Source organism: Cupressus sempervirens, chromosome 7 (genome assembly GCF_028749045.1).
Source record: "Cupressus sempervirens isolate cs-2001-9-10 chromosome 7, ASM2874904v1, whole genome shotgun sequence".
Classification (NCBI taxonomy): Eukaryota; Viridiplantae; Streptophyta; class Pinopsida; order Cupressales; family Cupressaceae; genus Cupressus; species Cupressus sempervirens.
Window position 1 is genome coordinate 176,013,621 of NC_143124.1, and position 72,089 is coordinate 176,085,709.

The following is a 72,089-nucleotide window of genomic DNA, read 5'->3' on the forward strand; positions in this document are numbered from 1 at the left end:
GGTCATTTCTTTAGGATCCCTTGGTGGGGCATTGCAATAGTTCTTTGTTCAAATTACAGACCATGACCTTCTTTCTAGGTTCAAAAAATCCTTTTGGTTGTTCAATGTAGATTTCCTCTTCAAGTATTCCATTCAAAAATATAGATTTTACATCCATTTGATATACCTTGAATTTCTTGTAGGTACCATAAGCCAATAGTGTTATTATGGTTTCCAATATTAAAAGTCGCACCATAGTCAATTCCTTCTTCTAGTTCATAACCTTTGCAAACCAATCTAGCCTTGTTTCTTACCACTTCTTTATTCTCATTCGGTTTATTTTGTAAGAATTCACTTTGTTCCAATCACATTCTTATTAACTGGTCTTGGTAAAAGTTGTTAGAAATGTTTAGAATAACTGAGGAGGGGGGGAGGGGGTGAATCAGTTACTCAAGGTCCATAAGTATCATTTGAACAATTAAACATTAAAATATTCATTGTTCTACTTATCATGTTATTTTTTGGTCTCTACTATACTGATAAAATTATTGTCCTAAACATAACATACTTTGATGAATGTAAAATTTATCAAATTTGTGAAACATATAAAGTATTCAACACAAGTTTGACACTAGGATTTTTATTGTTTCTTATACCATAAAAACTGCATATAAATCATGCATCTAACTATCATCATGAAATAATTAAAATCACTATATGCATCATCATTGAAGAATAATCATGAACACATGGAATAACCAAGTATCAAATAGCTCATCAAATATATAAACTGAATATGAAATAACATCCAACCAAATCTAGTAACCATGTACCACTAATCATCAAACATAACCACAAAATTGGCTTAAAAGAAGGTGCCGATAACGAATAATTAGTAAACTAGGGGTAGGCATTACATTTCCCTCACCTCTATAATTGAAGTTTGTACTCCAAATTCTCCCTTCCAAAATTGAATACTTTCTTTTTCAACATCTCAAACTTTATTCTTAAGAATTTTATATGCCCTATCCCTTGGCATAAGCTTCTTTACATAATCTTTAAGGGCCATGTACATGTGTATCTTTTCCAAATTTGTCATGGGATGTGGAAATGTTGTTTCTCTTATTTTCTTTCTAGTGGTCAATGCCCACTTCCATTTTGCATCCATTTTGATATACAATCCCACAGGAATTCCAATTTCCACTTCCATAGGAGTGTGTATAAACTTGATCAACATAAAAATCAAAACTTCTTCAAGTTTATCTTGATCTTCATTGCTCAAAGAATCATACTATAAGTCCTTAAGAGCCAACATATTTTTTGAATTTATCAAATCCTTACATACATGATCCACAGTCATTGGAGAGAGTAGTTTTATAATTTATAGTTTTCTAGTCTCATCAGACATTCTTTCCTCTTCTTCCTCCTCTTGTGAAAATTTATTAGTTTCTTTGGCTTAACTTGCACATCTACTTGCTTTCTCTTCTTTGATGGACTCCCTATTAATAGCTCAATAGTGGGTGGTGTTGACTTACATTTAGTGATGAACACCTTGCCCTTTGTCCTTGATGGTGTTATCATACCTTGCATGTCCTTCTGAAGGTCTTCTTTTACCTTAGGTGCACTAATCACTGTCTTTCTTTGTTTTGGTACCTTTTGTTTCACAACTACAAGTTCTTTACCTTTTCCTTACTTGGCTTTTGAGGATTGTCCTGATCCTTCTCCTTGTCCAATTTGACTAGCCTCGAAATTTTTTCTCTTTCTCTAATTTCGTCCATTAGATGTGCCTTCTTTAGCATTAAGTTCAGCAACAACTATTTCATATGTACCAAACTACTTGACACTAGCATCTATATCTTCTACAAATAGTACAATGATATCTACTAATAAGTCATCAACATTAACCTCATATGGCATGGGTCTCAACCACGCTACCCTAGGTATTACTGCTTGTGTGTACACAAAATCTATATCCATAATAAGACAAATTTTTTCATAATATTTATCTACAACTAATTTTGAAATTCTCATTTTTTTCTTCATTTTGGCTTTGAAATCATCAAAATAGTTGTCCATAACTACTTCAAAGTTATCTCCCAAACTCTGTATAAGGTCATTTAGTTGATCTATTGCAGTCATGTTCCTATCCCATTGAATCCTTCTAATAATAGGGAAATAGTTCTATATATAGAAAAAATATACAAACTAATAGGGATCCAAGCTTATAAGATGTGTTCTTAGCTTTTCTTACTGCTTCTAGGTTCTTTGTAAGTTGTAGTAGCTGCAACTCAATAAGATTGTATTCAAGGTCTTTCTTCACAATTTTATATCCTAGATTAACTACAATGTACAACAAATTACTTGTGTACAATTATAGGAACAAAAAATTCAATTAATGGATCCTCAATGTTGTCTATTGATATTCCACATCCATTCCAGTTTTCTTTCGTTAGGCTTTCAATTTATTTTTGTGAGCCACTCCTTATGCTCTTGGGTCGATCGAATGTAGGATATCCAATTACTCTTCAAATAATTTATATGTTGATCTTAATTGGTCCACATTCCAACCATACTTTCATGTCATGAACTTAGCTTAGAACAATTCTTATCCATTCATTCTTGGAAACTTTGAAAAAATCTAGGGCACGAGTCAACCCTTTGTTTGAAATGATTTTGAACTCATCTTTTAGAATCTTGTTTTCACATAACTTGTCATAAAATGTTCTGATTTCAAAACCTCCAATTTCTTTGATTTTACATTGATAACATGATCTAATGTGTTTCACAATCAAGACTCTAGGTGAAATAGATGACAATGTTCCAACATTGTCTACAAGGGTTTCAATATTAGTTGAGTTTCTAAAATTGGGTGGAGGCCTATTATCATTTCTTATTATTTGTGCATTGTTATCCTTTTCCACTTCACTTCCAAATGCCATTGTGAACTAGGGTTTTCAATAAAGTATTTTCACAAAATACCTTACTCGGTAATGAGAGTAATACTTAATTCTTTTCACAAACTTGATAATTCCTTGCTGTGATTCCTTGCATTGGTTGTTGAAATCACCTTTAGATCTTCTTTTGAAGTCTTTGATCACTAGGTATTAGAAATAATTGTTCAAATTTGATATATACCTTCAATTTTTCAATTTAGGTTTGCAATAAATGTATGCATACTCAAATAGTGTATGATAATTGGGCCTGGCCTTAACGTTAGTTTCATCAACAATATGTACTTGATCATAACCAACTCACTTAGTCAATATGTGATCCATCCTGATCACTTGGTCTATATTGTAGGACTCGATCAATATAGATTGTACCACAGATGCTCAATACTTACTAAAGTTTTCATTTTAAAAAATATTCATGCATCTTTAATTATGAAAATACATCTTTTCAACACTTTTAATGTTAGGAACTGATGTAAAATATAACTTTCAAGTATTCAATTCCTACATACCTTTTTGTTTCAATGAGATGTAGCGTGATCACCTAATCCATTAGAATACTTGATCACATTGTCTTCTTCTCTGTTGCTTCTAGCTCATACTACATCTATCCATGTCTTCTTCTTTTCTAATTTATCATTTATATTTCTTGATGTTGGTGCAAGTGTCCTAGTTTTGTAATTCTTACTAATGTGTCCCACTCTGAGAAAACTAAAACATATTATCTCACCATTTAGCCATTTCTTGTAATTTCCTCTAAAATGTATTCTGAAGCAATTCTTAGGGATATGTCCATATTGTCTACAATAATGAAAATTATACCATGTGTTATAATCTCAATCATAGAAATTACCTTTCTTTGTTGTCTAAGTTTGTTTTTGAGGTGACCATTGTGATTTCTACTTGAGTTTGCACTCATAAGCCTTATGTCCATGCTTTTGACAATTATAGTAGTGAACTTGGAATCTAGATACCTTTCTAGTTGAATCGGTGTTCATTGTTTTGCATTCATGAGTGTGATGTCCTACTTTCTTGCATTTGGAATAATTACTACTTGGCTGAGGTATAGGAGTAAATCTTACCATTTTTTCTTCTAAAAATGTTAGTTGTATGTCCAAACTTTCCACAGTAATAGCATGTAGGTTTGCCTTTAGTTTTTGCATTCCTTAGTTCTCCACTTTTGGATGATTCTCCTTCTTTAGTAGTTGAAGATTGCCTGTATCCAAGTCTAGATGTGTCTTTTTCTCTTGGTGACTTCATCATGTCTTCAAAATGTTTGATTGCTTTTTTTGGTTTTTTCAACCTTTCCATGAGTTCCTTTTTATGCTTTAACTCATTCTTCAATTTCTCATTTTGTAACTTTAGATTTGTAATCTCGAAGTCTTTTCTAATTCCTTCCTAATTTACAATTACTAATTGGTTTATCATAACAAGCTAAGTATTTATAAGTTTCTGATCCTCAAATGATGTTTCTTCAAGTCTGTTATCTATATGTCTTTTGTCTTCTTCATCTATGATCTTATCTTTTATTACTTTCTTCTTTTGTTCAACAGCTTCATGCAGTGTGACAGATTGGATTTCTTGCTCTATCTTCAAATCTTTTGCTTCCTTTACTAGGATATTGTTCTTCTCTAGTAATCTTGTCATTACTTCATCTTTGTTACCAATATTTTCATTATTCAATAGACCTTGAGTGTCAACTTCTTTGTATTGAGGATCATTTAGTTGTGTAGCAATCTCTTTTCTTCTTTTGAGAGATTTCCTCAATTCTTCCCTTGTTGTCTCTAATTGTTGCAACTTGATTTGCATTTCAATCATCTAATTTTCAATTATCTTTCCCATCTTGTATACTGCCATCTCCATGATCTTGGACTCTCAATATGTTATGCTTCCTGACAAGAGATCTAAGCTATGATACCAATTGTTGGAATACATATATGGGAAACAAGATACTAAGCCATGGGAGGGGGGTGAATCATGATCTTAAACTTTTGACCTTAAAATCATTTTCATTAATTTATACTTAATTCATCATTAAAATTGTAATGCAACCATAAAATAAATCCATCACATCCATAACAGTTTAACACATAACACAATGATTTGGTTACTGAAAAACACTTCAAGATGAAGGTAAATTGGGGTGGTGATGAAACCCACAATTCTTCATTGTTCTAACAATAAAGTTAACCTGTTAAGGTTACAATGTTTGATCATAAGATATGATCTACCTGGTTAGAGGCTAGTCTTGTTAAAGACTAAAATTCTATTAGGTCTTTTCTTGTTAGAGGGCTTAACACTTACAATAAAGTAAGGACTCTATTAGGAGATTTACATATGCCTTTTAGGACAACTTTGTTAAGATATTTTGCCCTATCTCAATTATAAAATAAATGATATACTACCTAGCCCTCGGTATGCTTTGTAAGCTAATCTTGGGCCTCCTGCATCCTCTATCTCTAATCTGATTCTCTTAATCTGTTAAATTTTTTATGTCCTTCATTGCTCTTGATTGCTCTCTTTCTGTTGGATTTGTCTGTAACTCCCTCACATGCGTGAATTCTTTTTGTATTTCATCCGACCATGATTCTAGGGTTCAAGTCCTCCTTAGATAAACTTCATGTGAAGCTTCCAGATGTTGATCAATGACTTAAACTTCATCTTTTATTGACGTTTATGTCCCTTTTTCTGATTGATTAAATTATTTTCCTAGGGATCATAACCTTCTGCTAATGACGCATAAATAGAATTTGATCTAGCTCTAAAAATATTAAATCTCATAGAAATGTTGGCCAAAATGATTCTTATAAGTTTTTCATTACAAACTCACATAATAAAATTGTATCGCTTGGTACCTAAATGTTGTTCCTTGATTTCTATAGGTCTGTGTGCTCAACACTTGATGACTTCTCAATATGCTCAGTCATCATTATATTACTCAACTCATACTATATTCCTCGACTCGCATATCTTCTTGATCTCTATTAAATGCTCATAAATCATTTTTTTGCTCAGTTTAAGTGTAACTTTCTCGACCTTTACTAGATAACTTGGTCGCAGTGATGCCCTTGTAATCATGAATAGTAAATGACTTGCAAATGACTAAGTGTTTGGTCATCAATCAACAACATAGGCTTAGAGATCAACAATTTTTTTTTGTAAAATGAACAAATAAAAAAAATCCTCTAAATTATTTTTTGGAAAATAAAATAATTGCAACCTCAAATTCCAAGTGGGGCAAAAATCCCTAGGTGCAAAAAAATTGCCTCAAATTTCAACAACAACCAAACTAGACGTATTTTATATGAAAATGGGGGTTTTCGAGTGCTTTGAGCTCAACGGTGATGTTTGTTTGGGCTCAAAGTGATCTAAAAAATAGCTTCCCCCAAATGCAATACAAAATCCTCTAAAAGCCATAGATTTGAAAACTAATACTAAATCTCTCATGAAAAAAATAGGGGTGCATGAAGATCTAGAGCTCTGATACCATGCTAAAGTTGACAAAAGATCAACCCCATAGCTCCCAAGAATCACCTACATGCAAGCACCTATCACAGAAAGAGAGAAGCAAAAGAAATGGAGGTTGGAATTCCTAGATCCATAGATGAGACATTCTTGATGAGCAAAAAGAGAAATTGTCATTATCAAAAGTTATGAATGTTTACAATGTGTAGTGCTTGCCCCTAAGTTACATTTTTGCTATCATTGTCGCACTCTTTTAGGCCAGTTTTATGTTTGATGATTAGTAGTATTGTTTTAAGATTATTAGATATTGTTTTACATTCAGTTTATTATATGATGAGATTACTTGGTACTCTATATTTCATGTATGCATGATTATTATTTAGTGTTTTCAGTTATTGACAATGATTAGTTAGATGGAATATTATGTGTTTTCTCATGGATGCTTACCCCATACTGCATGTGTATGGTGTGCATGTTTGCTTTCTTTATGTATGGCATTTCTGATGTGGTTAAAGAAGGGAGACGTAGTCATCTACTAGGTGGGATCTACATGATGCACCACTTCCTACCATTTCCTATTTAGCTTAGAATATTGTGTCTATACATGTGTGGATTTTATGCAGGTTGCAAGTACTGGGTATCGACTTCCCTGAATTGCCAGGATGAGCGTACCCTATCACATTATCTCAACGGTAAGAGAGTGGAGATAAATTCTTGAGTCCAAATACCAAACCTTTAAGCCATTTGTCCTAATTGAAAATTAGGATGAGTATCTGAGTTGAGTACCCTCTGAATGCATCAGATGATGTTAATTCATGATTATAACCCTCTAGTTTGATTTTGTATGTATCTGTCTATGTTGGGCTTTTGTATGTTGTTTTATGAGTCTTGGTATTTTCTATTTAATTAAGTCTAATTAAAAGATTAAATTAATGATTAAATTTAATGGAAAATTATTATGATATTTTAATATCTAATTATATTTAATTAACTCAAAAATTAATTAAATGAAAAGAATTAAATTTGAAGATAAAAGTTATAAGTTTAAATTTAGAACGTGATAATATTTAATTAATTTAATAATAATATATTTAGAGTTCATTTTTAGATAAATGCTAAATATTATTGTTATTTAAGTTAATAAATATTTTATCAATTAAGTTTCTAATATAAATTAAAAGTGAAAAAGATATTAAATTATTAAAAAGATTCTAGATCGCATGATGCGTGCATGAGTTGAAAATAGAAGAAAATTAATTAAAAGATAAATTAAGTGAATATAATAATGTTATTTTAATTTCATAAAGTGCACATGGGATTGAAAGTTAATTAATTAATTAAAATAGAAGTCAAGTGGAAAATTAAATAAAATTATTTAATAATTCATTTCACATGCATGAAAAGATAAAAGAAAGATTAATAAAAGTTAATTTAGAGTTTGAGTCTTGTAAGCATGGAGTTCTACTAGGTGAACACACAATTAGTTCCCCGATTTTAGGAGAGTGAACCCTTTATCACAATTAGAAGGTTCATTTTCGAGGGAGACAAATTTGGACGCAGATTTTGGAAGCAAATTTTAGAAGGAGAATTCTAGGAAAAATTTCAGAGAAAGGTTCTTGAAGAGGAACAAATTCTCTCATAGTTTTTGGGGGTTGTGTATTAGCATCAGGCTAAGGCAGGGTCTTGTGTTTTGATCACTGATTAATTACACAATTATCCTTTCTTGTCTTCTTTGTGCTTGTGGATTATAAATCCAAATTCTCTGTGACGGACGCTTAAATATTTCAATATTGTAAATTATTAAATGCTTGTCAATATATTCTGCATATGTAGAGATTAGAAAAGAAATTAGAAAACCCTCATTTTCTAGATTAAAGAAAGTAGGATTTAATTTGGGAAGGGTTCAAACTTAAAAATGAAATTCTAAATTAAAACTTGGATGGTTGATAATATTTTCTCTATCAGAGTAAAGATGAAAACAATATATATATATATATATATATATATATATAAATTTATTTTATTAAAAATTTTTATTACAAATTGTAATAAAATAAATTAGCATCTATTTAAAAAAAAAAGGGAGTGATCATGTAATTACATTTTGATTATTAAAAAAAAATTAATATAAATTTTTTTAATATATTATGGGGGGAGGGAATTACCTTGTGCCCCATGGCAATGGTTACCTAAGTAGTAGGATCGACTGCTTGGATGCCCACATCCCGCCCTGCCCATCTATCTTGGTCTGTGTGTGTTCTCCTTGCCTTTGTCCTCCTCTGACATGTAAGGTGCAATGTTTTTTCCTCATAAAATATTAAAGCACGACAATCTTACTGCACAGGGGGGAAATTTTAATGTTTTAAGATTTAGTTAGATGCATAATACTGTTATGCATATCATTTTAGCTTTATTTTTAATAAAAAGTATTAAAATGTTTAATGATTTTCTAATAAAAAATTATTAATATAGATATAACTTTAAAACTAAATTAATTTAATGTTTGTTTTCAATATTTAATAATTACTAAATAAATAAATCAAATAGTCAAATACTATTTTTAATAATTGAATGATAAATTTAATAATAATTTAAAATATCATTTTAAATATTCTAAGTAAAATTATAAATTAGTTATTTTTTGAATATTTAGATTTATAAGTTAAAATAAATAAAAATTTAAGTTTAAATAATTCTTTAATATTAAGTGTTTAGTTTACTTAAATTTATTAGATTTTTAATATTATGTATTAAATAAAACTTAAATCATACAAAATAGTGAAAATGTTAGCTAAATTATAATTAAAAATAATAGTATAGATATAATCTTAAAATTAAATTTATTTATTTTTCTATTTTTTAGAGTTAAAATATGTTTTTTTATTTACTTTTAAATATTTATTTAATAGTAAGTTTTTTGCTTACTTAAATTTATAAGAGTATAATATTATAGGAAATTAATATTTTTTAAGATATTTAAGGCATATTTATTAAATTAGACTGTGAGTATTATTATGCTTACCAAAATAAAAATAAAAATAAAATATTTTATTCATATTTTTACATATCAAAATAATAATTATTGATTAAATAAAAATATTTTGAATATTTAGATTTATAAGCAAAACTAATTATTATGCTTATCAAAATAAAAAATAATATTCAAAAATAATTATTACGCTTATCAAAATAAAATAAAAATATTTTTTTAATCAATAATAATTATTTAAAATATATGCTCTATCAAGTTTTGGAGGTGTATGTGATGGTAGTTCGTACATCAATACACATGACGACTTCTATTTTGAGAAGAAAGATGTAGAGATAAGGTCTGTTGCGGGTTCACTTTCTTCTTGTTTTCATGAGGCTGAGATACATTCAAATTGCTCATGTGATGAGGAAAGTAATACTAATGAAGTGCTTTATTCTAGTGAGTCATTTGAAGAAAACATTGATACGGATCAACATATTCTAAACATTCAATTTCATGATGATTCTTGTGATTTGGTATCTAATCAGTTGTTTGAGTGTGAAGAGGTTGCAACGAATGTTCAATATGGTTTATAGAGTACTGATATCACAGATAAGGAGAAGTCAGATTTTTCATTCCCTTAACATCCGAAGGCACAAGATGAGTTACAATTCGATTCATGTAACTTGTTGAATGGAGTAGAGTATCAATCTTTTGTGTTTTTGGTTGAAGGTATCCATGATTTAGTTTGTAATGATCAGTTGTTTGAGTGTGAAGAGGTTACAATGAATGTTCAATATGGTTTATAGAGTACTGATATCATAGATAAGGAGAAGTCAAATTTTTCATTCCCTTAACATCCGAAGGCACAAGGTGAGTTACAATTCGATTCATGTAACTTGTTGAATGGAGTAGAGTATCAATCTTTTGTGTTTTTGGTTGAAGGTATCCATGATTTAGTTCGTGATGATCAGTTTTAGTCTGATATCAATAGTTATGAACAAGCTAATTCATATTTTCATAGTGACCATGATGTAGAGTTTAGCGTTGATTTGTGCATGCACTATGAGAATGAAGGTGTGAATTCAATTTTGCCAAGTGTTATGTTTCAAGATGCTAATATAATTGGTGGAATTGATGAGAAAGATAATTTTAGTTTACCTCAAGAAAATGTCAATGAGAATTAGGTGTATGATAGAGGTAAGGAGTTTTGAAAACTTTTCGGTGGCCCTGGGCCATCATTTGTATATAATAGGAGTAGTTGTTTCTTGCTTTCAATAAAGCTGTGCAAGTGAAGTTTTTGGGAATGGTTTGCTTCTTCCAAAGATTTGAATCCTTTCCATTCTTGCAAGGGGCATGGATCCCCAGAAAGAGCCTATGTTAGTGCTCAAAATTGCATTCCCATTTTGGGTGTCCATTCCAAGTTTTGAGCCCTATAAATGCATTTTCTTGCTTGAGTAACTGGATGCCATTTTAAGGTCTGTGTGGTGTTTTATATTTCTAATAACTTGCATTCAACTTGTCCATGTGTTCTATGGAGTTAAATTTCCATTCTAAGCCATTTCGTGAAGTCCTGTTTTAAGCAAATTCCAAAATTTCATTTTTACTTAGTGTCAAACAACAACTAGAGCCTATGTTTGCAATTGAATATCTCACACCCAGTAATATTTCATGACTCACTACTTTGGGATTATTTAGTTTCCATACTAGAGATCCTATGTTTTAGATTTTGAGTCATTTTGAATCCATTTGACTAGGTTTTGAATCCCTCAAAGTTGGTCAATTATTGATGTCATGCTGATGCAATTAGTTCTAAATTCTAGGAAGCCCTATTTGACTTGTCATAAATTTTCACTAGTTGACCCAAATAAGAAAATTCATTTTGCATCATACTCTAAGGGTCGGAGACTTTCTATGTTCTTGATTTGAGTTTATGAAGAATCCATTTGAACAATTTTCAAATGCGATTTCGTTTGCAATTTATAAAGTTTCACTGGTGTCAAAAGGAGCAGATTGATCAGTACCCTTGTTTGGGACATCATAACTTGAGATCTGTGATAAGTGAGACCAAATGGATTATACCCCTATGTTGTACTCTAAAAATCCTTTAAGAGTGCCAATTTTCAAATCTTGACGAATCCGTCTGCACACTTTTCTAGGTCAATTCCATTTGCAAAAATTGTATTTTACCAGTGCTTTTAGTCTACAAATTCTAAGTAGCCCACTTTGATTGCTTCCTATGTGTGTCCTATTATTCATCATGATCCCAAATCATAGATTTATATTATCCTCATGACAGTGAACAAGTCCCCAGTTTTCATCTCCCCAAGTGTCAGTTTGTCTAGTTTCTGAAGCCAAATCTGAATGTAATTTATAGTTTTGTGACATATTTTCTTGTAGGCAGTTCTAAAAGGGTAACTTCAACAGTCAATATCTTTCGACTGAGAATTCTTCATGAGATGAGATTCGACAAGGTAGGATTATATGGAACAGCAAATCAGTATGTTTGATTTCAGAGCTCAGTCAAAGGTTCAGATCAGTTTTTAAGGCCAGTCAAAGGACCTCCTAGAAGAAAGTCAACAAGTTGCAATAAAGTGATATAATGAGTTTTAATGATAGATCAGTAGTCAAACTTATTTCTAATCAGTATGAAGGGTTCAATGGATCAATTTGCAACATTAGTTGTTTGAAAGCGAATTTTTTTTATAGCCAGACCTACTTTGGGGCCCTATTGATTCCATTAGATTAACAACATACTATGATCCTTTTCATTAATTAAGATTCAATGAATATGCAAAAAATAATGTACAAGGATGCAATGATCAGTAGTATTGATACTCTAGGCCAAGTGGACTTTGGGGAAATGGAGATTGCTGGACTAAATGCCATAACTTTTGAAGTGAGGTAGCCAACACCAAAAGGAGAGAACAACTCACGTTTTGGAGCATTCCACGTGCAGGATAGGATGAGGAGCATCCTTGGCCATGTAAATCACATGTAAAAGAAGGAGAGAACTTCTTCTTGGAGAAGTTAATGGTAGCGGCATTCTAAAGGTTCAACTACTCTTGGGACTACCTGATGCAAGAGCATCCAGTGGTGTAAGGGCAATCTTGTATCACCCAAAAAAATATGCTTAGAGATAGTTTCTATTTAATGTGTTTTTATTTTTGGATACCCATTTGGGTCAAATAAAGGTTCCAACTCTCACAGTTCCACTATTATTTTTTTGGGTTAGAGTTTTTCAGCACCTTGGGATACGTGTAAATGCAAAAAATGGGTTATTTTATAATAGAGAAAAAATTATGATGAATTATAGGGTGTAATTTGGAGGGATGATTATACTTGTAATTTAAAGCACTCCAAAAAATGAATTAGGTCAAAAGACTTTGCGGTTAGAAAGTTATCAGTTTTAAGTTTCTTGGAGACCTCTTAAGAGTGCTTCAAAGTCAAATTTGGGCCACTAAAAGGCCTTGTGTGAGGCCAAAAAATGGGGGATGAGTGAAGATGGTCCATAGGGATATAGAGCACATTGAGAGCTTTTTGAAAATGTAAACTTTTCGTCAATCAGAGTCCTGGTTCAAAAGATATGCCTCCCGGAAGTTGGACTACCATTTCTAGATTCTTCTAATTTTACACCAACTTCTAAGGTGAATTTTGAAACCTTCTATTTTGGTGGTGGATGCCAACTGATGTATTCTAGAATGTATTCCTAACCCTAACTGAACTGGGGTCTATTTAAGAACATTTCTGGCATTGTAAAGACAGTTCTTAGTGGAGTTAGAGAGAAGGTACTATGTGGAGGATTTCTTTCTCTAGAATCATACTATTGTAAGCCCATACGACATTTTTCATTGATAATAATATTTTCCTTTTCTTGTTGTACTTATTTTGGTCTTTGGTTGTGTCTCCATCAAGTGGTATTAGAGCAGATTTTCCTAAGTGTGTAGACAAAGCACTGACTGTGAGGCAGTTTGCACTAGGACTGTGTGGTTGTGGGTTTGAGACAAGAAGATGCCTCCACGAAGGGAACATGGTGGAAGGGCTAGAGTTTTTACTCCTAAGGTTAGAGCCTTCCACATAAAAGTTCAAGCATTGTAGGAGGAGACTCACAGAGGACTGAATGTTGTCGTAGGCAACAAAAGTGAGGAAGAAAATGAAGAAGAAAATATTGGATAGAAAGGGGAAGGTGAAGAGGAATCCCTAAATTAGGCAAAGGAGAGGCCTTTTAGGGCCATTTCTAAGCTTAGAAAAAGACCTAAAATTGATGTGGGTATGTTTTTGGGAACTCTAAACCCAGATGAGTTGATCGATTGGATCAATGAATTAGAGGAGTATTTTGAGTATGAGGATATTAGGGACCTAGAGAGGGTTAAGTTTGTGAAGGCCAAAATGAAAGGCCATGCAAAAATTTGGTGGCAAGAGATTCAGTTGGAAAGGAATAGAAGAGGAAATGAGAAAATCACAAGGTGGGATCACATGGTCGACAAACTAAAGAAGTAGTTCATTCCTGTTGATTATGAGCTTGATTTGTTCAAGAAAATGCAAGGGTTAAAGCAAGCAGGAAAATCTATCCAGGAATATAGAGAGGAATTTTATCGACTTCTTATTAGGGTAGGGCATGCAAAAGCTAATAAGGAGAAGGTTACCCATTACCTCAATGGGATACGACCTAGCATTTAGGAGGAGTTAAGTCTGGTTAGAATGACTAACATTGAAGAGGCATACCAATCTACCCTGTGAGTTAAAGGGAATCTAAACAAAAGGTTTGATGGAAGGTAAAGAGGGCACCGTCAATGAGGAAGCGGTAGTGGTAGGTCATTTGGAGGCTGAAATGAGACCTAGAAGAAAAATGAAGATATGGGTACTAGCAAGAACTAGAGGAACGAGGGTTTCAACCACTTCCATGATCAAAACTTTGGAGATTAAAGAGGAAGAGGCAGAGGACGTGGAGAAGATTTAGGAAGAGGGAGCTTTTTTGGTACCTATTTTCATTGCAATGAAGAAGGTCATCATGCATTTGAATGCCCTCAACAACAAGGAAGGATAGATAGGAGAGTTGATGGTCAAGCAAGGGTTTTTCATGTGGATGAGGATGCATAGTCATCACATTTTGGGGATGCAGAAAGAGGAGAGGTTCTTGTAAATGAAAGGGTCTTACTAAGCGGTGAGATTGAACCTGGACAAAGGAGGAGTTTGTTTCATACCAAGTGCAAGTGTGAGGATAAGTGTTGTGATGTGATTGTTTATGGTGGAAGCACTGCCAACTTGGTGTCTAAGGAGATGGTCTCTAAGCTAAATCTAAAGAGGGAGAAACACCCCGAACCCTATCCAATTACTTGGGTAAAGGATGATCATAAGGTCCTGGTCAGTGAATAGTGTTTGGTGAAGTTCAAGATTGGGAATTACCATGATGAAGTTCTTTGTGACATTATTCCAATGGATGTCTGCCATTTATTATTGGGAAGACCGTGGCAATTTGATAGACATGTTGTACATGATGTTCATGCAAATACATACTCTTTGATAAAGGATGGAGTTCACCACAAACTGAAGCCCATGATAAAGGAAGGTGAAAAGGTATGAAATAGTGCTAGGATATGTCTTGTTGATGGAATAATCTTTTTGGATGGTATGGAACATCAAAATATGTGTTATTCTTTGATTCCTAGAAGAGATAAGGAAGGTAGTAGTGAAATTCCACCTAAATTTTCAGCCCTATTAAGTGAGTATGGAGATGTCATCTCTGATAATGTTCCATAAGGGTTGTAACTAGTAAGGCAGATCAGTCATTAGATAGATTTAATCCCTAGAGCTAGTTTTCCTAACAAGGTTGCTCATAGGATGACTTCGACTGAAACTAAGGAGCTAAATAGACAAGTTTAGGAGCTATTGAGGAAGGGTTTGATTTGAGAGAGCTTGATTCCATTTGCAGTACCTATAGTACTGGCACTAAACAAGGATGGAGAGTGGAGAATGTGCACAAAATCTCGAGCTATAAATAGAATAACGATCAAGTATCGGTTTCCTTTGCCAAGAATGGATGATCTTATGGATTGCTTGAGTGGAGCTCAGTACTTCACAATGATAGATCTCAAGAGTGGCTATCACCATATACAGATACGAGAGAGAGATGAGTGGAAGACTGAATTCAAGACCAAGGATGGTCTATATGAGTGGTTAGTCATGGCCTTTGGACTAACCAATGCGCCAAGCACCTTCATGCAGCTTATGAATGAGGTACTAAAGAAATTCTTGGGAAAATTTGTTATTGTCTATTTGGATGATATTTTAATTTTTAGTAAGACTTTGGATGAACATTTATTGCACATTCATAGTGTCCTTGAAAGGTTGAGGGAAGAGAAAATGTTGATTAATTTGAAGAAATGTAGCTTTGTAAAAAAAGAGTTAGTCTACTTGGGGTTTGTTGTATCATCTGAAGGTCTCAAAATGGATCTAGAGAAGGTAGAGGCCATCTTGGAATGGCATACTCCAAGGTCTACTACTAAGGTGAGATCATTTCATGGTCTAGTTAGTTTTTATAGGAAGTTCATTAAGAATTTTAGTGCCATATGTGCACCCTTGACTGAAACAATAAGGGGGGATAGGAAAGAGTTCAAGTGGACTACAATAGCTACAAGGAGTTTTGAATTGTTGAAGAAGAAGGTAATAGAACAACCTATGTTGGCACTTCCTAATTTTAGTAAAGTGTTCCAAGTAGATTGTGATGCTAATGGCAGTGCTATTGGGGCTGTATTGAGCCAAGAATGTAAGCCTATTGCATATTTTAGTGAAAAATTGAGTGATGCAAAAAAGAAGTATTTTTTTTATGTTCAAGAGTTCTATGCAATCGTTCAGGCCTTAAAGAAATGGAGGCATTATTTATTTCCAAAAGAATTTGTCTTGTATACTGATCATCGAGAATTGGAGTACCTAAATAGCCAAGGTAAATTGAACCAGAGACATATGAAGTGGGTAGAGTTCATGCAGAGCTATACATTTGTGTTGAAACATAGAAGTGGAAGGTCTAATAGGGTTGCAAACGCATTGAGTAGGAGACAATTGTTGCTTACAATAATGCAGGTTGAAGTGGTTGGGTTTGATGAACTTAAGAATCTGTACCCAGAGGATCATGATTTTGTTGAAGCATGGAAGGCTTGTAAAGAACTTGTTACTATAGATAGAACCAAGTGGCTAGATTATTTGATTTAGGATGGTATATTGTTCAAGGGTAGTTAATTATGCATACCAAGGAGTTCCATGAGGGAAAACTTGATCAAAGAGAACCACAACGGGGGAATGGAAGGACACTTTGGTCAAGATAAGACCATTACCATTTAAAGAACATTATTTTTGGCCTCAAATGTTACAAGATTTGAAGAAATTTGTGCAAAGTTGTCAAATATGTCAAGCAGCCAAAGGATTTAGTCACAATACTAGACTTTATTAGCCACTTCCTATTCCATCAAAACCTTGGGAGGACATAATTATGGATTTTTTTCTTGGATTGCTGAGGACACAAAGGAGTAATAAATTAGTATTTGTGGTGGTTGATAGGTTCTCCAAGATGGCACATTTCATCCCATGCCAAAGGACTCATGATGTTGTACATATTGCAGATTTGTTTTTCAAAGAGGTGGTGAGACTACACGGTCTCCCAAAGAGTATTGTTTCTGATAGAGATACTAAATTTATGGGGTATTTCTGGAGAATTTTATGAAAGAAGTTAAGGACAGAATTGAGATTTAGTTCTACACATCATCTACAGTCTGACGGATAGACTGAAGTGGTGAATAGAAGTCTGGGCAATTTGCTAAGGTATTTAGTGGGAGATAAGCCCAAGGGATGGGATTTGATTCTGCCACAAGTAGAATTTTCTTACAATAATTCTATAAATAGGAGTACTGGTAGATCACCATTCCAAATTGTGTATGGAAGTAGCCCAAGGACTACACCAAAATTAAGGAAAATAGAGCAAGGGGAGAGGAAAAGTGTTGAGGTAGAAGAATTTGCTAAACATATCAGGAGCGTACATGAGGAGGTCCATGCAAACATCACCGAGATGAATCAACAGTATAAATCCAAGGCAGATCAAAGGAGGAGACATAAGGAGTTCCAAGTAGGCGATCTAGTTATGGTACACTTATGGAAGGAATGGTTTCTAGTGGGTACTTACAACAAGTTGAAGATGAAAAAATTTGGCCCTTGTAAAATTTTGAAGAAGCATGACTTGGGAAATGCATATGAGGTGGAGTTGCCAGATGGGATTCACATTTCTCCTATCTTAAACATTGCATACTTAATAGAATATCATGATGATGGCGCAGATGAAGGGTTGATGCTGGGGCCATGTCTAATTTCTACTTCTAAGAAGGAGGAGATAGAAGAGATTCTAGATAGTTGTGTGGGCAAGAGTACCAGAAATAGGCAGTATGAAGAGTACCTAGCGAAGTGGAAAGGATGACTAATAGAGGACTCAACTTGGATATTAGCAGCGGAGGTTGCCCATTTGGGTTTTCCTTTACCATAAAGTGACCAGGTCACTTTTCAATCTACCCTGGGTGTTTGATGCAGGAGCATCTAGTGGTGTAAGGGTAATCCTATATCATGCAAAAAATATATGCTAAGAGATAGTTTCTATTTAATGTGTTTTTATTTCTGGATACCCATTTGGATCAAATAAAGGTGCCAACTCTCACAGTTCCACTATTAGTTTTTTGGGTTAGAGTTTTTAAGAACCTTGGGATATGTGTAAATGTAGGAAATGAGTTATTTTGTAATAGAGACAAAATTATGATAAGTTAGAGGGTGTAATTTGGAGGGATGATTATACTTGTAATTTAAAGCACTCTAGAAAAAGAATTAGGTCAAAAGACTTTATAGTTAGAAAGTTATTACAGTTTTAAGTTTTTTGGAGACCTCTTAAGAGTACTTCAAAGTAAGATTTGGGGAACTAAATGACCTTGTATGGGGCTGAAAAAATGGGGGACAAGCAAAGCTGGTCCATGGGTTTGTAGAGTGCTTCGAGAGCTTTTCAAAAATGTAAACTATTCATCAATCAGAGTCTCGGTTCAAAAGTTATGCCTCCCAAAAGTTGGACTACCATTTTTGGATTCTTCTAACTTTACATTGACTTCTAACGTGACTTTTGGAACCTTCTGTTTTGGTGGTGGATGCCAACTGGTGTATTCTAGAATGTATTCCTAACCCTAAATTAGTTAGGGTCTATTTAAGAACATTTCTGGCATTGTAAAGGCAGTTCTTAGTGGAGTTAGAGAGAAGGTACTATGTAGAGGATTTCTTTCTCCAGAATCATACTATTGTAAGCCCATAGGGCATTTTTCATTGATAATAATATTTCCCTTTTCCTATGTGTTCATTTTGGTTCAGACCAAGGAAAGCACACTGAAAGAGACAAAGAGGGCAAGGTTCAGACCAAGGAGATCTTAACTAGATCTGTTTTCACTAGGAGTGGTTCACCAGGATTGCAGGTTTAAAAGATAAAATATCCTCAATATCATCAAAGGATATGGATAAAAAAAAAATACTTGGTGATGTTGTTGAATGTGATCTTGCAAATGTTCTTTCTCAGAATGCTCATGCTCTCTCAGATGTCAAAACATCAGGTAATCCTACCACCCCTTCTGAGCAAGCTACTCGTGTTCAAACCCAACATACGCAGAAGATGGAGAATGGAGATAGGGAGTTATCTAACATAGTGCAAGGGGCAACTTCTTATCTAGAAAGAAACTCACAAATAAAAGGATGAGAATGTGTAGGTCAGCCATGGCATGAGAACCTCTAGGCATAAATAAAGGAGAAAGCCGCATGGGAGGAGGTCCTTGTGAGTTAGAGAGTCCTCACATAGAAAACTGGGTCTAGGCCACTACATAAAGGAGACACTTGCAATATTAAACTAGAGAAAGGGTTTTTCTTTTATCCTACATGCTTTCGAGCATGAGCATTTCCAGTTTTTAAAATTGCATCAACTCAGAGGGCAATGTATCTTCAATGACATGTCAGCTCAAAGATGAACCGCTGCTTGTTTGGAGGGACCCACCCATGGCCAATTTGGAGGAATACAAGTCAAACTTTTGATTGAATGAAATGCCCACACATGGAGGTCCACATGGCATGTTCAAGGCCTAGTCGTGTGATCAGAAATCAATTAAAGAATAGGAGCTTCGATGTTACGTTGAGGCCTTGAGATTGAGAGGCTCAATTTGAAGATGCACGATGTTACGCTCAACTTGTATGAGTGGGAGGTAGAGTGTAAAGGCCTTACGCTCTTACAAATAGCATAAGAATGTGAAGAAAATTTCAAAGGCTCCTGGTGGTTCAAAAATTGAAGTAACTCATATGAGCGTAAAGCAAATTTGAAGGGGTCCCAATGCTACGGGAGAAGGTTTGAAATATTAATAAAATATTAATATGCTCATTGTGTGCATAAGGGCGTAAAACAAATTTCAAAGGGCTCTAGTAATATGTGAGCATATGGGCAGAAGGAAAAAATTGGAGGTTCATGGTGGTATGCTTAAGGGGAAAATTGAAATATTTCAAATGAATATTGTTGTGTGGGGCCGCTCGAGTACAATCAACAAATTAGAGGTGGACACTTGGTACTGAGATCAGGGGAAGAAGGAAAAAATAATAAAAATGAAAACTCAGATGTTCTCCAACGCAGATTTTCAAATGGTGGAAAGATTTAAATAAAATTAAATTTTTTATATAGTTCAACTATATAGTTTTTTCTTAATTTTTCCATTTTAAAGCTCTGTTCACAGTCTGGGAGCCAGAATTTCAAATTGGTCTCAAGGGCACATTTATTATGTTTCAAATTTTTGTGCATATTAATTTGCATCATAAGTTTTGAGCCCCATAGAAAACAATAAACATAAAGTTGAGATATCATTAAATATATATCAAAATAATTATTATTGATTAAAAGTATTTTAATTTTTTTTTTTTTTTTGATAAGCATAATAATTATTTTTGCTTATAAATCTAAATATTCAAGATATTTTTATTTAATCAATAATAATTATTTTGATATATAAAAATATGAATAAAATATTTTTATTATTTTTTATTTTGATAAGCATAATAATAATCACAATTTAATTTAATAAATATGCCTTAAATCTCTTTAAAAATATTAATTTCTTATAATATTATATTCTAATAAATTTAAGTAACCTAAGAACTTACTGTTAAATAAATATTGAAAAGTAAATATAAAACATATTTCAACTCTATAAAATAGAAAAAAAAAAATTAATTTTAAGATTATATCTATATTATTATTTTTAATTATAATTTAGCTAACATTTTCGCTATTTTGTATGATTTAAGTTTTATTAAATACATAATATTAACAATCTAATGAATTTAAGTAAACTAAGGACTTAATATTAAAGAGTTATTTAAAATTAATTTTTTATTTATTTTTGCTTATAAATCTAAATATTCAAAAAATAATTAATCTATAATTTTACATAGAATAGTTAAAATGATATTTAAAATTATTATCAAACTTATCATTCAATTATTAAAAATAGTATTTGACTATTTTATTTATTTATTTGATAATTATTCAATATTGAAAACATATATTAAATTAATTTAGTTTTAAAGTTATATCTATATTAATAATATTTAATTAGAAAATCATTAAACATTTTAATATTTATTATTAAAAATAAAGCTAAATTGATATGCATAACAAGCATCCAATTAAATCTTGAAACATTAAAATTTCCCCTCATGCATTAACATTGTTGTGTTTTAATATTCTATGAGGAAAAAACATTGCACCGAGGGGCACAAAGGCAAGTACAACACATAGAGACCAAGATAGATGGGCAGGGTAGGATGTGGACATGCGGGCAGTTGATTCTACTGCTTGGGTAGCCATTGTGTGCCCCACCCCCTGCCGCGACTATGATAGTAACTTGAGATGGCAAGTACTATGTACCTACCACTATAGGCTCTGCAACTACAGGGTACGACGGCAAACCGTAGGCTTTATTGAGTCAACGGGCTATAAATGTTTTAGTATATGTTATTTTTTAAAATTTTATTTTAATTATAATTTAATTTAAAATTATTATATGTTATTAAATTTTATTAATAAGTTTATTTAATAGTTATTAATTTAAATAATTAATAATTAATAAATATTAAGTGTTAAATAATTTTAATAAGAGGTTTTAATTTATTAATAATTAATGTATTTTAATTACTAAATAAGTTTTAAGAGTTATATTGTTAAATTTAGTAATTTGGAATATAAATGGTGTTAATTCGAAGTTATGATAAACATTAAGTGATAGATGTTAATTAAATTTATAATATTGATTTTAATAAAATCATAATTATTTTATTTAAAATCATTAATGGTTATTTTTATAACTTAATAAAATAAAAGATTATCCTCAAATTATTCTATTAGGAAACTGACTTTTAACATGAGGGTAACTTTATGTATATGGGTTGAATAAATGATTGGGTTAAATTATAAGGGTAATACTGAGAATCCTATACACTTGAAATGTACATTGAAATGAAAACTAAAACTTTACTTTTAACTCTATTGTGTATTTTGAAATCAAACCCAAACTATGAAACTGTATTGTTTTGTTGTACTGTCTATGCTTTGGGGGTTATTAGATGTTGACCAGTTTAGGTTGTTACTAGAGGCTCGAGAGTTTTGTGAGTGTGGTGTCATGCTAACTCAATCTTGACTATTTTTACTTAACCATGGTATGCTCTATGTTGAGTGTGTTTATATTGCTGATTATTGTTTTCAGTGTCTTGTGGGATGGTGAGATTTATGTTATGGGTTATCTAACTTAACTATTTTTGCATCATCGATCAGTTATATTTGATTTTTTTTCTAGTCTCTTTGAGAGGATGCTTGTTCTTGATGATTTCATGTTGTGACATGTTTGACTTGACCATTTTGGAGTCTTCGATTAGTTTTATTTTGGGATACTTTCCTGTTGCTCACTGACAACTGATGGACATTGTGATTTATTTCAGTTGCTCATTAAGAACCGTTGGATATTGTGATTTATCATTGATGTCTTTAGTTGCTTATAGAGAATTTCCATGATCATTATGATTATCATTTGATGCTTTTTAGTTACTCATGCAGGACTAATGTGATTATTGTGGATTATCTTTTGATGTTTTTCAGTCACTTGTATAGGACTAAGGTGATTATTGATTTGTGATTTCATGAGCTTAGGGTAGGTAATCTATACGTAGTGTCAAGAAGTGGCTTGCAATAGGGGCCGAGGCCCTAAGAGGCTGTCAAGGTAACTCATTGTAAGTTGTTTTAATAAGTGATAACATTTACACTAAATGAGAGTAAAATGAACCTAATAAGATTAATTGTATGTTCTCACCCATGCATTGAGTACTAGCATAGACTAGGATGGGAGTAGAGAAAATGCTTGGTTACGACCTTGCATTCCATAGTATGCCTCATCATTATGAGAGGATACTAGTGGCTATAGGGATCACTAGAGACCCAGGATTCCTAAGGGATTGCTCGGGTAACTCCAAATGTGATTCGTGCGATGACACTTTCTCACTTATATAGTAGATTCCTACGTGTCTTGTGTGCCTCTAGGTCTAGATGTCAATCTATGTTGGAACCTTTGAGTTAGTATACTTTTAGGATTTCCTGGACTTAGAGAGTATTTGTGTTATGTGATTTGATATCCTATTTGGGACTTGAGACTATCTCCTCAACGTGGTGGGAGTGGACCATTTAGGATCCATGTAGTTGGGTGGTAGTGTTTTTTTACTCTTACCATTGAGATCTGTCCATAGTCGCCATGGCTAGAGCTTCTTGGGATGCTTGTTTATCATGATTAGGTGATGTTATTTACTAATGCATTTCTTTATATTGATGATTAGCATGTTAGATTTCCTTATGATTATGTTGTAGTATGTTTAGTAGTGACGTCCCTATTACGATAGTACTGATGATCTTATCGGTGACTTGGGATGTTACACATGGGGGATGGCTAGGGCCCATGATGATCGTATGATTCTATTGATAGTTGGGAGGAACTGCACACTTAGTTAGTTGTGTTTTATGTTGGATGTTTTTATCTTTTATGATGGATGGATGTATCATGCATGGTAGATGGTTTCATTTATATTATTTTACTTTGTATCATGGTTTTGAGGAGGATGATATATCTTTATTTCTACATATGTATATTCTTTTAGCCTTTCATACCCTGCGACATGTACATTGGATGATTGAGCATTCCGAATTAATTTTCCAAGAGGCATTCGGAACAAATGTATATTAAATGGACATTGGACTTTATGATTATTCTTTCATGTGGATGTGGTAGTTGTTAGACTTAAAATTAATTAAATATGAATGTGACTCAACATCATGGGATCCTTAAGGAATGTAACATGTAATGTATGCTTATAGTTGATTACATGTTATTGCTTCCACTTTCTATGTGTTTGGTGTGTATGATCTATCTTTCTTGTTTAAAAAAAAAAATGTTTGGAAAACTTAGTAAAATTTTAGGTTATTTCTTTTGTATCCCTTGGTGGGGTGTTACACAATGAGAGATCATCCTTATAAAGGAGATTGAAACCCTAAAAGCTCTAACCTCAAGGTTGTATCATAATAATTAATAAAAGAATTATTATTAGATCCCTAAAGTTTAGCTTAAGAAAACTAGACTTAATTTGGAAATATCTTATTATTCTAATAGTAGGTAGCTCCCTTATTAACATGCAATGCACTCAACAATGAAATAAAATTGATTATAATGATAACAAGAATATTCAAAATGTGATTGTTAGTTCGAAATGAGAATTTAATCTCAATGTATAGGAGATGAGGGACAAAATTTAAATTTAGCAATTAGATGTGCAAATTGGAAGGTTCATAATGATTATGAAAAATTGAATGCACAAATTAGAAAATATGTGTTGGTGCACAAATCAAGGGAAATGAAGGAAAACTAAAAGTCAAATTAATAGGAAATTAGAGATCAAATTAGTTGAGAAATGGATAGAGAAAGTGGAAGAAATTATGAAGCATGATTATTGGGAATAGAAGAACAATTTAGGGGGAATGAAATTATTGAATTTTAAAAACTCATATTTCCCACCAAATAGGAGATTAGAATTAGGAATTTATTAAAAAAATTAAAAATAATGTAAAATTATCTAATTAATTATTTGTGGAGACATAGGAAAAGGAGGGAATATATAAAGTATATTTATTTATTCATACTAGGACATTTAGATAAAGTATGGGTTATTTAAATCTTAAAGGAAAAATTAGTTAACCTTTGACCAAAATGATGACATTGAAATGAAATTGACTCAATTTTGATGACTTTGATAAAGATTTGGAATGATTTTGAAATGTCATTGATAACTTTGGCAATGTGTTAGATTGATTATAAAAGTGACTAATAAGACTTGAAATGATTTTTAAAAGTTTTAAATGATTCAAAAATGAGTTTGAAAATGCCTTAGTGATTTGAAAATTATGAGGCATCAATTAACTTTAGAAATATATGAAATGATGAGGCACCAGTGAACTTTGACAATGCCTTATAATGATTTGGAAATGATGAGGCATTAATGAACTTTGATAATGTCTTGGAGTGATTTGAAAATGATGAGGCATCAATAAACTTTGGCAATGCCCTAGATTAGTTTTGAAAGAGATTGGATGGTTTTGAAATGATTTTGAACTTATTTGAATAGGATTAGAGTTGATTTAATAGGGTTGGAATCAATTTTGAAAAATGTGACAAGACTTGAAATTATTTGATTAGTTTTGATTATGATTTTAAGCATAATCAATTCAACCAAAGTAATAGAGGTTATGATGTGAAATGGAACAAATTTTAGTAATCAATTGAATGTGCAATAACACAAGATAGAAAACATGTTTAAAAAGGGGGCACATAAGTTTGAACCATTTTTAGGTGTTTACAGTAAGGTATTAGCATGTCAATGTCATATTCAAACTATCTTATAAGGCATGGGAAAATTTCTTCAATCAATATTTTCTTCAGTTTTTAATTTTGAGCAAGTTTGAGCTTGGGTATATGACTCACCCAATATATTCATATATCAAGAAAATGTATAATCCTTACACATACTTCATCTTAAACCTAGATTTATTGTGTTTTTCATAGAAAATATACTATTGCATTCACTTCTACTTATCCAATTATTCTTTTTAATTTCAACCAATTAGATCTATGTATTTTTGTTTTAAATTTTGATATTTTACTATTCTAATTTATATTTGTGAGCTTTTTAATTTCTAAAATCAATTTAAATATTTCACTTCAATATGATTGGCTTATATATACGAGGTCTTATAGGGGTGGATTTCTAGGAAACACTACTTGTACTACAAGGTGATATTTTAGCATATGAAATTTAATGATCTTAATCAAATTTTGAGAACTCTTATGCTACTATTCTTTTAAGAGAGCTATTTAACAACCATGCCTAAAAATAATAATTAAAATCGACAACATGATTAAATTTATTGAATAGTTTTTTAATTTTAAATAAAATACACACACTAAATACAACTAAGCTATAACAATAGTATTACATTAATATTATAAAAAAAAATATATCGATAAATGGTCGAAGCCTTGATTATATTAATTAAGATAAATAACATACAACATAATGTCTCCGTTCAAACAGGCACTAGTGGGAAAGAATGAAGAAGAAAACCTCCAATCTTGCTCGGGACCATGGTCCTTTATTATTACAACATGAAAGGAACATATCCCAGTAGAATTATTACATAACTATTATTGTTACAACATAATGGACATAATTTGTGATATCAATATATCTATTGCCTTATGTCATACGTCAACCTGTTGCCTAAGGACCATACCAACCAATACTGTATACCCCATCCATCGCTAAGTGCTATATTCGCAAATTCCTTATTGACTTGATCAACAAAATGGTTAGTAGTAATGAATTCAATATCTTCCTAATTAGATAGACAACTAGATAACTTGGGAGAGATCAAATAGACTATTTCTTCTTTATCCAACCAAAATTACTCATAACCATTCCCCTCATTCATTTTAAAAAACTTTGACATATCCTACTTAATAGATTTATAAAGCATATTGTCCATATAAATCAGCATTGACATAAATGGAAAATTCAAACCTTGTATGGCTAAATCAATACATTAAACCATTATTAAATTCAAAACTAGTAAAATCCTTACAAAGAAAACTGAGATGTTCTAATATTCCTTTTAATACATTTAATTCTACTACCATTCAAAAACAAAATTAAACAAATAGCTCTACACTTAAAGAAAACTATATGCTGTTAATAGCCTCAATTGGAACTAAAAAGACTAAAGTCAAATTCAGTAGACAAAATTTCTAAAAGGCCCATTTGAGCATGCTGAAATTAAAATTAGTAGAATAGAGTAATACTTGAATGGATACTCTATAAGAAATTACACTACCAAAATCAATCTGAGTATTATGCACACATGCTTAAGTGAATAGCCAAATTTGATACTCTTAAACTCATGAAAATCAATCAATCTGCAAAAAAAAATTTGGCCTGCATAGCTAACTAACTTGGGAACAGAGTTCCTTGCTGAGTCACCCATGAATATTAAGATATTTGAATAAACTAATTTAACTAATCTACTATAATATCTAGTGATGCTCTTAAGTTTTCAATACAAATCCAATCATAAACTCCTAAGTGTCTTCCCATACTACATTCAGAAAGAAATAGACTACATGAAGACCATAACATTTACTATAAATAGATGCGAAAACCTTGCTGTATAGCAGTAACTTGAGGATGCCACAAACATTAATAATATCCACTTATATATTAAGATTAAAATTATATACATATTTGTAGAATCTTCTATATGGCATAATGCCACTACTCTAACCCTCCTCTTTTTACAATACAAAGAACATACTATAGAATAATGCTATTGAAACAAAATCCTTAATGGGTAGGTAGAAAACTGAAAGAAACTATATAAGCTACTGACCATACTAAAAGCTAAAATCTAAGATAATAATAGGATACCATCAAAATTTCTTGCTGGAGAAACATCATTAGGACAACATTTGACCACCATCACAACACATAGCAAGCAGATTGACCTACCCAAAAACAAGAGCTATCTTACTTTAGACCTAACACACCTTATTTCTTCCAAAACACCATAATGACTTCTGCAACATCATTAGGGTTTTATAACTTAAAATAGAGCGAGGGGGGGAACTCAAAGGTGGACTTCGCCTTGCTGGACTTCTCGATATTGGGTGTACAAAATTCCAATGCCTCTAGGTTACCAAATCCAAACCTCATATGGATGTATGCATTAAACAAACCAAGATAATTGTTGAATCAGTCAATTTCATTATCCATCCAAATTTTTCTCCATCTAAGAAGGAAATGAAAACAAGATTCCATTTTTGGCCATACGTCATTGAAGACTACTTGGTCCCTTACAACTAGTGTAGACCACCTCGGAATGTTTGCCACAATAAGGCTCCCTAGTGGTTGGTTCATGTACATTTCGGGAAGGGGCACTCTTAACATTTTGTCCAAGCTCATAACTGCTTCTATCAATTCATGGCACGAAATGGGATCAAATATATTCAAACATAATTTCATTATGTCCCATTTGTTTATCCTAGCTCTTTCCATATACCCGATGAAGGTCTTGATGATGTCACTATTCATCCTCCATGTGAAATCATATTTGATGAAACCCTCTCCTATTGCCCTGCTGACTGCAATATGTGTCATCCCGTCAACCGACCTCAACACTCTGTTCTATCTTTCTAGTTTAATATTGCCTCGAAAGGCCATGGTGCAAACTTCTAACATATGGAAGACACATATGAATGTATCCATCTTATGACATCAACATATGCAGTGAGAAAGATTCAACAAGACCAAAACAAAAGGAACAAAACAAAAACCCTCGAAGCCTCTAGAAACACCTCGATACTTTCTCCAATGTCTTAGTGACTTGACGTCACTCCATTATAAATTTTTAATTATAATTATTGTATATTTAAAAAATAGTACATATTAATCAAATATTAAAATATTAATTAAATTATATTAAACATTATCTAATTTTTATTTTTACTACACTATCTAATTAATTATTATACTCACAAAAAATACAAGCCACTACATGGCACTTGTTCTTTTACAATCATTAAATATGTCTTATGCTATAAAATATTATAATGTTTATCCTATTTTATACACTTTCACTTCATTTTTATCAAACCATACATATTGCATTATTTGGTTTTCATTTATATCTTTAAGGATCTAATATTCTAGAACTAGAAACACTATATAGTAATGTGCATAAACTGAAATACTATTTGGCTCAAGTCAAAATCAATGATTAATATGGAAGAAATTCTAAGAGAGAAATTATTAAATTTATATATGATTTTTGCTCTCAAATCTATGATTGTGAAACTAAATCAAGTTTATGGTTATGCCTATAGACATAAACAATGGGAGCAATAAATCCCAACACCAGAATATGCCAAAGAAATATTTTGTGTAAGGAAAAAATATTTGATGTGAGTTACAAATAAAATTTATTTTTAAAAAATAATTTAAAATAGTGAATGTCATTTGGCATTCTCAAAATCGTTAAAAGCCAAATTAAATTACGTAATCCCATTTGGAAACCATAATTATAAACAAGTACAAACACAAAATAAATTTGATGGGAGTTACAAGCGAAATTTATTTTTAAAAATCAATTTAAATTAGAAAATGTCATTTGGCATTCACAAAAATTTTTAAAACTAAATTAAAATATATAATGCATTTGACAATCATTATTAGTAACAAATAGAAATAGAAAATAAATTTGATGGGAGTGGGAAATGAATTTTTTTTAAAAAGTAATTTAAAATAGCAAATACCATATTGAATTCACAAAAACTTTTAAAACTAAATTAAAATATGTACTGTGATTTGACAATCCAAATTATTAGCAAATAGAAATAGAAAATAAATTGACAAATGGCATATTTAAAAGACTAAACAAAATGTCAAATTAATATAGAAAATGTCAAATGCTATTCACAATTTTTTTAAAATAAAGACTTAGAATAAATTGCCAAATGAAATTCTCAAATATAAAATAGATAAAAAATATATACTAAGTATCCCAAGTGGAATTTTTCTTCTTCGAATTTTCTTTTTCAAATTTTTAAGGGTTTACCTTTTTGGATTTTTGTTTTGTAGAAGTTAGAGAAGAATACAAATAGTCACAATAGTATATATAGGTAGATTTAATAATATATAGTTTTCAGATTTAATTATAATGAGAGATTATGATTATAATTAAATTATTGTTTTTTATTTCAAAATATTAACTTAAAAAATGTAAAAAAGAATAGTAGAAAATAAAATAAGAAAATAAATACCTCTTATTTTAAAAATTATAATTAAGATGTTTGTATATTCTCTTTATATTTTTCTACTAGAAATATCATTATACTTAGTTAGAAAAGTAAATATAATAATATATAAATAGCTTATTTTTCTAATAATAAAAATTTCTTTCTTTTTATTATTAATCATAATAATAAGTTCTTTGAGAGCAATAGGAATATCGTGAACAATAAATTTTAGAGAAAATAAAATAATATTGAATATAGATTCAATATAAGTTCATCATTAAAGAAAGGGATTGCCAATTTTTTTAAAATATTAATTTATAATCTATTATACTTAGTTATATTTAATTATTTTTCAAATATTATTATATTATATTTTTTTGAATTAATGTTTCAAATGACAACTTCACCGAGACTTTGACTCTAACAATAAATGTTCATGTTTCAATTGACAATATTACTCTAAATAAATTTAAACTTACCAAACAAAATTGAGAGTTGGATCTAAAACTAAATTAAGTTGAAATCCAAATTTAATTGTATGTGTGTGTGTGTGTGTGTGTGTGTGTGTGTGTGTGAGAGAGAGAGAGAGAGAGAGAGAGAGAGAGAGAGAGAGAGAGAGAGAGAGAGAGAGAGAGAGAGAGACGGGGGTAAGTGCACCAAGATGATGTGCAAAAAAGTGGACACTATAGAAAAAAGTGAAAAGTGCACATAATGCAATTGTGTTAAGTGTACTTTTCATAAAATTTGAAATTGGGCTTGGCTCATTACCAATCCAAGAAAATAATATTAAGAAAAACATCAAACTGAACTTAATGCAATCGCATTTTTTGTCTCAATTTTATTGGTGAAAATAAAATTTAGTTTATCTGTAGGTTGGGAAATATTTTGCACCCAAATCCTATTAGGGTTTGACAGGAACATAACAATATAAGAATAAATAGTTAAATGCAAAAACAAAAGAAGAAAACAAAATAAACGTAGATAACATATAGATTTAAAACATGGTTAACCTGAAAACTTGAGCTACATCCACCTACACAACCTTCAACCTTTCTATTATCCAACAAAAACTACACCAACATTACAATGCATTGTGTATCATAGTCACTTATAAGAGCATTTTAGGGAAACCTCTAAAATTGACCATTATAGAGTTTTTACAATGTCGGTTTTCTTTTACTGAAAAAAGCAATCGCCACAAAATCAACACCCACTACATGATCAATCACCACAATATCAAAAATTCCATGGATAGAAGAGGTCAAAGTGCAAAAAAAACCACAAATACGATCAGGTTTGGCTCCCTCAACTTTGAAGTCATCTTGTTTGCTGACAATGTTTGATGGCGCCTCCGTGAAAAGGTTAGTTATCTTCTTCTTTTTTGTATTGTATGTTGTATTATTTAGGTGTTTTGCATTGATTTGTATTTATATATTCATTTAATAATCAGGTATATCTAGACCCAATAAATGCAAATGAAACTAAACATTGCCTCCTATCGAAGAAGAAAACATTAACCCTAAATGAACACCTCAAAATGAACCACAAAAATCTCAAGGGGTAGCCCCAAACACACAAAACCCTTAAATGGTTGCCAAATCCTCAACAACCACCACCATGTCTAGGGCCTATAAATGCCATTAGATCATGTGAATTCTAGTCAAGAAGACATTGTTAATCATCTCACAAAAATAAGTTCCAGGATAAAATATAATTGGTTGGTAGGTTGAGGTCTTCTAGTCTTGGCCACCACTCCACCCTAGTTGCCACATTAGAAAAAAATGGCCAAGTTAGTGCCAATGAGGTGACTAAATGGGGGTTTTAAAGGGATAGATGTTGTGCATATTATGTAGATGGGTTATCCTATGATCAAGTGAAAGATAAAAACATATTAAAAAAAGGTGGCATATGTGCTCTTCTCACCAATCCTGATACTAGCCTTAGCCTAGAGGAAACCACCCCTCGATTTCATATTCATTGGTGTGCCCATAAGGGGATCAAATCAACATTTGGGATAGGTGGTAAATGGTGTTTGATCAACCACCCTATAATAAAAATGAGGCACCTTTATATTTTTTGAGAAAATTATATTGTGATTTTATTCTCAGTGAGAAGCTAAATTACTTTGACTTCCACCAATTCTAGCATAGAGGGACGAAATCTGGAAAGGATAGACCCAGAGCATATAGACTCACCCAACCAAAGTAAAGGAAGCATCTAGAAAAAATCCTTTGATTCATGTTGTACACCCTACAGTCGTTAAGGAGTCTAAAGACTTACAAAATCTTCATGCAATAACATCATTGACTGATTTCATTATTGAGCATGGCATACAACTAGCCCTAGGAGGGGGTACATCAGCTCCATCATCATCAGATGCTCCACTAGAGTCATCCCATCCCATGCGACCTCCTCAATCATCAAATATTCCATTTGGTTTAGCTCGTTTAGCATATGTGTGTTTTTGTGATGGGCTAGATACTAATGTTAATGAGGATGGATTGGCATCCCATTCATGTATACATTGTGGGAGAAGATGACATGCATCTATTGCTAAGGACGGGGCCCTTACTAATGATCTAATGAGGATGATGTTTTTTGGAGGGGTGACAAAGGTTTTTTATTTGTATTTAGACATGTTATTAATTAATTTTACCTAAAATTAATAAAATGAGATATATTTGTATTTAAATAAGAATTGATATTGATACATGATTTATGCATGTTGTAGGGTGCATTGGGTGATAGGAGCACACCTCATAGTGTTCATTCGAGTAGATGTGCATGGGTAGCTTGAACACATGAGGTAAATCAAAAAAATATTCACTAGAATAAGATAATACTTGTTGGTTTGAAAATATTAATTCTTAATAAATATGTATATATAATTGGTGTTTTATAGGGCTTTTCAATGAGTGAGGCATCTCAAATTAATGATATGATGTTGTCAAACATTGACTATTGTTCATAGAGTTTTACGATATTATATCTTGCAATCCCCTTGTTTAAAATCTTAATATAACTCATATAATTTCATATTTATTTCTCTTATGTTACTTTTACTTTTGTTAGGATATCCCTGCATGCCCCAGAGTCATATTGAGGACACCCAAACAAAAAAAAGCTCAATAAGTTCAATTATACTATATTTTTAAAAATAGATTATGAATGAAGATGATGAAATTTCCAGTGCATATTGATGAATGCACCTAACTTGTTTATTATAAATTCATGTAGACACAAATGGGTTTCGAAACTAATAAATACACCAGATGTCGTTGACATTCAAGAGAGGGAAGTGGTAATATTCTCATAATTTATTTCACTCACATTCTTGTTTGCTAAAAAATATTAGAAATTGGGTTCCTTTATGACTAGATATCATGTGTTATGACTTTTCACATAGGAAATGGTGATGGTTGCATTATCACCATGTTGGATACAATTTTCCAATTATGTATTGCCTTTGATGTTACAAAAATGTCATATAAGTTGGCAGACAGTGCTTACCGAGCTTAGTTGGTTAGCAAAGCAAATTTCAGAGTCTACCGAGCATTCTTGAAAATTACTATGTGGAAACTGTGTCTACCCAAATCACTCGGGCATTGAAGGATTTTGTGGAAGAAGTTAATGGTAATTGAGCTCACAAGGTTAACAAAGGAAAGTTAGTGTATACCAAGTTCACTCAATCTCCAAAGGATTTTGCAGAATTCATAGTGTTAACCAAGCTTCAGTTGGTTAACACTAGAAATCAGTTTAGGAATAGTGTTTACCGAGCAGGTTTAGCAAATGAAGGATTTGGTTATTTTGAGAAATAAAGTTTAATTATTTTATGTAATAATTGTAGCCGACTGAGGTAATGATTATTGGTAATTGTAACTTGTAAATGAGCTAACTTGATAATTTTTAAGGTATAAATAAAAGGTCAAGTTGAGAATTATAAAGTGCAATGAGCAAGCATGCAAGTGTATTGAGTATTTGAAGAGGAAAGACTGAGCAAATTTTGAAGGATGGTTAGATGTCCTTGAGGAGCAACAAAGTTGTATTCAATTAGAGAGGATCTAGTAAAGTAGAAAAGAGATCTATATCAACAATTTAGTTGCATCTCATTTAGGTTAATTCATTGTTACTTTCTCACCATTGTAGTAGTGATTCCTAAATCTCTTAACAGAGTTGGTTTAACAACTATTTGTAAACCCTCTAACAAGGTAACAGTTCTATTGAATTGTTCTAAAGACCTCTAGCAAGGCCACTCATAATAGGGTGATTAAATCCTCTAACAAGGTCACACCTAACAGTGTGTTTTGTAACCTTTAACAGGGTTGGCTCCTAATAGGGCTTACTTCAAAAGAGTGAAAATCAATAGCTAGTTACTTAGTGGTTTTTCCCATATTAGGTTTCTACATTAAATCTGGTGTCTCATGTGTTCATGTTATTTCTTTTATGCATGCATGTTAATCATTGTGAATGTTTAAGTTCTGTTAAAGTTAGCATACACTGCATTTACTGAGTTACAACATTTTTCTATATGGTTACCGAGTAATAATAGTAACTAGTTTTATCAGACATCTAAGAGATTTGTGGATTTGTTTTTGTGGTAACTGATTCACTCCCCCTCTCAATTACTCCATCTATATTTCCAACAATTGGTATCAAAGTTTTTGGTGCTTACAGGAAGGATTTCAAGGATCTAAGCTAAAGATCAGGATGTCTTACAAGAGGGAAATTCCAAGGCTTAACAAGGATAGCTTTTCAGCATGACAAGGTCTCATGAGACTCCATTTGGCTTCCATTGGAGATACAGGATTGAAATATCTTGATGAAGAATATACAACTCTTACTGGTACATTATCTATTAATGAAATTTCTGAGAAGAAGACTCATAACACCATGATGATAGACATTGCATCAGCCCTAAGCTATCAAGAATTTGATGATATCAAGGACTACAAAACTGCCTTTTCCATGTGGAACAAGCTTAAAGAAATCTATGGAGGTGATGATAACATGAGGAGAGCCAAAGTAGAAAGTGTAAGAGGAAAATTTGATCAAATGAGGATGAGAGAGGATGAAAACATTACTAAATATGTTAAAAGAGTCAAAGTAATTGTCAGTGCAATCTAGGCTTTTGGAGGAGATATCAAAGAGGAAACAATTGTAAGTAAAGTTCTTAGAACATTTCTTCCCATTTATGCAATTAGAATTTCTATAGTTCAAGAAAGAAGATGTGAAGCAAATCATAAGATAAATTTGGAGTCCATAGTAGGAAGATTGACTACATTTGAGCTAGATAACTATGAAAATTATGTTCCATCTTCCAAGAATATTGAATTAGCATTTGAGGCCAAGCTTTCACTCAAAGAGAAGGGCATGAAGATAAATGACTCTTAGTCATAAAGTGAAGAAGAATCAGAAGAGAGTTCTGATAGTGATCTTGAGGTGGTTGAAGCTCTACTTGCAAGGAAATATTCTAGAGGCAAAAGAAAATACAAAGGTAAAGTTCCTCTAATATGTTTTTCATGTGAAGAAATTGGTCATATTGCAGCTAGGTGCCCAAAGTAGCAAAACAAGGATGACAAGAAAGATCACAAGTGCAATGGCAAGAAAGACTTCAAATCATTCAAGGACAAAAGTTAGAAAACATGTTTCATGGATAAGGATTCTAAGGATTCTGATAATAGTGAAGATGGAATTGTTTACATTGTTGTGAAAGATGAATCTGATAATGGTGAGGAAGATAAGATGGAACTTATCTCTCATGTAAGCATAAAAGATACATGGATCATAGAGAGTTGCTGTTCTTATCTTATGACTGGTGACAAAATAAAGTTTGAACAATTTGAAGATTATGATGGTGGTAGTGTGAGGTTTGGTAATAATGGACCTTGTTGCATAAAAGGAAGAGGAAGAATCCCACTAACCAAAGAGCTTGTATGTGATAATGCATATTGGGTTGAAGGATTAAAACATAATTTGTTGAGTGTGGCATAGCTAATCAATATTTGATTTAGGGTGGAATTCATGCATGGAAAAGCAAGACTACTAGATGACAAAGGAAAGTTGATTAGATTAGACATACAAACAAAAGGTAATTTTTTTAATCTTAAACTTGGTGAGTGCTCTTCTTTTATTTCTCAAGTTGAAGAAAGTTATTTATGGTGTAGAAGGTTATGTCATGTGAATTTTGATAACCTAGTGAAAATAAGAAAATCCAGGAAAGTAAGAGGCATTCCTAGTGTAAAGAAACTTGATGTTGGTCTATGCGAGAATTGTCAAATTGGTAAGATGGGAAAGACTAGCTTTAAAAGTAAAAACTATCAGTCTAAAGAAATTTTGAAAATTGTGCATATTGATTTGTGTGGACCTATTGGAATTGAGAGCTATACTGGAGAAAAGTTCTTCATTCTTTTTGTTGATGACTATTCTAGAATGATGAATGTCATGTATCTGAGAGAGAATTTAGAAGAATTTGAGAAGTTTAAATGGTATTTGGCTAGAGTAGAAAAGGAAACAAGGAAATGACTGAAATGTTTGAGATCAAAAAGAGGTGGTGAATTCATCTCTCATGAATTCAATAACTTTTGTATTCAAAGAGGAATCAAAAGATAGGTATTATCCCCCGGAACTCCCAAGCATAATAAAATAGCTAAAAGGAGGAATAGATCTATCATGTATTTTGCAAGGACTCTAATGATTGAAAAGAACATTTCTATCAAATACTATAAGGGAGCTATCAGTACTATAGTTCATACCTTGAACCGAGTACAATTGAAGGACTCATTCAAAACCCCCTATGAGTTATGGTATGGCTACAAACCCAATGTAAGTTACCTAAAAGTATTTGAAAGTAAATGTTATATCTTGAAAAAATCTAGAAAAGGAAATTTTGATGTGAAAGGTGATGAAGGTATATTTTTGGGATATTCTTGCAAGAGAAAGGCATATAGATGTTTGAATTTTCCTACTTTCAAAAGCATAGAAAGTGCACATGTGAAAATTGACAAGTTTATAGAAAGGACTATAGAAGAAAGAAAAAAGGAACTAGAAGATTATAGGAGATTTGTTTTCATTAAACCTAATATAGTGCCAGATACATTTGTCAATCAGGAGACTTTTACTCCCGAGTCTTCATCAGTCACCAAGTTGCAAGAAGTTCAAACCGAGTTGCAAGAACTCAAGTCACATGCAGATGCTATCAAGTCAATGCCTACTGAGACAAAGCAACCAAAACCTAAAGTTGAAGTGCAAGAGGATGATAATGCAATTCATTCAAAAGGCAAGGAACCTGTATTGGCTAAGTATGTCAGGAGACATCATGCACAAGATTAGATTATTGGAGACAAATCTGAAGGTACTATGATAAGAATTAAGCTAAAAGGTACTTGATACTTGATGATTTTGAACCTAGAAATGTCAAAGATGCATTAGAAAATGAAAGTTAGATTGAGGCTATGAATGAAGAGATATAGAAAATAGAGAACAAAACGTGGACTCTTGTACCTAGGCCTAAAGATAAAAATGTAATTGGAACTAAGTGGGCATTTAGAAATAAGTTGAATGAAGATGGTAAGGTATCGAGAAACAAAGCTAGACTCGTATGTAAAGGCTACTCTTAAGAAGAAGGAATAGACTATGGAGAGACTTTTTCTCCTATTACAAGATTGGAAGGTGTTAGGACCTTACTTGCATATGTTGCACACAAAGGGTTTAAGTTATATCAAATGGATGTTAAATCAACATTTCTCAATGGTATTCAGGATCAAGAAGTCTACATTAAGCAACTTAAAGGTTTTGTTGATCTAGACAAAAAGGACATGGTTTGCAAATTAGACAAAGAATTGTATGGTTTGGAACAAGCCCCTAGAGCATGTATGAGAGATTGCATAACTATCTTATTCAGATTGGTTTCTAGAGAACTAATGATAATAGTAGCTTGTATATGAAGGAAAGACCAAATAACAAGAATATTTTGGCAAAAATATTTGTGGATGATACATTGTTTACAAGGAATGATGATCTATGCAAATAATTTTCAAAACAAATGAACAAGGAATTTGAGATGTTTATGTTTGGTGAGATTAAATTCTTTGTTGGTCTTCAGATTCAGTAGAGCAAGAATGTTATCTACATCACTCAATCTAAGTACATCAAGGAGATACTCAAGAATTTTGGCATGGAAGATTCAAAACCAATTGGAACTCCCATGTGTACTAGACTAAATCTTACCAAGGATGATCAATCAAAAGAGGTAGATCAGACCTTATATAGATCAATGATTAGAAAGTTGTAGTATGTAGTTCATACAAGGTCTGATATTGCTCTTATAGTTGTTATAGTGGCAATATTTTTAGTGAAACCCAAAGAGAATCACATGATGGCAATCAAAAGGATCTTAAGATACTTGAAAGGAAATGAAGATTATGGATTGTGGTATAAATTTGGAGGAAATTTGGACTTGAAAGTGTTTACTGATGCTGATTGGGCAAGAAAAATTGATGATAGAAAGAGTACAAGTGGTGGAGCATTCTTTCTTGGAAAGAGGTTGGTATCTTGGACAAGTAAAAAGAAAAATTGCACATCCAATCTACAGGTTAAGCAGAGTATGTTGCACCAACAGTGAACTGTTCGAACATTGTTTGGTTCGAACAATTATTAGAAGGCATGAAAGTTGAGATCAAAGAACTAGTTATTATGTATTGTGATAATACAAGTGAAATTGACATATCAAAGAATCTAGTAATGCATTTCAACACCAAGCACATTGCAATAAAGTATCACTTTGTCAGAGAATTGGTTCAAGAGAAGGAAATCAGATTGGAATATGTTCATACAAAAAAAAAATTGCTAACATATTCACCAAGCCATTACCTGAGGATGCATTCTTGTATCTAAGAGGTAAGTTAGGGTTCACTCCCCTATCTAAAGCTCACTAAAATAAAGTTTTAGTGATGCATCAATAGGAACCAAGTTGAAGATCTATCAGTTGATACAACATAGCTATGGAAACATTGCATATGAATTAGTACTCAAGGTACATTGTTACTCATTTGGTATGTGTTGTCTTTGGCATGTGTTGTCAAAGAGGGAGAGTTTAATATCATATCTTTCTAAAATTTGAATTTGTTTTTGGAGAGTTTGTTGTTTAAAAAAGAAAGAAACTATGTAATTCCTTCACAGAGGGAGATTACTACATTAGAGAAATTTGTGGCATAAAATCTAAGAGGGAGAATGTTCTATCAGAAAAAGACTTGTTTTCGAATTTCATTGTGCTATGACATGTTGTGTTGCCATCAATGCCAAAAACGGAGATTATTGAATACAATTGTCCAATTTTGTGTTGTCTTTGATGTTACACAAATGCCATATCAATTGGCAAATAGTGCTTACTAAGCTCAGTTGGTCAACAAAGAAAATTTTAGAGTCTACCGAGCATTCCTAAAAATTACTTTGTGGAAATTGTATCTACCAAGCTCACTCAAGCCTTGAAGGATTTTGTGGAAAAAGTTAGTGGTAACTAAGCTCGCAAGGTTAACAAAGGAAAGTCAGTGTTTATCAAGGTCACTCGGTCTCCAAAGGATTTTGCAAAACTCATAGTGTTAACCGAGCTTCAATTGGTTAATAGTGGAAATAAGTTTAGGAACAGTGTTTATCGAGCATGGTCAGCCAATGAAGTATTTTGTTGTTTTGAGAAATAAAGTTTAATTTTTTTATGTAATAATTGTAGCTAATTGAGGTAATGATTATTGGTAATTGTAACTTGTAACTGAGCTGACTTGATAATTTGTAAGGTATAAATAAAAGGTCAAGTTAAGAATTCTAAAGTGCAATGAGCGAGCATCCAAGTGTATTGAGTATTTGAAGAGGAAAGAGCAAGTGAACTTTGAAGGATGGTCAGATATCCTTGAGGAGTATCAAAGTTGTATTCAATTAGAGAGGATCTAGTAAAGTAGAAAAGAGATTTGTATCAGCAATTCAGTTGCATCTCATTTAGTTCAATTCATTGTTATTTTCTCACCAATGTAGTAGTGGTTCCTAAATCTCTTAACAGAGTTGATTTAACAACCATTTGTAAGTCCTCTAACAAGGTGACAGTTCTTTTGAATTTTTCTAAAGACCTCTAGCAAGGCCACTCCTAACAGGGTGATTAAATCCTCTAACAAGATCACACCTAATACTATGTTTTGTAACCTTTAACAAGGTTGGCTCCTAACAGGGCTCACTTCAGAAGAGTGAAAATTAGTAGCTACTTACTTGGTGTTTTTTCCCATAATGGGTTTCAACATTAAAATTAGTTTCTCATGTGTTCATATTATTTCTTTTATGCATGCATGTTAATCACAATGAATGTTTAAGTTCTGTTAAAGTTAACATACACTGCATCTATTGAGTTAGAACATTTTCTGTATATTTATCGAGTAACAAAAATAACTAATTTTATCATACATCTAAGGGATTTGTGGATTTTTTTTTGTGGTGACTGATTCACCCCCCCAGTTACTCCATCTATATTTCCAACACATCAATAGTTCCTTATGATACTACAGGACCACCATTAGTAGTATGTGTTAGAAGTTGAAAGCAATTTATTGTGTTTTATCATTTTGTTCAAGTATATAACATCCATTATATTTTACCATACTTGTAAACATTGAACAATAGTTTGATCATGGTTAATATCCCTCATGCTACCAAATCAGTCTCAACTCCATCTTTGTATGCATATTTTCTTTATTCCATGCCTCTTCTATTTTTAGTATGTCCCAATTATAACTGATTGTAATTAATTTTATTAACCTATTATAGACCCCATTATGAATGGTGGATTCTCTTCCCATCCACTTTGCTAGGAGCCTTGCTCACTCAGTTTGGAACCCAATACCCTCATCATTCAACCCTAGTGTAGAAGAACAAGATGAGGTAATCAATAATTCAATAATCAAAGTATATTAGATTCCTCTATTTAGTTAATTTGATATTTTTTTGGATAACATATCTAACTTAGCATTAGAATTATTCTTGTGTAGATGTAGAGTGAGCTACACGATGTTGTGAAGAAGCCACATTTTGATGATCTTGCTTCATCATAGATTTTTATAGATGCATGTTATGTAGATACATCATTCTCGTCATTGAATGACCAATTTTGTTACATATTCGACATTTGTAGTGTGCATATTTTTGGTAAACAAATTTGTTCTTTTAGATTATTACTCTTTAATGCCCAATTCAGAATAATATCTGATCACAAACAATTAGAAAGCTCTTTATGGATGTTTTACCTTTCCTCTAAATTGGTAGGTACAACTCCCTATTATAGATTTGCAATGAATTTTTTTTTTACTAAACTACTTTGGCGTATGTTCTTAACTCGAGAACAATAGAGGAATAACTGTGCTAGAACTAAATAAAACCCAACTCAGGTAGATAAAAACTTCTCAACATAGAAACATATTTATGCATCCACACATCTTATGAATCCATAAATTCCATCCACATAATTAACTAATGTTGAACTAAGCTAATTAGAATCTAAACTATGACTAATAAATTAGAAATGCTAGAAGAATCTCCTGTTCAAATGAACTATAACAATACTTATCACATTCATCTGTTGGCTCAAAATAGGGGAGGTAAAACTATGCACTTCCCTTGTTCCAATCCAAACAAAAGAGAAAACATGAACTAAATACAGTACTAACTAGAATAGAAAATGATTGACATAAAATAGCATTCAATTATCTCTACAACAAAAAGTACTTCACACCAAAAATTTGCTGACTCTTCATTAATCTATTCAATTCAAAAATATAGAGTTTTTGAGATGATTGTTACAATGGAAGCTTAATCGGTTTATCTTCTGAAAATGACACATTGCAAGAGGCCAATTTTTTGTATTAAATAATTACACAATAAAAACAAAAAGAGGGCACAATATGAATAGTAGCGACTATTATTGGGATCAAATCCTCATGATTGGGCAGGTGTATATTAGTGAATCTCAAAAGCCATTTTGAGTGTTGCCTCACCAACACTTTTATAGCATTCAACTTCTCTAGAAACTCCTCTGTGGCCACATGTATCCATCCACCAAGCACCTAGAATCTATGATTTTGTTCTCGCTACTAGAAGCCACTATGGATAGATTATCCAAAAAAGTAGAGAAGTTACTTTTCTTTACTTCCACTCTAATGAGATCCTTTCCTTGACCACTAGTTTGAGAGTCAGTGTGTAGCCCCCTCATAAGCTCAAATCCTCTATCTTGAGTTTTTTTTATTTTACCCTCCCTCTCCTTGAGTCCCTTTTCAGCTTCTTGGATCATTTCTAGCTTAAGCTGCATACTTTGGAGCCATTCAAACAAAGGTTCATTTCCTTTCTTTAGAATCTTTTCTTTGACTGCTTCTTTTCCTTTCATCTAGATGATCATCTTTAAAAGGGAGACACATTCATCACACCTGGCTCTTTCTTCAGCTATAGTATTACTATTAGATAATATGTTGTCCTTTTCCATTTCTAGTCTGAGGGTAACATTTCCAATTTGATCTATGAGAGAAACTCCTTTTGATTTAAGCCTCTCGATCCATTCCCTACCAATTTGGCCATAATGCTTATCTTCCTATAGTTGGGAAATGAGGGCTTGCACTTTAGTTGCACTAGGAGTCTAGGTCACAGAAATACCAAAAATAGTTTCTAGTGGAGTGACTAGCTACCTGATCCTCTATTTCTGCTTTCATCTTGATCTTTGACAATTTGAGACTCTCCAATTGCCCTTCTATCACTTCATTACTTGATCTCCACAAGCCAACCTTTGTATCATGTCTAGCTTCTCCAAGATCAATAGAATGTAGAGTAAAGTCATTAGGCATCATATCTTTAATTCTCCCTCCTTTGTTTGGCTTTGCTATCTCCATTGTCAAGTGCCCTATTTCTGGATCTTGCCCAAGTATGGACAGAGTCTTCTACTTTTTGACCTTTGTCAATGTAGTCCTAGAATGAATTGCGAGAGATACAGTGTCTTTCATAGAAACACTTTCATCTTTTCTATTTCTTTTCCTTTCCAAAGTATCTTCTAACCAAGAATTGGTTCCTATCACTTTGGAAGTTTTCCTGAGTGATTCAATGCTGAACATTTTCTTCTTCACTGGACTCAAGGCTATAGTAGTTGAAGATAAAGGATTCTTTGATTCCTTTGAGATGAGTCTAGAAGAAGCCTGGACTTTCTCCATCTCTAAAGTCTTTTTCATCTCTTCATCTAATTTAGTTGACTCACTGGTGCTACTTTTTCCATCCCCTAAGTCTACTATCTATATAGGGGAACCACCTGGCCTCAAAAGTGAAGTTCTTGTTGATGGCACGGGGCTATGATGATGGGATGGGATTGGAGTGGTATGCAGAGAAGGAATAGGGGTAGTGTGAGGAGATGGAATGGGAATAGTATGTGGGGAAAGTACTGGAGAAGTGGCATTGTCCTTAATTTGGTTCTTTCGCCTTCTTCTCTTTAGCACCAATTTAGGTTCCTATGATAAGAAAGGAACCATCATGACATGTCTGGGCTATAGGGATATTCTTTTCTGGAGGTTGATCACCTACACCAGTGGGCTATGCTGGCCCTTGAGTGAAAGCTATGGTCACACTTAGTGTAGCACTCTGGGATGAAGTTGACATTGCAGCTGCTGGAGAAGCTTGAGTGGCTGCTCCCTTACTCTAGCTTTTCCTAGTTGTCCACTCAACCATTTTCCTAGTTCTCTTGATAATCCTAGCCATCATGATATCAATATTCTCCTCCACATCTACATATGGCTTGAAAATGATAGAAATTTCCCTTAATTTAGTCAAATATGTATTGCTATACATATTTTGACCATCCTCCTCCAATCCTTCTACATTGAGATCAATGCCATATGTCATTATTTGTTCTACTGTGAACCTGGAAAATGCACAATTAGGGCTCTCCAACTCATCTATGCAATTTTCCCAATAATCCTCTAGAGTGGTGACATGTTTGATCACACTCTTGATTTTAAGCACCTCTCTTGCATATCCATTTGGATCAAATGGGCCTTACAACCTTATATTCCTCCAATTTGTACTTGTTCTTGAATGCCTTGAGCATCTTTTTGGCATCAAACTAAGAATCACAACTATAAGCCTTGACCTTCATGGGGAACTCATACCCTTTCTTCCTTAAACTGGTACTCAATAGATTCACTTGGATAGCTTGTCTGATGATCTCTTTAAGCATCATCATGTCACTTGGGTATCTGGGTAGCTTTAGAGGGAATCCATCGAAGGATGCAAGATGCAAATATAAGAAAGATGAGAATTGAATAAAGTAGTTACCAAATTGACTGATGGCCACCATTGCTTCTAGGCTAACCTCCTCTCTAGGAATCCTTATAGTTCCCTACAAATCCTCATTGTAAAGGAGTCATTAACTCTAACATACTTTGCATAGCTATTCTATAACTGCAAGCACGGATAAAATTCATAACTTTTTACATCATCAGTAAAATCCTCAATTTTGGGAAGGCTTGGCCACAATTGTAGAGAAGCCAACAGTTAAATTAGGAAAGAATACATGTACAAGGTATTGTAGAACTTTGTAGCACTGAGAGCTCTGCACAGATGTTCACTTACCTCATATGCCCAATCAACATAATGTGTGTCTAAACAGATGATTTGCACTAAAAAGAAATATTGTTTTACGAAATTAAGTGTTTCTACCTCACCTTTCAACCAATGCAAAAGGACTAGAATGTCCATGATTGTGGGCTTGAGATCAGTGCCAAAAAGGGTCTTAGGAACCTTACTTTTAGCTCCCCATGGTTTTTGAAACCAAGACCTCATGATTTCCTTCCACCACACCATCTTCTTCAAGAAGAACACAGACATGGCTCCTCCCATGGTCAATTCAAAAAATTGTTCTCACTCTAGAATTTAGAGGCAATTGACTACAGTTTGTTGATCAATTCAAATGAAAACTATATGATCTAGCAAAAAAAATTTCTTAGTGTCTAGATTGTAATGTTTAATACATTCAATGAACAGCTTGGGAGCTTGAATTGTAACTAGAAACCCAGATGCCTCCACTAGCCTGCTTCCTCAAAGTTTCTCTATTATTGGGTGGATTGGCTCCATCTTTAACCTTCTTTGGAAATCTTGCATGTCAAAGAAATGGAGTGAGGTATGTATAACATTCTGCAATGTTGACTTAATCCCACTCAGTCCATCGAATCCAACAAATCTTGTTGCCATCTTAACTGAGATAGGGATGAATTGAGAATCTTAAAACTAAAAATAGGATAGAGAGTGAAGCTTTGTAACTATGAGAATTTTGAAATCACTATTCAATTCAACAACATAACAGTTCAAACAAGAAAGCAGTAATTTGAAAATCCGTTATGTTCATCTCTATATAGAAATCTCAATCAACCCATTAATCTTCAAGATACATGCCACATGAGTGAATTAAAGGATAAATCTATTAGATTAGTAAATGCAGGGGTTCCTAATGGATTTTTCAATGTCTTTTCACTCTTTCTATTGGTCCAATGGTAACTTTCTTTTATTACAAACTTACCTTCCCTTTTTTTACCAAACTATGAAAAACTAAGAACAGAGTACTCTATGAGGAAAAATCCACTCAGCCAAATTTCACTCAAAATACCTTCCCAAATGTGATTAACTACCTTCCATTATCCTTTTTAAGCATCTTGTGATTGATCTATAAGCCTAACATGCTTGCGAAAGTGATTTTTCAATAGATGCAAAAACTTGCTTTCCGGGGTTGAAAACCTGCTAAGGAGAAGGCAACCTCTATTTTTTCGCCCTTGTCTTTATTTTCACTTAACTCTTTAAGTTAATGTGTCTCCAAGCTTTGAAAAATCTAAAAAGGGCTGTGAAAGTGGAAAATGAACCCACTTACTTGCTTTTCTCCCTTACCAATGCCTTTGTCAAAAAACTAACTTCCTGGGTCAAAAACTCGCCATGGACAAGTTACTTCAGAGTTTTCCGCCAGAAGCTATTTTGATCATTATGATGAATTTTTAATGAATCCCAAGGTAGAATACTACAATGTAAGCACAATCTATCCATAAAACAACTCATTTCTTCCTTTCTTTAGCTTGTATACCTCGTTTGTTGACCTTGGCAAAAATCACCTTTATAGTTCGAAACTCCGCCACTTTGAAGCTAATGCTAGGTTTTCCATAGACTTCATTTTCTCTATGTGCAAACTATAATGAGTTGTGAGAAAGTTAATTTTTGGAAATGACTTTGTGGGGATCATGATATGACCCAAGAATCTCCACCAAAAGGATCCTAGGCTACCCACAAAACTTACGACAACAAGGGAAACCCACCCAGTTATGTAATGCGGGAGAAGGAGGAATATGAAAATCCAATGGAGAGACCTTTTACTTGGGGAAAAGAAAAAGACTCACACATACATAAACCTAATTGAGACAAAAGATCATTCTTCACTTAGCATAATGGGTACAAGATGAAAAGTGGGGCAACAACTGGCTTTGACTAGGGACTTGGGTTAAGCATACTCAAGCAAGAAACTTAAAATCTCTAGTTTCACAAAAGAAGGTAAAAGGTGGCAACATGCAAAACAAAAATGAGGTGAGGAACAAGAGAATAAAGAAAATGAAAAAGAATAACTAGGAAACAAAAAAGGATACTAAACCTAGCTATAATACAAATACAGGGGTTACCTATTTTTAGTTAGCAATTTGATAAAGCTTCAGATCCTAATCATTATAGGTCAAGGGTAGTACTTCACCATCTTCATATGCCAATTTGAAAGAATTATTTTCAAATGCTCGATGAATTCTGAATAGGCCTTTCCATAAAGTATCAAAAATCCTATGCATTCCTTTTAGAGCACTTCATTTATCCCAAAGTAGCACGCTGTCCCCTACCATGAATTTTCATGGTCTCGCTTTCTTATCAAATAGATCCTTCACTCACATCTAGTGTTGTGTAATGTGATCTACAATTTCCTCCCTTTCTTCTTCAATTTTGCTTAGGTATAAGATCCTCTTCTCTAGGCCATCTTTATAAACATCATCTTCAATCAGTATTCTAAGTTTATTTGTGGATAATTCTGGGGGTAAAGGGAGGTTGGCTTTAGTCCCGTAAACTAATTCAAAAGGAGATATGCCAATTTCCCTTTTAGGTGTCACTCTATCTTCCCAGAGTTCTTCATGAATCTTTTTGTGCCAAATCTTTTGATTATCTGAAACCAATTTCTTAAAAATATTCATCAAATTCTTATTACTTGACTCAGCTTGACCATTTCCCTGAGGAAAATAATCAGATGAATGACCCACAGTGATCCCATACTCAAAGAAAAAATTAGTAATTTCAATTGAAGAAAAATAAGATGCATTATCCATCACTAGTCTAATGGGAACACCGAATCTGACCAATATGTTCTCCTTTATGAATTTGCACACCACTTTGGAAGTAGTTTTCTTAGTAGCTTTGGCTTCTATCCACTTGGTGAAGTAATTAGTTACAATTATTACATATTGGTGACCACCACCACTAGATGTAGGACTAATTGGACCAATGGAGTAGAGACCCCATTGTTGAAAAGGTCCTTCAATGATAATGAGTCTCAAAGGTAGAGTAGCTAATTAAGGGCATCCAAAGAACATCTTGCACTTCTTACATTTTTCTACCCATGAATAGGCATCTTTAAACATCCTAGGCCAGTAATAACACTACCTTAGTATTTTAAAAGTTGTGACTAAAGATGAGAAATGTCCTCTACAAGCTTCATCATGAAATATTTCCAACAACTTTTCTTGCTATTGTTTATCTACGCACCTAAGAAAAGTGCCATCAATGGCTTTTTTGAATAGCTTACCATCCCAAATGACATACTTAATTGCTTTCAGTTTAAGATCTCTTCTTTGTCTTGCATTTAGGCCTTCTGGACATTCACCATATATTAGCAGATAAAAAATATTTTCAAACCATGAATCATAGAGACCTACAACTAACAACTACTACTTCTCTTCTAATTCTTTTGATCCTTTAGTTATCTTATTTTTTGTGATCGCCTTACACAAAGCATTTCCCCTAACTAGCTTGGTAGGTTTTATTTCTATATCATACACCTGTATTTTTTCCACCCATGCTCTTCTAACATTACAACCCACATGTTGTTGTGTCAATACACTCTTCACTGCTACATTAGGGAAAAAGACTATAGAAAGTGAATGCAAGATATAAAATCAAAAATTTTAAAGGGCTTTAACCACCGCAAAAGCATGCTTTTCAATCTACAAATATTTTAGTTCATGATTCTTCAAAGGTATGCTCATGAAAGCTATTGGGGCTTGTACCCCTTCATCATTTTCTTGCATAAGTATCACTGATAGAGTATGTTCAGAAGCATAACAATAAATGATAAAATCCTATTTATAATTGGGATGGCATAAAAATAAGGCATTAGCAATGGTGGTCTTTATGTCTTAAAAGGCTTGCTTTCCTACCTCATTCCATTTGAAATTTGAATTCCCTTTCATCATATCCACTCTATGTTTAGTGGTTTTTGTGAAATCAAGCACAAACCTTTTGAGGAAATTTACTTGCCCAAAGAAAGATTTAATTCCTATTTTATTCAAAGGTAAGCTCAATCTTTGAATGGCCTCTACCCATTCAGGGTTGATTCTAATGCCTTCTTGGGACACTATATGACCTAGGAGTTTCCCCTTTGTTACAAAGAAAACTAACTTCTTTGGATTGAGAGAAATCCCATGCTCTCTACATCTTTGCAAAAATTTCCTCAAATCTTCCATATGATCTTTCTTTTTTCTCGAGAATACGGTGAGGTCATCTAGGTATATGACTATGATTCAGTCTTTCAGATCAGAAAATGTCTTACTCATGCATCTTTCGAATGTAGCACCAGCATTGACAAGTCTAAAGGGCATTCTATGATACACAAATGTACCCTAAGGAGTAGTGAACATCATCTTATGCTAGTCTTTCTCATCTACTTTGACCTAGTTATAACCAGAGAAATCGTTGAGCATAGACATCATTTCAGATCCTACCACCACTTGTAATAGGTAATCCATGTTAGGAAGAGCAGAGTTATCTTTAATAGGTGCTTGGTTCAAATTGCAAAAATTGATAGAAATCTTGATCTCACTATTCATCTTTCTAATAGGTACTATATTTTCTATCTAGGTGGAATGATGAATGGGATAGATGATCCTTGCTTTAAGCATTTTATCTACCTCCCAGAAAATGGCATTTGTGTCTGTTACCATTTTTTTCCCCCCCACCAAAATTTGAATTTAAATACTTACCCCACCCAAGGACCACTTACCATTTTAATATTATTTTAAATGTCATGGAAATAAAAAAAATAAAAATGATCAAAACTTTATAGCATTTCCTATATTCTCTAAATTTGTTTTCGCTAGTCTGCAACTTTCCACACCGTCAGATCTTGCCTGGATCCACAATGGGCGCTTTCCCACATTCTCCAAATGAATGACTATTACATAATGCAGGGAAGCCCCTTTGTGACATGTGGATCGGTGGGTCCCTTCATTTTATGTGGGCCATAGAAAGGAGGAGGGTCAGTCCAGCTAGTGATTCTATTGGTGCCTGCATTCCTGCATTTTGCCTTTCGTCAGACTTTCTGACAATGCAGGAAAGCACCCTGGTGACACCTATCCCATGATGTCCCATGTTCCCAATTATACCTCCCACCATCAGCTCTTCAAGGATCGATGGCTGGCACATGCCTATAATAAGGAGTTTGGAGGAAGTTAAACAATGCGGGTATGCGCCCTTGCAATGCGTGGCACAGTGTGATGTCATGGGCCCACCCTTCTCAGAAAGAAATTAAATAGCACATTTTCCACAATAGTTTTCAAGTGAGGTGGAATGTATAGGAGGTGTTTCATTGGTCCGTCTAGCTAACTAGGTGTGCAGTCATGCAAAATTTATGATCACCGTTAGATTCAATGAAATCAAGGGCTAACGCTTCCCCGCATTATGAAGATGCAAGGATTTTAAGGAATATGGGAAAGCACCTTGTTGCCACATGTCCTTGTGTGGCTAGGCTTGTCTCATATACTATAGGATGGTGCCAATTGGATGCCAAGGTGTATGTTGAGTGTTTCGTGGGCTTAGGAATTTTGAGGGGCAAGTGTAGTATGATGAGATTTTTCATGATCGTTGATCTCATGGAGATCAATGATCGATACTTTCTCACAAGATGAAGATGCAAGGAAATTAAACATTGTAGGGAAGCACCTAAAGAACACATGTCCTAGTGGGTTTGGCTAAGGCATTAATAGTTAGGGCTAACGGTTGGTAGTTACATCGTAGTAAGGGTTTTGAGGAGGTGGCGTAGTTAGTTGAAAAGATATGGTCAACTATGTGGAGACTCTATAGAGTGGCAAATTAAAATAAAATCATTGGTCCATGTGGTCTATTCTAGTTACAAGGTTTAGTTGACTTGCTGAACCTACTAATTCATGAGCCAAAAAATGAAGGGGGTTGAATTTTCCTGCTCAATCTAATCCCTGTGATCAATGCCAACGACGCTTGGGTGAATGCTGAACTTAGTGAACAAAGAAGAACACTCCACCACCTCTGATCCTATCCATCTACCTAGTTAGAATAGTTTAATGGCACTATTTCTATCTTCTCAGGGCCTTGTTTGAACATAATATTAGATTTCATTGTACTTAGGTCTGTGCCAAGGATGGATTTTCCCTAAATCTACATTATTATTCTCTATAAGACTTAATGGTAGTGGTTGTAGAGTAACTTCAGTTGGAAAATATCTTTTTTATGCCTAAGCTATAAAGGCAAATTTTGTGGATTTTGAAAAGGTCAACTCTTCTCTATTTTATCTGATATTGCTCTACAACTTCAGTGTAAATCCCCTTTGCCTCTGAACTGTATGACATTCTACCTTATCTACTCTAGCCATTGATGTAAAGTGCAACAACTATTTGCCTCTCATTGGTGTATTGTAGAGATCTGCAATCTCACATGACTGTATCTATTTTGGCCTATGAATGGTATATAAGTGAATCCTCTCTTTCCTTGTGTCATTCATTTGGGTTTTTTGATCTATATGTGATTGTTAGATTAAAGCAAGTCTGGATGTGTATATCTTTTGGTGTCATGATGGTTCAATAGTGCATGTATGGGCAAAGATTGGTTTGAACACTCTATTTTGGTGCATCACCTCCTTAGGTTAGAGCAGGTAGATTTTCTTACATGGATTCCTTCTCCCTTTTCCTCTCCAAGAGTTGTTAGGTGCACCCTGATAGTAAAGGAAGCTGACTGTCTCCGGAGACTCAACCTCACAGTTCAAGTCCCACATCTTGGAGGTTGTTTTCATGTTTCACAAGGTTGTCCTTAGGTAAAAATTTTGGATATAGGTGCAAAGTGACAATAGTTTTTGGCACACTTTGTGGGACTCTATTCAAAAAATTTCAAGTCTACTGGTGTCAAAAGGAAGATTTCAAGATTAATACAGAAGAGATAATATTGACTTTAGTGTTCAAGCCTTCAAGAGCCTCCTTTTTCAAGTACTTGGTGACTCTGAGCTTCAGATACATCTAGTTCCAGACCAAAGTTGTAGTAATTCATGCCCAAAGCTGAAACAAGGGCTTCTTCTAGAGGTAAATTTCAGTACCAAGAGCTCTTGTTTTCAAATCCTATAAGAAGGAAGACTAGAGTATTTTTATCACTAGTTAGGAGTGCAATAGGAACAAATACACCTGTAAGATCTATCTCTACTCCTCCTACTGTTAGATCTTAGCCTAGATTACCATCAACACATATCAATAGATCACTTGTCTATATGGAACAGGCCAGGGCCCATACTTTTGCCACCTTTAATGGTGGAATTCCTCTTTTATTGGTTCAAAGATAGGACATACCAATAGTTGCACTCAAAAGTATACCAAAATTTACTGGTGAAACTTCTATCTCTACCTCCAAACACATTCAAGAAGTTCCAAATGTCTATAATATCCATGGTATTACAGAAGATGATGTTGCAGTTAGGCTTCTAGCCTCATCCTTGAAAGGAAAATCACTACAATGGTATAGAGGTTTGGCTCATGGTTCTATAATAGATTGCCTGATGGATTAGGAGCAGGACTATGCAAACACTTTGAGGACAAAAGTGACCATTTTTCACTTTTAGAACAATTGACTACTATAAAAAGAGCCACCCATGAATGTATGACTGATTTCAACTATAGATTTTAAAAGACATGGGATAGAATACCTACTTCAGTAAAACCTACCCCTGGTAATGCCTTCTTGCATTACCTTAGAGCTTTTAATAGTGACATTGCCACTACAATCCAAACTATGGGAGGAGATACCTTGCCTAATGCTTATGACATAGCAATAAAGTTAGAAAATATCCTAATACAAGGAGGTAAGCTAGCTCCAAGGCCTCCCATGCCTTTCTTCCCTGATGTTAGAAATCACCAACCAGAAATGGCTCCTCTTCCCACAACTTCCACATCACAATCCCTTGCTCTAGTCCCTCAAGCTTCCACATCTTCAAATGGGATAGATGAGATCAAGGAGATGATGCAATCTATGATGCTGAACATAGATAAAAGATTGCAAGGCCAAGAGAAGAAGTTGGAGGATAGCTTCTCTGTGACACAAAAAGTGAACAACAAGGTGGTGACCTTAGAGAGACAACAAGCTAAAGGTAGTAAGGCTCATCAATTGCAACATCAAACTCTAAACAGTGGTAGGCCCCCAAATCAAAATTATGGGAACAATTATTTTAATTAGAATAGGAAGAGTAGTCATGCTTCAACCTCAAATGTAAACCAAAGCAGGGCCATAGTTACTCAAAACAACATGGCCCAAGATTAGGATTTTTGTCCCTCCTGTAACTACTCCTATGCTCCTTGCATGTGTCAAAAGGCTAAATCTTATTTGGCTTTGACCATCCAAGAGCCTGCAGTAGGACAATCATATAGGGAGGACCAATTCAAAGATGCCTCATATATGCAAGGACAAGGCGATTGCTCCTTTATGAATCATTAGTTGTAGGAACATTGTAATGTAAACCAGGATTCCATTACTCAGAACACTAGGAGAAAAAGAAGAGCTATTGAAGATGCTACCCCACCTCTTCCCAATTAGGCCTCAACTTCAAATGTAATACGTCATGAGAAAGTAGTAAATGATCAATCAAATACCTTCTAGCAGCAAAGGCAGGATAATGGAAGAAAGGATGTAAGTGATCCTTAGGTTTCCCCATCTCAACCTCCTACAAGTGCAGCTCCCAAGGCTCCTACTAAAGCACCTACTACACCATTCAATGTGGTCAAAAAAATGAAGAAGACAAATGTGAATATTTCCATGTGAGATGCTATTGCTACTATACCCATGCAAAAGAGGTTGTTGCAGCAAGAATTGAAAAGTATTGAACCAAAGGATCAGCCACCCAACATGGAAAGTGCCACAAGGCTAGTATTACATGATTGATTCAGGGGCTAGTAGTTCAGTGATACCTAGGTGTCTTGTTGATGCTTTGGGAATGAAATATGAGCCCATTGTTAGGGATGTGTTACAATTGGATGGTAGTATTGTCAAGACTATAGGGATCTTTAGGAATGTGGAAATATCCCTACATGCATGCCTTGGTTGTACTATAACTCAAGATATATCCATTGCTGAAGTCAAGCCACATTTTACCATCTGTCTATCAAGAGATTTCACTGCCCAAATAGGTGGTTACATATCTTCTGATTGGTCATATATGTTTTTAAGGAAAAGATATGGGGCCAAAGCTTTGATCAAAGTAGAGCCTCTATCCCTCCATCATATCGAACCCTACACTCCTAATCCCATCAACATGAATTTCACTATCCTAGAAATGGATCAGAATGACATAGTGAATGAGCCTACTACTTCCCTAGTAGAGATACCTAATTTTCTCTTAGATGAATGGGGTAATGAATATTAATTCGATCCTATGTCAGAAAAGATAGCCCATAGTACATATTGTATATTAGAGAAGGATGCCCTAGTTCCCAATCTTGTGGAGATCAAAGAAGATATGAGTGGGATATGGAGTATGTACTTTGATGGATCAAGGAATAAGAATGGATCAGGGGCTGGTGTGATGTTGGTTTCTCCTACACAAGTAAGGTACTACTTCTCCTTTAGGCTCTAGTTTAGTTGCACTAATAATGTGGCCGAGTATGAATCCTTGATTCAGGGTCTCCTACTTGCTCAGAAAAGAGGAATTCAAGCCTTAAGTGTATATGGAGATAGTGAGTTGGTGGTTAATCAAGTGAGAAATCCAAATATCACCAAGAATGGTTTGCTTAAGTCTTATAAACATAGGGTATGTGATCTTCTTGAGGGTTTCAATGCATTTAATATTCAAAGCATCCATAGAAAAAAAATAGACATGTTGATAGGCTTGCAGCAATAGGTGTGTCTTATGATGTGCTAAGGAATCTTGAGGAGAAGAAGAAGCAAAAAATTAGGATGGTAGTAAGGCCTACCATCCCTAACAATAACATCCATTGACAAGTGTTTGAATCTAATGAAAAAATTGTAAGCTTCTTGCAGAATGAAGCAGAATTTTTAGATAGAAACCAATTGAGACTGTAGGATCAGTATGGTGATCAAATCATTAACCTCAGTTCAAACAAATTGCCTAAGGGTCTCATTACCTTAGAGAGTGTTTTCAGTCTTGATGACCAAGTGAGAGGCAGAGTCATGAACTTAGCTACTGATGAAGATGGTCACACCCCAATCACCATTGCTAATGGAAAATCCTTAAACATGGGGAAGGTATGTTCTAAGATTGAGCAAGAGAGTTTTATTCATCTATGTCAAGAATTTAATAATGTATTTTCCTAGACGTATTATGATTTAAAGGGTTTTGACCCAAGGTTGTTTCAGCATACCATAGATTTAATTGATAATGTCAAACCAGTAAGACAAAAACACAGGGTAGTGAATCCTAAAATTGAACCCTTAATGAGAAAAGAGCTATCCAAATTGATTGAGGCCAATATAATTTTCCCCATAAAGCACTCATCATGGGTAGCAAACCTCATCCATGTTAGGAAGAAGAATGGAGAAATCAGATTGTGTGTGGACTTTAGGGACCTTAACCAAGCTTCCCTTAAAGATCACCATCCTCTCCCTTCCATGGAGCAGATTTTGTCCAAGGTCAGTGGTTTGAAGAGGTTTTCATTTCTTGATGGATTTTTTTGGCTACAATCAGGTACTGGTCAAAGAGTCTAATAGGTACAAGACTACATTCACTACCAAATGGGGTACTTATGCTTATTGTAAGATTCCATTTGGGCTAACCAATGTAGCTGCTACATTTCAGAAGACAATCGAGATGGCCTTCAAAAACATGATTGAAAAATTTGTATTCGTTTACCTTAATGATATCACAGTATATTCAAAGAGTGTAGAAGATCATTTTGATCATTTAAGATAGGTGTTCTCAATGTGTAGAGAGTTTGAGGTATCCCTTAACCTCAACAAGTGTGTCTTTGCTACCAATCAAGGAAAAATATTGGGACACATTGTATCTAAGGATGGTTTAACTATTGATCTAGAAAAAACAAAAGCAATACTTGTTCTCCCTCTTCCTAAACATAAGAAAGGGTTGCAAAGTTTCCTTGGTAGGATAAATTTTGTGAGAAGATTCATCCCTAATCTTGCTACCATGATAAAACCCCTTACAGCTATGCTTAAGAAAATTATGGTTTTTGCATGGACCAAGGAAGGGAAGGAAAGTTTTGAAGAGATCAAGGTAGCCATAGCCTCAACCCCTACTCTCATTAATTCAAATTTTCAAAAGGATTTCAAAACCCTAGGTGGTGAGTCAAGCATTTCTGCTATCTTGACCCAAACAAATGATAAAGATGAAGAGCAGCCCATAGCCTTCATTAGTGTAGGGCTTAAAGAGTATGAAGACAAATACAACTATGTAGAGAATAAATCCCTTGCAATCATCAGCACTTTAAAGAAATTTAAACACCTCCTATCTCATAATAAAATTCATTTGTTAGTACCCCATGCCAGTGTGAAAGATTTCTTTTTGAGCAAAGATATTAGTGAGAAGAGAGCTAGCTAGATTACTAAAGTAATGGAATATGATGTTGACATCTAGATCACCAAGCTGGTAAGAGGGAAAGGGTTTTGTAAATAGATGATATCATCTCAAGAATCAGATGGGGAGGTTGCTATGATACTAATAGAGCAACAAGAAGCAATAAATGATGACCCAAGGAGCTAGATGGATGATATGAAGAATTTCTTATTAGGTAATGGATATCCTCAAGGGTTAGATAGAACTAAAAGAAGACAATATAGATTACAGTCAATCCCTTATGTCATAATTGATGGTATCCTTTTCAGGAGAGATTTTAATGGAGCCTTATTAAGATGCATTGACATAGACCAAGCTAAAAGAATGATCAAAGAACTTCATGATGGTTCTCATGGTGGTCACTTCTCAGTAAGGAAAATTGCAATGAGGGTCATGAGGGCTAGTTACTATTGGTTGTTCCCATTCCATGAATTTCATAGGTATGTGAGGAAATGTGAAAAATCTACTTTCTTTTCTAGTAAGCAAAAGTTTGCAGCTCTTCCTCTTTATCCCATTCAGGTGGACCAACCTTTTGCTCAATGGGAATTGGATTTCATAATCCCTATCAATCCTCCTTCTAGTTCTAGTCACAAATGGATTTAGCTGCTATAGATTACTTCACTAGATGGACAGAGGTAGTTGCATTAAAGGATGTCACATAATCTTCAGTTGTTGAGTTCCTTGATGGAATTGTGACTAGGTTTGGTGCCCCTTCAACCATTATTTAAGATAATTCAAAATCTTTTGTTGGAGCTTAGATTTGTGCATGGGCAGTTGATCATAATATCTACTTGAGCACATCCTCAAACTACTATCCTCAAGGCAATGGTTTGGCTGAGTCATCCAACAAGAACCTGATTAGGATTATAAAAAGAACTATAAAGGATAACCAAAGGTGTTGGCATCAAAAGTTCAGGACTGTACTGTGGGCTAACAGAATAACACCTAAGAGGTCAATAAGAGATTCACCATTTATGTTGGTATATGGATGAGAGGCAAGGCTTCCAATTTTATTAGAATTCCCATCCCTAGAACTAGCTCATCAACTACAGCTAAATGAAAATGATGCCATGATAGTGAGAATGGTAGAACTGATGGAGTTGGAAGAGAAGAGAGGTCAGGCCATGCATACCCTAGAAACACATCAGTAGTAGGTGAAAAGGAGCTTTGACATGAAGGCTAGGGTTAGAACCTTTAGGGAGGGTGATTTGGTTTTGAAATGGGATGTAGACAGGGAAAAAATAGGGAGACACTCAAAATTTGATGTACTGTGGAGTGGTCCCTATTTGATTGTCATTCACAAGAAGGCTAATCCTTTTCAATTAACTAAGCCTGGTGGTGAAATTTTGCCTATCCCAGTTAATGGGATCTATCTCAAACCATGTTTTTGACAGGGCTTGAAGTTTCGTGTACATATTAGAGTAGTTTTCTTTTTGTTGGTTTCCTGATTTCTAAGAAGTGCACGAGCACATGTGTTTTGCTAAGGTTGCCGAGTTGAAGAGACAAAGTTTCGATGTTTTGCTACTACAGAGGTAGGGTTAGGGTTTTACAGTGTACTGATCCACATCTTGAATGACTCTATAGCCCAATAGATGTTTCAGAACACTGATCTTATGCATAGCGGGCTTGCACCCCCTCTGAGTCACCAAAAATGTTACCATTTCCCCCCCCTCCAAAATTTGAATTTAAATACTTACCCCACCCAACTGCCACTTACCATTTTAATATTATTTTAAATATCATGGAAATACAAAAAATTAAAATGATTAAAACTTTATAGTATTTCCTATATTCCCTAAATTTGTTTCCACCAGTCTGCAAATTTTTGTCCCGTCAAATCTTGCCTAGATCCACGGTGGGTGCTTTCCCACATTCTCCCAATACATGACCTTTACATAATGTGGGGAAGCCTCTTTGCAACACATGGATTTTTCGATCCCTTCATTTTGTGTGGGTTGCAGAAAGGAGGAGGGTTAGTCCAGTCGATGATTCTATTGGCGAACGCATTCTCACATTTTGCCTTTTGTCAAAATTTCTGACAATGTGGGCAAGCACCCTGGTGACACCTATCCCACAACATCCCATGTTCCTAGTTCTATCTCCCACTGTCAGATCTTCAAGGATTGATGGGTGGCACATGCTCGTAATAAGGAATTGCGAGGAAGTTAAACAATGTGGGTATGCGCCCTTGTGACATGTGGCACAATGTGATGTCATGGTCCCATCCTTTTTAGAAAGAAATTAAATAGCACATTTTCTACGACAGTTGTCAGGTGAGGTGGAATACAAAGGAGGTGTTTCATTGGTCCGTCTAGCTGATTAGGTGTGCAGTCATACAAAATTTATGATCACCATAAGATTCAATGAAATCAAAGGCTGGCACTTCCTAGCTTTATGAAGATGCAAGGATTTTAAGGAATGTGGGCAATTTCCTTGTTGCCGTGTGTCCTTGTGGGGCCAGGCTTGTCTCATATACCTCAGGGTGGTGCTAGTTTGATGCTAAGGTGTATGTTGAGTGTTTCATGGGCCCAGGAATTTTGAGGGGCAAGCAGTATGATGAGATCTTTCACGATCGTTGATCTCATGGAGATCAATGATCAACACTTTCCTACAAGATGAAGATGTGAGGAAATTAAACATTGTGGGGAAGTGCCTAAAGAACACATGTCCTAGTAGGTTTGACTAAGGCATTAATAGTTAGGGCTGACGGTTGGCAATTACATTGTAGTCAGGGTTTTGAGGAGGTGGCGTGGTTAGTTGAAAAGATATGGTCAACTATGTGGAGACTCTATGGAGTGGCAAAAAAAAAAAATCATTGGTCCGCGTGGTCTACTTTGGTTGCAAGGTTTAGTTGAATCATTGACCCTGCTGATTCATGAGCCAAAAATGAAGGGAGTCAAATTTTCTCATGCAGTCTAATCCCTGTGATTAATGCCAACAACTCTTGGGTGAATGCTGAACTCAGTGAATGAAGGAGAATGCTCCAACGCCTCTGATCCTATCCATCTACCTAGTTAGAATAGTTTAATGGCACCATTTCTATCTTCTCAAGGCCCTATTTCAATAGAATATTATATTTCATTGTACTTAGGTCTACGCCAAGGTTGGATTTTCCCTAAATTTGAATAATTATTCTCTATAAGACTTAATGGAAGTGGTTGTAGAGTAACTTCAGCTAGAAAATATCTCAGTTATGCCTGAGCTATAAAGGAAAATTTTGTAGATTTTCAAAAAGGTTGACTCTTATCTGTTTTCTCTGATATTTCTCTACAACTTTAGTGTAAATCCCCTTTGCCTCTGAACTGTATGACATTCTACCTTATCTCTTGCAACCATTGATGTAAAGTGTAGGAACTATTTTCCTCTCATTGGTGTATTGTAAAGATCTGCAATCTCTCATGATTGTATCTCTTTTGGCCTATGAATGGTATATAAGTGAATCCTCTCTTTCCTTGTGTCATTCATTTCGGTTTTCTGATCTGTATGTGATTGTTAGATTAAAGCAAGTCTGGATGTGTATATCTTTTGGTGTCATGATGGTTCAATAGTGCATGTATGGATAGAGATTGGTTTGAACACTCTATTTTGGTGCATCACCTCCTTAGGTTAGAGTAGGTAGATTTTCTTTCATGCACTCCTTCTCCCTTTTCCTCTCCAAGAGTAGTTAGGTGCACCCTAATAGTAAAGGAAGTCAGCCTTCTCCAAAAACTCAACCTCACAGTTCAAGTTCCACAGCTTGGAGGTTGCTTCCATGTTTTACAAGGTTGTCCTTAAGTAAAAACTTTGGACAAGGGTGCAAACTTTTGTGAAAACAATGACCTTAGGATTGTAATTCCTGTATTTTTTCCCAAAAGGAACTACATTAGGCTTCAATGGAATTTGATGTTTTACCTTCCCGTCTCTATAAATTTTCAAATCTTCATAGCTCCATACAAAAACATCTCTGTATTCCATGAATAAATTTCTTACGACCTCTTTCTCTTCAGGTGAAAACAACTTCCCAATGTTAATCATTCTAGGATTATGAATATCTCCAATATGTACTCCCTCATATTCACCCACAGTAGGCCCCTTTTCTGCTCTCTTCTACTTTATGTAGGCATCATGTCTATTAAATTTTTTTTCTAAAGCCACAAAATATGGGAGAATAATGTTACCTTTCAGCTGAACTTCTCCATTTTGATTCCATTCCTCATTTGCACTAGAGTTTTCATGATTACTTCCACTAGATTCATGCTCAAAGCTAGACTTGTCATTTTCAAGAAACATCTATAAACTCTTATTATCATTGAAGACTTGCCACTATTCTGTGTTACTTGGAATAGCAGATCGATACACAATTTTGATTTGATACTTTCTATTTTTGAAATCTAGATGAGGAAGTAATAGGGAGGTAGAGACTGCAAGGGAATCAGCCCTAGTATTCATCTCTCTCAGAATCAATTTAATAGAGAAGGCATCTAGGCCATCTATCTCATCCTAGACTCTATTTCTGTAATTTTTCAACTTGTGATATTTTATAGAATACTGTCCTTTTACCTACTTCACAAAAAGATCCACATCACCTTGAGCTTTTAAAATCTTTATCCCTCTTTCCTTTGCTATTATTATCCCTAGTAATAAAGCTTCATATTTCCTAGTGTTATTTTTATTCCTAAATTCTAATTTGAAAGCCATAGGTTTAGGTTCGCCTTCTAGGGATATCAATACTACACCTACTCTAGACCTTGAGGTAGCACAACTTCCATCAAATTCAAGTGTCCATATACCCGATGAATCTTTATTTCCATTAGAAACTTTCTTATTTTGACTTTCATCTATTTGCTCATCTGGGCCTTCTTTAGTAAACAACATATAGTTGCCAAATTCTACCTCTTGGTAGAGAATTTGAGCTTTAGGGTCATCTAATTTCAAGACTATGAATTGTTCCTTTTCTTTAGGTTCTAATTTGACTTTCTTATTCCCAATAGGTATCACTACTCAGGACCAGTCAATCTTTATTTCTCCTCCTAAGTCTTGACAAAAACTTCTACTTAAAAGAAGTCCATAGCTTGCTGGAATAAAATCTACCAGAATAGTTAATAGGAGCTTCTTTTCTAGGTGAGAAGCTAAGGCTACTTGAGTTTCTTTAATCTACCCAAGTAATGACACTTGTTTGGCATCCATTGAGTAGCATCTCCCATGCACTTTAGTAGGATTGAGGCCTAAATCGTTGGCTATGGAATAAGGCATAATGTTATCTGATGCACTTGAATCTATTATACAATTACTAAGTTTGCACCCATTGATATACAATGAAATATAAAAAGGCTCAGGTTTTTGTCTAGGGGATGTTGCTAAGACTATAGCATCTTCTTGGTTAAACAAACTAGATGTCAAGGTTTTGTCTTCTTTCTCAACCATTACATTACAATTCACATCTGATGTGTTTCATTTACATCAGTCTATCAGTCTTTTTAACTCCAAAGGAAGTGAATTCAAATAATCAATAGTGGAAATTTGAATTTTTGATTCTTCACAAAATTAAATGAAATCAAAGGATGTCTTCTCCTTACCTGTTTGTGAGGTAGATGCTCCTTGATCAGTATCTACATTACTCGTTGAAGGATTGGAGTCATTTCTATGAGTGTGACTAGAGGATTGATTCTTCAACCTTTTCTCCTGGGTATGCACTATGTATGAAGTTCCATTGATGGTTGCATAACATTCACCTTTTGATTCAAAATTTGACTCATATTCTAAAAATAAATTTCCTGAGTCACCATTTGAATAGGAATCGAGCTCTAAACAAGGAGTTGTAGTGTTCAATTCATTAGTCAATAACAATTGCATCATGTGGGCAGTCTCTAGACAAATCTCGCTATCATGATCTATGGTCAAATGAAAGACACACGCATTTCCTTTTTTTGGCACCACCTCAATTTGCAACCTAGGTTGTGAACTTGTAAGCTGTGGAAATCTACTTTTGTTGTTCTTCCTTGGTGAATTTTGATAATTCCATTGATAGGGATTATTGAATCTAGGTAATTGCTTCTTCATTGCCAACAATTCATTTGACAATTTCTGAATCATCTCCTTAGAAGATGTGGTATTACTAGAACTTCCCTTAGTTTGAAGTTCTCGTTTCCACTTTCTCGCAAAAATCAAATCATCCTCATAGTCAATCGCCTTCTTTTGTGCATCAAGTAGATCCATAGGATGTGCTCTCCTTAAATCATAATTGACATTTGGAGGCATTGCACTAATAAAGAAGGTTTTCACCAAGTGTGGATCTATCAACAACTAGAATTCTGCTAATAATCTTATTGAACTTAGCAATGAAATCCCTCATACTCATAGTTGGTTGCTTCTTAATCGAAATAAATTGTGTTAGTAGGGCATGTTCATCTTTCATGGTCTTGAATCTTGTCTCAAAGGTTGTCCTCAATGTATCCCAATCAGTTATTGAGCCATTAGCTAGATGATAAAACTAGTTCGTTGCATCGTTTGTGAGGGTTTCTATGAACAATCTCACAGTAACATCTTCATGTCCCACTCATAAGATATGAGTAGCTACAAAGAGAGCTTTAATGTGTTCATCTGTAGTGAATTTTCCATCATCTAAGAATTTAGGGAAATTCTTCCTTGAACTAGCTATGAGTGGATGATAAGTGTTTAATGCTAATGGTCCTATTGTCGCAGCCCTTGGAGCAGCCATGATTGTCTTAGTAGTATATGGTAGGAAATTAACAACTAGAGAGGCAATAACTCTGTGGAGTGCTAACACCTAACAAGAAGAATGTGAAGTGCTAGTGTCTTGATTCCTAATAGGGGAAGGTGGCGTGCTTCGGCTCTTGTTTTCACTTTTTCACTTTGGAATGTCTAAGATAGGAAAATCAAGCTTTGTAAGCTTATCAAAAATAGGGTCTTTCCCACCCTATTCCTTTGTACTTTTGAGGAACCTAAACTATTCCAAGATGTTGGGTTTAGTTTATCTCTGAGCTTCTTGTCTCAACTGTCTTTCTACTCTCTAGATATCTCTCCTTTGAATAGCTCTCTCTAAGGCTTCAACTCTTCTTTCTTCTTCCTCTAACACCTGACTAGCATTGCTATAATGTTCAGTGTCCCTTCTATGTCTCAAAACAAATGTGTTAAGGGATGAAATTATGTCTTCTTGGTTGTCTTGAAAACATAGGCTTTTTGGTCAAGAGACTATTCGTCTCCCCAACAGAGTCTCCAAAAATGTGTTAGTAAAAAGATTTGTTCTTTTAGATTATTACTCTTTAATACCCAATTCAGAACAATATCTGATCACAAACAGTCGGAAAGCTCTTTTTGGATGTTTTAACTTTCCTCTGAATTGGTAGGTATAGCTCCCTAAAATAGATTTTCAATGAATTTTTTTTTAAGAATACTTTGGGGTATGTTCTTAAACTGGTAATAGTAGAGGAATAATTGAGCTAGACCTAAATAAAATCCAACTCAGGCAGATAAAAACATCTCAACACTGAAAAAGATTTATGCATCCACAAATCTTATGATTCCATTAATTCCATCCATGTAATTAACTGATGCTAAACTAAGCTAATTCAAATGTAAACTATAACTAATAAATTGGAAATGCTAGAAGAATCTCCTCTTCAATTGAACTATAACAATACTTATCACATTCATCTGTTGCCTCAAAACAAGGGAGGTAAAACTATGTTCTTCCCTTATTCTGATTCAAATGAAAGAGAACACATTACTAAATACAATACTAACTAGAACAAAAAATGATTGACATAAAATACCATTCAATTTTCTCTACAACAAAAAGTAATTCACACCAAAAAAATTTTGACCCTTCATTAATCTATTCAATTCATACATATAGAGTTTTTGAGATGACCGTTACAATGGAAGCTTAATCTGTGCATCTTCTGAAAATGACACCTGGCAAGAGGCCAATTTTTCATATTAAGAAATTACAAAATAAAAATTAAAAGAGGGAATAATATGAATCATTTAGACTTCTTCCCCTTTTCTATTTTTTCTCTATGTGACTTAGCAACAACCATTATTAGGATCGGATCCTCATGCTTGGGCACGTGTATATTAGTGAATCTCAAAACCCATTTTGAGTGTTCCCTCACCAAATCCTTTATAGAATTCAACTACTCTGGAAACTCCTCTGTGGACACATGTATCCATCCACCAAGCACCTAGAGTTCTATGGTTCTGTTCTAGCTACTAGAAGCCACTACGAACAGATTATTCAAAAAGGTAGAGTAGTTACTTTTCTTTACTTCCACTCTAATGAGATCCTTTCCTTGATCACTAGTTTGAGAGTTAGTGTGTAGTCCCCTCATAAGCTCAAATCCTCTATCTTGATTTTTCTTTATTTTACCCTCCCTCTCCTTGAATCCCTTCTTAGCTTCCTGGATCATTTCTAGCTTAAACTGCATACTTTGGAGCCATTTGAACAAAGGTTCATTTCCATTCTTTAGAATCTTGGCTTCAACTACTTCTTTTGCTTTCATCTAGATGATCATCTTTAAAAGGGAGATGCATTCATCACACCTGGCTCTTTCTACGGCCAAAGTATTACTGTTAGATAATATGTTGTCCTATTCCGTTTCTAGTTTGAGGATAACATTTACAATTTTATCTATGAGAGAAACTCCTTCTGATTTAAGTCTCTTGATCCATTCTCTACCAATCTGACCATAATGCCTATCTTCCTATAGTTGGGAAATGAGGGCTTTCACTTTAGCTACACTAGGAGTCTAGGTCACAAACATACCATAAATAGTTGTTAGTTGAGTGACTAGCTGCTTGATGAATTTATTCAATTCCTCTATTTCTACTTTCATCTTGATCTTTGACAATTTGAGACTCTCCAATTTCCCTTCTATCACTTCATTACTTGATCTCCACAAGCCAATCATTGTATCATGTTTGGCTTCTCCAAGATCAATAGAATGGAGAGTAAAGTCATTAGGTGTCATATCTTCAATTCTCCCTCCTTTGTTCGGCTTTGCTATCTCCATTGTTAAGTGCCCTATTTCTAGATCTTGCCCAAGTATGGATAGAGTCTTCTACTTTTTGACCTTTGTCAATGCAGTCCTAGAATGAACTATGAGAGATACAGTGTCCTTCGTAGAAACACTTTTATCTTTTATCTTTCTTTTCCTTTCCAAAGTATCTTCTAACCAAGAATCAGTTCCTATCACTTTGGAAGTTCTTCTGAATGATTCAATGATGAACATTTTCTTCTTCACTGGAGTCATGGCTACAACAGTTGAAGAGAAAGGATTCTTTGAGACCTTTGAGATGATTCTAGAAGGAGCCTGACCCTTCTCCATCTCTGAAGTCTTCTTCATCTCTTCATTTGATTCAATTAACTCATTGGTTCTACTTTTTCCATCCCCTAATTCTACTATCTATATAGGGGAACCACCTGACCTCAAAAGTGAAGTGCTTGCTGATGGCACGGGGCTATAATGAGGGGATGGGATTGGAGTGATATGTAGAGAAGGAACAAGGGTAGTGTGAGGAGATGGAATGGGAGTAGTATGTGGGGAAGGTACTGGAGTACTGGCAGTATCCTTTAGTTCTTTCGCCTTCTTCTCTTCAGCACCAGTCTGGGTTCCTATGACAAGAAAGGAACCATCATGACATGTCTGGGCTATATGGATATTCTTTTCTGGAGGTTTATCACCTCCACCAGCAAGTTGAGTTGTCCCTTGAGTGGAAGCTATGGTCACACTTGGTGTAGCACTCTGGGATGAAGTTGACATTGCAGCTACTAGAGAAGCTTGAGTGGCTGCTCCCTTACTCCAGCTTTTCCTGGTTGTCCACTCAACCCATTTCTCGATTTCTTGATAATCATAGCCATCATGATATCAAGATTCTCCTCCACATCTACATATGGCTCGAAACTGATAGGAATTCCCCTTAATTTAATCAAATACATATTTCTATACATACTTTGACCATCATCCTCCAATACTTCTACATTGAGATCAATGCCATATGTTTTTATTTGTTCCATTGTGAGCCTGGAAAATGCATGATCACAACTCTCCAACTCATCTCTGCAATCTGCCCAATAATCCTCCAGAGTGGTGACATGTTTGATCACACTCTCGATTTGAAGCACCTCTCTTATATATCCATTAGGATCAAACATGGGCCTTACAACCTTATATTCCTCCAATTTGTACTTGTTCTTGAATGCCTTGAGCATGTTTTTTGCATCAGATCGAGAATCAAAACTATAAGTCTTGACCTTCGTGGGGAACTCATACCCTTTCTTCCTTAAATTGGCACTCAATACATTCACTTGGATAGCTTGTCTCACAATCTCTATAAGCACGATCATGTCACTTGGGTATCTAGGTAGCTTCAGAGGGAATCTATCAAAGGGTGCAAGATGCAAATGTGAGAAAGATGAGAATTGAACAAAGTAGCTACCAAATTGACCGATGGCCACCATCGCTTTTGGGCTAAACCTACTCTCTAGGCATCCTTGTAGTTCCCTACAAATCCTCATTGTAAAGAGTCATTAACTCTAACATACTTTGCATAGCTATTCTATAACTGCAAGCATGGATAAAATTCATAACTTTTTACATCATCAAGAAAATCCTCAATTGTGGGAAGGCTCGGCCATAATTATAGAGAAGCCAACATATAAATAAGGAAAGAATACATGTAAAGGTATTGTAGAACTTTGCAGCACTGAGAGCTCTAGACAAATGTTCACTTACCTTATACACCCAATCAACATAATGTGTGTCTAAATAGATGATTTGTACTAAAAAGAAATATTGTTCTACAAAATTAAGTGCTTCTACCTCACCTTTCAACCGATGCAAAAGGACTAGAATGTCCACAATTTTAGGCTTGAGATCACTGCCAAAAAGGGTCTACTTTTAGCTCCTTATGGCTTTTGGAACCAAGGCCTCATGATTTCCTTCTACCACACCATCTTCTTCAAGGAGAATTCAGACATTGCTCCTCCCATGGTCAATTCAAAAAATTCTTCCCGCTCTAAAATTCAGAGGCAATTCACTACAGTTTGTTAGTCAATTGAGATCAAAACTGTATGATCCAGCAACAAAATTTGCTTAGTGTCTAGATTGTAATGGTTAATACATTCAATGATCAGCTCGAGGGCTTGAATTGCAACTCGAAACCTGGCTGCCTCCACTAACTTGCTTCCTCAGAGTTTCTCTATTATTGGGTGGATTGGCTCTGTCTTTAACCTTCTTTGGAAATCTTGCATGTCAAGGAAATAGATTGAGGTATCTCTAACATTCTACAATGTTGACTTAATCCCATTCAGTCCATCAAATCCAGCGAATCTTATTTCCATCTTAACTGAGATAGGGATAAATTGAGAATCTTAAAACTAAAAATAGCACAAAGAGTGAAGCTTTACAACTATGAGAATTCTTAAATCACTATTCAATTCAATAGTGTAATAGTTCAAACAAGAAAGTGGTAATTTGAAAATCCATTATGTTCATCTCTATATAGAAATCTCAATCCACCCATTAATCTTCAAGATCCGTGCCACACGAGTGAATTAAAGGATAAATCCATTAGATTAGTAAATGTGGGGGTTCCTAACAGATTTTTCCACATCTTTTCACTGTTCCCATTGGCCCAATGGTAACTTTCCTTTATTACAGACTTACCTTCCCATTTTTTTTACCAAACTACGAAAAATAAAGAATGGAGTACTCTATGAGGAAAAATCCGCTCAGCCAGATTTCACTCAAAATACCTTCCCAGATCTGATTAATTGGCTTCCATTATCCTTTTTAAGCATCCTGTGATTGATCTATGAGCCCAACATGCTTGCATGAGTGATTTTTCAATAGATGTGAAAAATCATTTTCTGGGGTTGAAAACCTACTAAGGAGAAGGCAACTTCTTTTCTTCTACCCTTGTCTTTATTTTCACTTAACTCTTTAGTTAACGTGTCTCCAAGCTTTGGAAAACCTAAAAAGGGCTATGAAAGTGAAAAAGGAACCCACTTGCTTTTCTCCCTTACTAATGCCTTTGTCAAAAAATTGACTTCTTGGGTGGAAAACTTGCCATGGAGAATTTACTTTAGAGTTTCCCACCATAAGCAATTTTGATCATTATGATGAATTTTGAATGACTCCCAAGGTAGAATACTACAATGTAAGCATGATCTATCGATAAAACAACTCATTTCTTCCCTACTTTAGCTTGTATACCTCATTTGTTGACCTCGATGAAAAATCACCTTCACAGTTCGAAACTCTGCCACAGAGAAGCTAATGCTAGGTTTTTCGTAGACTTCATTTTCTTTATGTGCAAGCTATAATCAATCATGAGCAAGTTCATTATTGGAAATGACTTTGTGGGGATCATGATATGACCCAAGAATCTCCATCGATAGGATCCTGGGCTACCCTCAAAACTTACGACAACAAGGGAAACCCACCTAGTTATGTAATGTGGGAGAAGGAGGAAGATGAAAATTTGATGGAGAGACCTATTACTTGGGGAAAAGAAAAAGACTCAGACATACGTAAACCTAATTAAGACACAAGATCATTCTTCACTTTGCATAATGGGTAAAGGATAAAAAGTGGGGCAACACATATCGACCTTCATATAAGCAATGCCACTTTGTAACTATGCTTTTGATTCGGCATATATGCTTTACTTGGACATGTACTCTCAATATTTGATCATACATTTGACAATATTTGTAAATTATCAAAATATGTGTTTTGTCAATGATTTTTTACAACAAGATTAGTGGTCAAGTTTACAGATGCCATGTATTATTTTCAGTTTAAGATTTTCAATATGTTTATAATAATAATATATATTATATGTTTAGTGTTAGACTTAGCCACAGACAAAAATAATAGTTACATGCAAATATAACCAATATCAAAAAATAATAATTCACACAGAAGAGAACACAAGACTCAAATATTTAATGTGGTTCACCCAATCCCTAGGCTATGCCCACAAACAACAAGTCCAATATTATTATTATCTAGTGATTACAATCTGTAATCCCTTACAGCTCAATACTACTGCAAGAAGCTACAATATCACCATATGTTATGAAATCCTTTACCTTAAGCCTTTTTATACAATATTTTTGTCGTGTACAAAATTAGGGCTAGAATAAGTCATCAAATAGAAAAAAAATAAAAGTCGACACCTTTTACAATATAAGGAGATTTTTGGCTTTGGGTGTGCTTCCCCCAAACCCTCATAGAAATGATCTAAGGGGAAACCGTATCGAATAAACTTATGAGTCTAATTAGGCTCTACATCACAACATTTAAATGCATAATAGAGAAGGAAAACTTAAAAAATAAACAAGATGAGCTTGATAACGTTGAATAGATTAACCAATATTAAGATATGTACTAGATGGATTTAGTCTTACAATTCATCTTGATGGCACAAATAAAAATCATAGACAAAACATTGTTAGATTTTTGTATTTTTCATTGATTGTATGGTTATATTTTGTTATTCTCAGTGATGAATATATATGGTTATAAATTTGGTTGTTGAATACATAGACCTCAATATCTAGGAAGGCTTTACTATAAAAAATGATCTTTATAATGTTGAATTGATGAACCAATTTCAAGATATACAATATGTATTTAGTCTTACAACTGATATTAATGACACAAATCAAAATCAAAGACAAAATATTGTGAGATTTTTTCCTTTTTCATTGATTTAACGGTTATATATTGTTATGTTTAGTGATGAAGATATATGGTTATAAATTTGGTTGTTCAAGACATAGACCTCAATATGTAGGAAGGATTTACTGTCACAAATGAGCTTGATAATGTTGAATTGATGAACTAATATCAAGCTATACTAGATGGATTAGTCTTACAATTGATCTTGATGACACAAATCAAAATCAAAGACAAAATATTGTGAGATTTTTTCCTTTTTCATTGATTTAATGGTTATATATTGTTATGCTTAGTGTTGAAGACATAGACCTCAATATTTAAAAAGCCTTTACCATCACAATGAGCTGGACTATGTTGAATTGATGAACGAATGTCAGGCTATACTAGATGCATTTAGTCTTACAATTGATATTGATGATGCAAATCAAAATCAAATACAAAATGTTATGAGAGAATTGATTCAACTATTCTATTAGCTTTCTTTGAGTAGGTGAACCCTAGGAACACCCTTGTTTTAACCATGGAGTGTCTAGAACAATTGCAACCACCATGCAGTGAAGTGTCTCCAAGGTGCACTAAGGACTTTTCAACTGCCATCTTCTAATGATCATATCTCATATAGACAAATTTTTAGATGGTAGAGGACCATGTTGACAAGCCCTAAAGTAATCTATCTCATTTCTAAGAGATTCCAAATGGATTTGATTTGGGACAACATTCTTGCTTGATGCCAAAACTTGCAATATTTCTTCGTGAATTGGAGCAACATTGCATATCTTTCCAACCGTTCATTGTGTTATTGATTCAGCTATTATGTTAGCCCCAAAAGGGGGGTGGTCATTGAGTGTCTAGAACAATTGCAACCACCATGCACCGAAGTGTCTCCAAGGTGCACTAAGCACTTTCCAATGATCATTTCTAATGGCCATATCTTAGATCTCATGAGGGATATAGATAAAAAAATTGATGGTATGAGACCATGTTGGGGAACCCTCCAGTAACCTATCTTAGTTTTGAGATATTCCAAATGGATTTGATTTGGCACAACATTCTCGTTTGATGCCAAAACTTGTAGTGTTTCTTAGTAAATTGGAGCAACATTGCATATCTTTCCAACCATTTATTGTGGCATTGATTCAACTATTATGTTAGCTTTGGATGGGTGGGTGAACCCTAATACCATCCTTATTTCAGCTTGGGAGTGTCCAGAACAATTGTGACCACCATGGATCGAAGTGTCTCCAAGGTGCACTAAGCACATTTCAGCCACCATCTTCCTATGGTCATATCTCAGAGCTCATGAGGCCTATATAAAAAATTTAGATGGCATAGGATCATGTTAATGAACCCTATAGTAAAATATCTTAGTTATGAAAGATTCCAAATGGATCTAATTTGACACAATTTTCTCACTTGGTGCTAAAACCTGTAGTGTTGCTTAGTAAATTAGAGAGACATTGCATATCTTTCTAGCTATTCATCATGGCATCAATTAGACTATGTTTTAGCTTCAAATGGGTGGGTGAACCCTAGTGGCACCCTTTTTTCAATCGCAAAGTGTCTAGAAAAATTGCAACCACCATGCACCAAAGTGTCTCCAAGGTGCACTGAGCACGTTGGAGCTACCATATTATAATGCTCATTTATTGGAGCTCATGAGGGCTATATAAAATTTTTTAAATGGTACATGAACATGTTGAAAATCCCTATAGGAACCTACTTTAGTTCTAAGAGATTCCAAATGGATTTGATTTGGCACAACATTCTTGCTTGATGCCAAAACATGCAATTTTTCTTAGTGAATTAGAGCAAAATTGCATAAGTTTCCAACCATTCATAGTGACATCAATTTGATTGTTCTATTAGCCCCAAATGGGTGGGTGAACCCTAGGGACACCCATGTTTTGGTTGTGGAGTGTCTAGAACAATCATGACCACCATGCACTGAAGTGTCCAAGGTGCATTAAGCACTTTTTAGCTAAGATCTTCTAATGGTCATATCTCAAAGCTCACGAAGGATATAGAAAAATTATTAGATGTTACATGACCATTTTGAAAAACCTTGTAGTAACCTATCTTAGTTTAGAGAGATTCCAAATGGATTTGATTTGGTGCAACATTCTTATTTAATGCCGAAACTTGTAGTGTTGCTTCATGAATTGGATCAACATTGCATATCTTTCCAACCATTCATCATGGTATCAATTTGACTATTCCATTATCTATGTATAGGTAGGTAAACCCTAGTGACACCCTTGTTTCAGGCATGAAGTGTCTAGAAAATTGTGACCACCATACACCAAAGTGTCTCCAAGGTGCACTAAGCATGTTTCAGCTACCATCTTCTAATGGTCATATCTCAGAGCTCATGTAGGCTATAGAAAAATTGTTAGATGGGAAAAG